The sequence below is a fragment of the Calonectris borealis genome, chromosome 3 (genome assembly GCF_964195595.1).
Source record: "Calonectris borealis chromosome 3, bCalBor7.hap1.2, whole genome shotgun sequence".
Taxonomy (NCBI): Eukaryota; Metazoa; Chordata; class Aves; order Procellariiformes; family Procellariidae; genus Calonectris; species Calonectris borealis.
In genome coordinates this window covers 63569364-63640843 of record NC_134314.1, presented here as the reverse complement: position 1 = coordinate 63640843, position 71480 = coordinate 63569364, and the positions used below count along the sequence as shown (strand labels likewise).

Genomic DNA, 71480 nt, shown 5'->3' with positions numbered 1-71480 from the left:
TGTTGAAACTGGCATTATAGCTAATGGAGATCTACTCAATGCCATCAACAGTGTCCGAATGGCAATTCACCTCGATCCAAACTAGATACTTAGGGCATGGTTGATTGTGTCCCATACTATTTGAGGTGCTCCAGGGTATCTGAAACACACCCATAGGGGAGGTAAAGGTGACACGTCCCACAGGAGACCCGTGATTTCCTAAACTGGCAGCTAGGAGGTCATGCAGGACATCCTGGAGCATCTTAAATGGCATCAGGCACCTATGCATGGACAGAATTCAGTGGCTAGTCAACCAAATCTCTCTTTAGACTCCACAGACTGTACTGACGTGTTCTCCATTGACCAGATTTGGATTCAGACACTTAGTCCACACACGGACAGACAGCTAAATGTAGAAGCCTTAATCCTGTAGAAACCTTGATCCTACCCAAGCTGTTAGTCTGCAGTGTGTAAAGACACATTCAATTCTGGCTGCCTAGGAGTTCATGGTCCTTTACATGGGCTATATGGGTCCCCTACAGGTAGGCTCCCAGGTTGTATTATACCCCATATTGGTTCCCTAACAAACAAATCCCACATAGTTGATAAACACAAAGGTGGCAGAGACAGGTGACAAACAGCTGTCCATCCAAAGGTAAACATCTGCTCAGGCCTACACTAGGGGACAATGTGAGCTGCGATTCCAGATTCTTCCCCTTCCCATGGGCCTTGAAGATAGCCTCAGCCCATGTCTGAACACCAAAGTGCACCCATATGGTGTAAAGAGTCTCCACATGGACCCAAGCCCAAGCCCACTCTTGTTTCCCAAGATCATTTATTCCTCTATCCCAGAAAGCCTCTAGTTGCACGCAATACTGTGGAGCAGAAGGAAAATTCATGAAAAGCAGACAGGACTGCCATGGTATGAGGGTGACCATGGAGGATGTCCTTGTTCACCACTCCAGTGGTATAAAGGAGGAAGACAGAGGAGTTGTCTGGAAAAAAAAATCACTTAGAGCAGGAATATCATGAAGACCTTGTCAAGTGGTTTTATGTTATCCAAGTTAAAATTGCCAAAACAGTTACCCTGGTATAAAACTCTTGTAAACAACAGGAAATAGCACCTACATTTAACAAGTTACAGTGAAAGGTAACAGGTATATTAACTAATAAGGACACAGGTATGGATATAGCTTTGGTAACAATAATAGATTTTTCCAAGTCACCTGTTTAAAAAAGGTGCAGAAGAATGAACTGTTTTGTCTTCAGGCCTTTATCCGTCCTTGATCACGGGTCAGGAAGGAACTCATGAGAAACCATTATTGGACAAGGAAACAGCTTGACGGTATGTTATTTATTTAGTGCCCTTGCCCCCCTGCTGTTTAGCTTGTAAACAATTGCAAACACAGGCTGATCAGCAGAGCAGGCACCGAATGTCAACTCCACAGCCCAGAGGCTGGGTATAAATATGTTTAAAAGAGACGTCCGGCTAGATCCTCAGCAGGTGTCCTTCACAGTAGTTCCATTAAGGGCCTCGCTAATGCCTAATTAAGCCTCCCTATATGCCTAATCCTGATGTGGACTTGATTGATTGAAGATTTTTCTGGGTTTATCCCGTAAAGTCACGACTTGTTGCAGTTCTTTTATACAGCCCTGACAACAGAGCCCCTACTAACTGTTAGTAGTAAACACAGTTGTTATAAAGTTATAGAAGTTATAGCTTAGGGCATGAGAAGCAATCTGGGAGGATTATCTGTTTATTTTTCACTCTATTTTTAATGAGATGTTTATACAAGCCCTTAATATTAATTTTCCCCATGACTTCCACTTTTTAGTCATGCAAATGTGTCAAATATATAGCTAAGACTTTTTTATTTCTTTCTTTCCTTAATAGAAAACTTAACTTTTAAATAATAATAATGTTCAGTGTTCTTAGACTCTGTTTCTTCCCCTAAAAGGCATTTCAACTTTTCACCAGAAAATAAATACATTTTTAGAAATCGTGTTTTAAGATTTGAAAAAATCTTTACATTTTTAGTGAGAAGGAGGAAAAAAGAGGATCTCCTTCCACTCTAGCAAATTAAAGCTAAGTTGCTTTATTATTAAAGGCTTGAAGTGGCTGTGCCTTCCCCCCAGTAAGATTTCTTAGGTATCCAGATTACTTGCTCTAGGACATGCCTAGAACACTTCAGCCTCGGCAAGGCTGAGCAGCTTGGCAACTGTGTCAATGATATGAGGACCACTGCTGAGAGCACCCTGCAGGATCTGACCAAGTAGATGGTCTCAGAGCACATATCAGATTGGCCCCTGCACAGCACAGAAAGCCTGGTACAGCTGCTACCTCACCTCTTATCAATCCTGGGTTAAAAACCCCACTTACCTGCGGTATGGAAAAGTTGTTCCAGCTCTGTTTCTCCCAGGCTTTACAGTATCCAGGGTTATGGTCCTCCCTGTCTATCTTCCTGAAGCTGTTAGACTTTTCACTGACTAAGTAATCAATTGGCCATCGAAGAAGGGACCAGCAAAGCCCTACTGTCAAGGTCGGTCATTGGGACAAACACCTGGGAGAGGGGAGACCTATAATGACTTGACCTGACTAATACTCAGGTCTCTTGTGTATCACCACTGTTAGGTTCCCTAATTATTGCATTAAAAGTGCAAGAGCTTCAATGAGAGGAATTAAAAGAGATCTCCATCAGAATGCTGTTGGGGTGTGGCATTTGGAGAATTTGGCAAGGTGGAAGGAAATTCAGCTTTAGGTGCACTCCTATGCCGACGGAGGGCCAGGATGGAGGGGATTCTCCTCCTCTTTGCTGTCATTACCTCCCAGTGGCAGGCAGCAGCTCACACTCTCAGCCAGGACCGGACACAGACATGTGCTCTCCACACAGCAGAAAGGAACAAGCCTGTGAGATGGGAAGGCTCTTCAGAAAGACCACGTTTCACCATGCTCTCTCCTGGTGGAGCCCCAATCCCAGTTGCCGCGTGGTGAGGCTGCCCTCGCCACGCACCAACACTCCAGTTTCCTGGATCCAGCAGGTCTCTGGCTGTCTGCAAAATTTGTAGGGCCACTGCCTAACTCTTCTCCTGCTTTTCCACAGTCTTCTGCAAGCAGCAGAGCAAACTGGCCGCCACGCTGCCGCTGCTTCAACCACACTCCTGTCAGCTCTATGCCTCAGTCCGTGCAGCTATATGCTACTTTCTCTGCCCCTCTGAAGAAACCATTCTACAGTCTAGTGGGTACAAGGATGCAGGTCAGCCTGCACCTATATAATTTGCAGATATTCCTCAACACTTTTCTTCCTCAGGGCATTGCAGCGTGTTTAATGAAGTCTGCAAACTTGCCAGCTCCCCGAGCCTCCCTAATTAGGCACTTGTGATATGACAAGCTTTTTAACAATATTATTTACTTTCCCTAAGACATAGCAAGGGAAGGTTATGTTTCCCTCTGTGCAGAAACCAGTAGCATGATGGATGAAACTTCAGGAAATATTATACTGGCTGGTTGTTTAAATTTTAATGTAAAACATATTTGTGTCTGGGTTGGACCTGAATTTTTCAGCAACCTGAATTCCTGTAAGGATATTTTAATTTCCTTCCTTTGATGCAATTAGGCTTTAAAATCTTTCAGCTCTTTTGTTTTGCTAGGAAAGAAAAATCATTTTAATTCGCACAGCTCCTTTTGATATTACACTAAGGTGTAAGAGGGGAGCCCTCTCTTCCACTGGTGTTCCTTCCAACAAAAGGATAAAAAATCCCAAGCCAATTCAATCAGCTTGTCAGCCATGTAAATGAGTGTGCACACAATAACTGAAGGGGAAAGAGGAGAGGGCAGGTACTGAGGTGAGGAGACAAGCACCCTCAGGAGTGCCACCCTCTGCAGTGTATTCCTGTGAGGAGAGCAGAAATCCCCCACGTTTCCTCTCCCACCACTCCCTCTTCTGCCCCCAGCCAGAGCATGGTGCTGGCCTGGGGTGCTGGGACATACCTTGGTGGCACTTCCCTCAGCAGCTGAAATTAAGAACAAAGTGATGCTTTCTTCAAGCTGAGAGAAATGATGCTCTTCCCTGCAGCATCCACTTTCCTTAAGACCTGTTCAGCAAAATGAAAACCAACAGGGTTTGGAGATGTCCTGGGATGGAGCCAATATATCTTCAACATCGAGTCCCTGAAATGACAATAAACAGAGCTATGGCATCTGAACCACAACTCCCCCATAAAGTCCCTGGAAATAATGTAGAGCTGCTTCTTGCTTACCAAACCAAGTGGCTCCACCAGTGCCAAGGAAGCTAGCAACACTCTGCCCGTCACCTCCGTTACAGCCTTTCCAGGACTTCAAGCATCTGCGCATCACCTTTACTGTGCTACTAAGCTGCTGTCATGACTAACAGCTTTTTCCAGTAGTATTTTAATCACAGCCAAAATAGTAGTCTCCGGAAAAATATAAAAAACCAAAAAGTTTACCACATTTTTTAAACCTTAAAAAAAATCTTCCAATGATGAAATTCAGAGCTTCATTTTACACCTGTGGATCAACCTTAACATCAGGAGGTGCTGGGAGATGGTTTCTCTTACATTATTCTGGGTGGGGAGAAATATATCCCAAGCAAATTTAGGTAGGTAGATAGATAGATAGATAGACAGACAGATAGACAGACAGATAGGAATTGCAGGGAACCTAACACTCTTCAATACACGCTAATGAACCACCAGCCAAACTAATTTAGTTATGCAACAATACTTAGTTTCTCTCCTCTGCAGCACCTCATGCCAATGAAGGATTATAGCAACAGCAATTTGTTTCAGATTTACTCTGTCAGATCAGCTGCTGATAGCTTCAGACCACCCTAATCTGGGAGAGAAAATGAAGCTATCTGTTGACAGAAGAGCTGTTTGTGATTTTCCTGAGGCACTTCATTGTTTATGTAAAACCATTAAGGAAGCCGAGGGCGATATGAGTTCCAACTCCTTTTTAAAATGATAACTAAAGAGACTTCAGATTTACAATTCCGTCTCAGTTCTCCTCATGAGATATTGCAATCTTCTTGACTCGGATGAAATGCAAGCCTAAACACCAATTGTGCCTGCTCTACAAAATGTTTTCTTTCTTCTCATAGAACACTAAACAGTGGCTTAGCTTTGGGAGCTGTAAATAAATGAACTGCATTTTGAAACAAACCCCAGAGTTTACATCATCTTAACTATAAACCGTAAATTAGGTGCAATGGAAGTTACATTAGATCTTTATATGCTACTTAGAGGTAAGGCTTTCAAAGATGTCTAAGGAATTTAAATATCCAATTCCTATTAATTTTAATAGAAAGCTATGCTCAGCTCCCTCAGGTAGTTTCAAAAACTTCATCTTAACAGACTCTGTTATAAACCCTAAACCTATTAGATCCTTGGAGAGATTCCCACTGAGGTTAGGAGATTTGGATCAGGCTCTCGTCGCCTTTCCAGGCCAGGGTTCTCCTCCTCGGGCACCAGGGACCACAGCATAGCAGCAGGGCCCCAAATGCCTCCCTAATTGCAATCCCCTAATCTGTCATTGCAACTTTTTTTCCCTGGAAGCAGAGAGAAAAAGGCCACTGTAGTGCACAAACAAACTTAGAAAAACCACATACAACTCCTGCACCTACCCAAAGAGTCTGTAAATTCGCAAACTTTCTTGGTTGAGGAAGTCGGCAGCTGCTGTAGCCTCTTCGTGTGCCTGGAAAGAGCAAACCAGGTGATCTCGTCAGATAACTTCAATGCTGGGAGAGACACCTGGAGGAGGGTATTACATTATTTTATACAAAGGTTGGCAAGACTGTCAAACAGCTTACGTCAACGGCAAAACTCCCATCGCCTGCGGTGGCACCGGATTTCCCCTGGCTGGAGCGCCTGAGCACTGGGAGAATTGCAAACCCCCGGGGCACCACTGGTGCCCTCACGGCTCAGGCCCATCTCTGCATCTTCTTACCGTAAACTCTGACCAACACGTGGAGGGCATGTCCTCAGCTCCGAGCAGTGCTGACACACTGTAGATGTGTCACCTCAGGACCTTCACCCCAGGACCAAGCCCTGGGTGAGCAGAGTGTGTCCATTACCTATGGCATCGTTTGAGGGAACTAGTTAATTCTGCATCTTTGCAGGAGCAAGCTCTTTTTCCACAGGACTCATTGGAAGCATAAGTTATATTGAAGCTTCTTTCATACACAGGATTTATGTTTGCTTTTTCATCATAGAAACAATGCTGTTTGAGAGTCCAGATGACATAAAGCTGTATATTGCAAAAATGAGAAAATAACCACGGGTAATTTTAAAGCAAACACAAAATTATATTAGTTGCACTTGACTTTAAAGCCAAATTTTGGATTAGGGCTCCATTTATTGGCAATTCTGGGAAAAGGTTTCAGTATAATCCCCAGTTAATGAAACCTTTGCTAGTGAATTTCCTTTGTCAACACTGCATTTAATGTGAGAAGTGCTTATACCTGCTAGATCATCAAAACCTGCAAAGCTAATAGACTCAACTGGAATGTGAAAAACAGGGAGGATTTTCATAAAGCTTTAATAAAAGGTTTTGGCCTAGAATGGTGTAGGGTGATTCCTTTAAAAACAACTCTACTATTACTACTCTCTAGTTTCCAAAGACTTTTTTGCCATGAAAATTGACAGGCAGTTATGCTAAAAAAATATATATTGTAAAGTATTTCTTGGAAATGTTGCACAAGTAAAAGAAAAAATTCAATTGTAAAATCCCTAGAAACCTAGCCAGGCTGAGTCTGAGCTTTAGGATCCTTTTGGTCTTGTGCATTGCTTACAGAACCAGATAGATGCCAAGACCCAAATAAACCGGTCAGAGAGAAAGGCAATCTTGACCACTGCTAGCAAGCAGCAAGAGAGGCTGGTTTGGTGCAGTGAAATGCTGGGGCTCCCCTGCTGCAGTGCCAGGTTTCCCTCGCTGTCAGGACACACGGTGACTGACAGGAGAGTGACAGAGAGGAGTTCTAATCTGATCTCCATCCAGCGCATCCATCCCACCCCGCCGCAGGGGCAGTCCAGGTTTAGCTGGGTAGGGACATCTGCATCGCAGGCATTTTAGAAAAGCCACCTGTAGTGAAAGGGTGGCGTTTTCCTGCATATTTTTGTGAGACTTCTGTGCCAAAGGTGAAGTTTGATTCTGTTTGTATCTCACTCAGAAATGCAGAGGGGCTATCTCTTGCTGGTATCATTACTACTTACGGTATAGCAAAAGTGTTTCCTCTTTCAGGAATTTAGAGTAAAAATGCTTTTGAACGTCTCTACAAGACTCTTTTTCCCACAACTTGGAAAACTGTGATTTTGTAGTCAGCCCTGACACGACTTTGTTTCCCTTCGTCTGATGATATGCCTCTTAGACTATAGTGTCATTCCCACAACTGGTTATCCACCTGAACTTTAGGTACTCCCTTCCTCCTCCTCCTGTGTGAAGCCATCTGCCACGAGGGTTTGAGATCCAGCAGCGAGAGAAACTTCTAAAGAATCCTTCCCACTGCATGTAGCATGTGCTGAGACAGGGCTTTGGAAATTCAATTAATGCTTCCATGAACACAAGTAATGTGTGAACGTGCCTGTGGCTGTGTACTTCCCTATGAAACCTTAGAACTAGGATTAAAGTGACTTTCGGGTCAAGCTGGATGATTGCACTAAAAAAGAAATGCTTTATTTTTCCTTTAAAATTTTAAACTCTTCATTTCAACCATGTTGACTTTGTGTTCACAAAAACAGGAATGCTCATGGAAACAGTATTAAAAATATTTTTAAATGCTCAGGAAAAGCAAATTTTGAACTCCTACAAAAAATATTTGCAGTGGAAATCTCATTCCCCTCATCCAGTCAGGAAACAGAAATACACCATATACACTGCACAGCCATTACAGCTGTTTGAAGTGTGCCAAGAACTACTCATAAATTAACTGCAGACATAGAATTTTGTAAATAAGTTTGATTAATAACTAATCAAAATCTTTTCAATGGCAAGTCAACTGAAAAAAGTGGAAACATTTGTTGGAAAATAAGGTATTACAGACTGCATCTCTAGTTTGACTGCCCAGTTATCTGAACAACTGTGTTACTTTCTGCCAAACGTATCCCGGCTGACTGGTAAGAAAAACTTTTGCTTTATTTTTCTTCCCTTTCGCTTGCCTTATGGCTCGCTGAGTTTCTCACGACAGTGCTGCCTGAGTGGGATCTATGGGACTGCATAGTGAAAATCTTAGGTAAACAGGGGAACTGCCCTTCACCAAAGACGTATCCCTGGGTACAATCCTACACCAGCACACAGACCTCGTCCTGATTTCTTGCAAAATCCCCTTCTCACATTTATGCTTGAAGTCTCCATTTTGAAAAACACCTATACGCATGCTTAAGTTTCTCTCTGTTTGAAATGTGCCTTAATGTAGTGCAGACCTGTGATTGACGTTAAGCATGCTGTAAGCTTGCTTTTCTGCAGAAATGCTTTCCTGAGTTTGAGCTTAAGCAGCCAGTTACCAGACAGAAAAACAGCTTCATAATCTTTTCTGCTTCTAGTTTATTACAGTTATAATCACCATAGTGCGGCACTTTCTAACACTGTACAACTGATCATATCCTGAAAAAAAATCATATCATTTGTTTGGTATCAAACATTAGGTGAGAGAAAGCAAAAGGCAGGATATTTGCAGTTGGGATTCCACCTGAGCATAACATCACCCTTGTCTTCATTCTTCTAGAAGAATGGGTAGAAGAAACACAAGCAGAACAACAGATTTCAGTGATAGATGGATGATGTGCATATCAAACTTCATATATACTCCTTGAAATATGGACTCGCCCAAACTCCCACTGAAGCCAGTTTGAGGTCAATGAATTAGGAGGTTGAATTCCTCTTCAGAAGCATCACTCTCCTGGTTGGTGAGGAGAAATTCGCATTACACCTGCCAGCAGCCAGTTCTACCTAAGTAAGCAAGGTTAAAGGAAAATTACTATGTATCTGAAATTCCAGAGCTTTCTAAGTGCAAAAGTTTTCTTCCTTTCCCATGTAAAAAAAATGTTTCCAGTGTTACAGTAGGGTTATTTTAAAGATTTTCTACAGGCTGAAAGTTCAGCAATAGTGTAAACCTCCATTTTGAGTTGTATTCTGGTGAATAAAGTTAAATCAGTTACTTAACTAAAAACCAGAAGTTGTCACAGAATCAGATTATGTTTCACAAACAGGTAGGGCTGGTCCATCAGAAAAACTAGTTTTCAAAAGTAAGGAATGCTATAAGCAAAACTGGGAGGAGAAGAATAGATGGTAAAACCTGGAAGTGCTTCTTAAAAATAATTTATTGCATTAAGAGAAAAAGGCCCAAGAACACTATTGCACAACCGAGGACGACAACTTTGGCTACAAATGCATTTTGACTCAATGGCAAAGAGGAGGAAAAAACCAGAAATAGAGCCATAAACAACAACTCCAAGACGAAGATACCTCAAGCAATAAACACTACAAAGTGTGGAAAATTGATAGAGAAAGCCAAAGATGTTCACCTGATCAGGCTGGCGATAAAAACAATCATAATAAGAGCAGAAGCAAACATAATGTAGAATGAGATGGCAGGGGCTAGAATATGTAATAAAAGTGCTGAAAAAGCAAAATAAATCATTCTTTTCTGTATTTTAAAGACCCAGAAAGATGCAACACTTTCCCATGCATTTGTAACTCGGAACATCTCTTACAGAGGAAGATTTTACCCCTAGACAGATTGCACCTCTTTTCTTAAAGGAGACATTTTAAGTGGCCACATGCGAATAGGTACATCTAGAAACAAGGGGTGCGGGTTGCAGACAGCAACGTGGGAGTCGCAATCCTGGAAGGAACCGATGCTCGTGGGAACTGAGTCGTCAGGGCGGCTGACCCTGTGTGGCCCTCATTAGAGCCACAGCACGAGCCCTCAGCCTGATTTTCTAGCAAAGGGGGTGAATATGGGGGTGCAGTACAACAGGGTAAATAAAAAAGGCACGGGGGAGTGTGAAGCCACCAAAGCAGGAGGTACAAAGCAGATAGGGAGTAGGAGGAGGGAGTCCCGAGCTCTCTCCAAAGGCAACCATGCTCCACCAGAATGGTGAGCTGAGGTGGGGGCCCCATCTCCTGCTTCTTGCTGTGGACAGGGACCTCACAGGGGGATGGAGGACGCTGGGGCCGGGGAGTCCCCTGCTAGGTGCTATACCAGTTTGCAGCAAAGACAGGTTGCCTTTCTCATAAAGGTCACAATCCAGGTATTGTCCTGATATTTCTTTCAAGTACTTACCAGCCAGTCATTTTACTGCATTTCCAGAGCCCACAAATCCATTTGTACCTCAAGCGGGATGCCTGGGTACCCCAGCCCTGGGGGGCTCGCAAGTTTCCTCCCCTCTCTCTGAAAGAGGCTCCTCTGGTCCGGTGCCTTTTTGGCTGAGGGGACAGACCTCTTTGATTTACTTTCTGAACATTGGGATTTATTGTGATTTGCAATGATTCAGCCCTCAGCACTTGAAATGTTTATGACATTTTAAAATATTAAGAAATACAATAGTCACAAGTATAACATAAATAAATTTAAATATAATAAACTCCTCTTGCTTCCAGCCAATGCAAACTATGAAATAAGAAACTCGGGGACTGTCTGCCTGAGGAAAAAGAGACTAAATACACTTATACACACACGGAAGCCAAGCAATTTCTCCGTCCTGGGAAATGTCTTGAGGCTTAACCTTGTACACCAAGAAAAGTTTTTTGCTGTTGGTTTAAAGCAACCTTCCTCAGGGCCCTTTTTCAGCAGCCCGTCACAGATGACCCGACTGAAGGAAAGCACACCCTCAGACACCTCAGTAAACCGCTGCCCAAGGTTTGGCCAAGGAGTGGCCTTCCTAAGCCCTACGTTCTTAAGCACTGAGGGCTGACTAGCACTTCCCCTCCTCTTCTGGTATTCCCCACATTGCTGTCTCTCTCCCCATTTTATGCTCAGTCTGCAAACTCTCCACAGCAGCTACAGTGCCTTGGTTTATGTTGGCATCGCACTTAGCGCCGCGGGACCATGACCCATGACCACGCTCTCCAGGCACTGTGGTAAGACTGGAAAGTCAAGTCTGCAGGTGTAGTACTGCTACCACCACGTGCAGGCGAAAAATACAAAGAGCAAAATGAGTATAACTTGGATACTGGCTGTTTCAGAGGCAAACATAAATTACAGGTATTTGCCATGTCTCCAATAGAGAGAAATTACACAGAAAAATACACAACATTACACCAGTGGGTAAGAAAGGGGAACACTAGAGCTAAAATTGGGGGAAAATTAGTTCTCAAGAGGCTGAGATATTAGTGTACAAAAGAATTTTCTAGGGAAGTAATATTGCCTTCAGCTTTTAGGTTGTTAAGTGCTGTATTGGACAAAACCATTTATAAATACACAATAATGAACAATCTTGTACTGTCAAAAAAATGAATAAATGATGCAGAATTTTCCTCCTCTGGAGTTGATAAATGTAAACAGCTATCTCCTTTTTCCTTTTAGATATAATATGAATCTCACTCTCCTTTGAATGTACTAATTCTTCAGAAATATTGTCCAAATAGACCAGAAATATTTTCAGTATAAAAGTTGCCTGCTAATGTTCACATTGACTAAGCTATGTTCAAAAATAACAAGAAATTTCTTTGGTTCTGCTTCTATTTGAGGAAAACATTTTACACTTAGAAAAATAACAAATAAGAAATAATTATTCTTGGTTAGCTAAACACTCCACGAGATTTTTCACCCTTATATCCATGAAACTTGCAAGAATCACTGACATTTACATACATATTTTAAGGCACAGTTTGGCTTAAGGAAAGAAGCAAAACAATCCTGTCATTTACTTTAAATTCTAATTTTTATTTTCTAGAACCATCATTGTTTCCATCACAAAGAAGTTAAAAAGAAACATCTCAATAACTGCAGTCACATCAGCAGGACACAGGAGAATGGTATTAAACCATGTATTTTCTGACTTGAATATTGACATTTGATTTTTCTGGGTTAAATTTGCATAGTACACACTTAATTATAGTCAAATCATTATTAAGCTCTTTTCAAAAAATCTAGTTTTGATGTTTGACGAGAACAATTTCACCGTTAGACTAGACAGGGTTAAGCTTGTCTGTGAGCACAGGACTAGCACAGAGCCTAAATCCTTTGCCATCCTCTGAAATCCTCTGAAAGGGCTAGACTTCTGCACTGGAACCTATATATCACAGAATTACATTGTATTTGAGTATTTTAAAATTTGCTGGCTTTAAAAAAAACAAATAACAACCCTTTATTACTTTGAAAAATGAAAGCTTTTATTAGTAAAATACCTTCTTGCAGTGCTCAAGCCCTTGAGTTCAAGTTCAACAACCTGAACTAACGCTCAAAGCTAAGAATGTTCTCACAAACACCCAAAGAAGTGGTTTGTGTCTCTGGTTGAAAAGAACCTATTTAGTAGAGAGAAACCTAAGCCAAATTCATTTTCTTCTCAGGCTAGGAGAAGAAAAAAATAATTCTTGCATCCCTTTCTCCCAGCGCATAAAAGTCTGTAAATAAGTTGTCACCACTTTATTTTGCTGAAGTGCAAATAATTCTTCATAGGTGAGTTTCCCATTTATATTCACAATTGTATAGTGGCCCCACTCTGTTTCATGCAGCAGTTAGAATACTGAATCAAGTCATTGTCCACTATTTATAATTTCAAAAGAGCATGAAGTATTGCCTAGTTCTTCTAAATCAGGCTACTTGGCAGAAGTGGCTTAAAATAAAATAAAAAAAGAAATACAAACAAACCCTGGAAAATATCTTTGTGAAACCTGCAGAATTTCAAGGAGAGTTCAGAATAAAATTATTTTCTTTTTCCTATTGCAGAATTTTTTTCAATCAAAAGCCAAGGGAGCCTCTAATCTAGAAGCACATTCTCAGCAAAGATGACTTCCCATTACAACAATAAATATATTAAAATATTGATTAAAATGACAGAATATATTAACAATTGCTACATAAAATTTATCTTTGTGAAGAAGGGATCCTCAAAAGAAAACAACTTGCATATAAAGTATTTTTACCTAGCTAAAATAGAAGGGAAAAACAAAGGCATGTTGCATTACAGCTGCAACGCTTATTAAGGGCCAGCCTCTCTGCCACTTTGGTCCCATCAGGTAGTACCCGAATTCCTTAAGTAATCCCACCGAATCCAATGGGAAAGCTTACAGAGTGAGGTACAACTATTGTGATTAACAGTGGCGGAATCTGACCTTAAGGTCATTTTAATAAGCGTTGTGGTGACTTGCTATTTCCTAAAGACTCCTTTTTGTAATACATTCCATAAAAATAAGCTCTAGAAAGATATGGTTTCTCCTGCTCCAATATTCCAGACATTTGGAAATCCTGGTGAGAACAAAATGCTGCCTGCTTGTCATGGTGATGGAAATGCCCAGCAGAACATCTGTACGCCGAGGGCCACATAAATGACAACATTAAGCTATCCCATGAGTCTATCCTGGAGCTGCCCTGGCTTTTCACTGCTGACAAACCAAGACCATAGGCCTGATGTTGTCCTCCTGGTCTGCACATCACAAAATTCCCTACCTGGCCAGCAGGTACCTGCTTTAGAGAAAAAGGAATGATAAAAACTAAAGGTGAGGAAGCTTCATTAGATCGTTTTGTTCACCATCATCCCAGGGCAAGATTATTCCCTACAGGATATTCTTCAGTACTTTGTCTAGTCTGGTTTAAAGCCTCTACAGCAGAAGAAATATAGGCCAAGACTGAGCAAGCTTGGCAACACTGCATGGGGAAACTTATATTATAGAATCATAGAATCATTTACGTTGGAAAAGACCTTGAAGATTATCAAGTCCAACCGTTAACCTAGCACTGCCAAATCCACCACCAAACCATGTCCCTAAGCACCACATCTACATGTCTTTTAAATACCTCCAGAGATGGTGACTCAACCACTTCCCTGGACAGCCTGTCCCAATCCTTGACAACCCTTTCGGTGAAGAAATTTTTCCTAATATCCAATCTAAACCTCCCCTGGAGCAACTTGAGGCCATTTCCTCTCGTCCTAACGCTTGTTACTTGGGTGAAGAGACCGACACCCACCTCGCTACAACCTCCTTTCAGGTAGTTGTAGAGAGCTATAAGGTCTCCCCTCAGCCTCCTCTTCTCCAGGCTAAACAACCCCAGTTCCCTCAGCCACTCCTCATAAGACTTGTTCTCCAAGCTTCACCTTCACCAGCTTCGTTGCCCTTCTCTGGACGTGCTCCAGCACCTCCATGTCCTTCTTGTAGTGAGAGGCCCAAAACTGAACACAGTATTTGAGGTTGCGGCCTCACCAGTGCCAAGTACACGGGGGCAATCACTCCCCTAGTCCTGCTGGTCACGCTATTTCTGATACAGGCCAGGATGCTGTTGGCCTTCTTGGCCACCTGGGCACACTGCTGGCTCATGTTCAGCCGGCTGTCGACCAACACTCCCAGGTCCTTTTCCTCTGGGCAGCTTTCCAGCCACTCTTCCCCAAGCCTTATCCCGGTTGCAAGCCAAAGAGTATTAGTCCATCACTTTTAAGAGCACAAAACCTATTGACATTTTAAGCACTAGATTCACTTCAGCTAACATCAGCCCTCAGCACGGCTGCAGCCTCCAGGGCCACGAATACGACACATGCCTTCAGGACCAGAGCTGGGCTGGGGAGTGGCCACACAGACGGCAGAGCAGGATTTGCTTTTGTGTGTGCACAGACATGAAAGAGTTAGGTAAAGCCTCTAGAAAAGCACAAATGAGGTGTTTAATCTTCAGCATCAGGAAGTAAAGAGGACGTTAAAATACACGCTTAGCTGCAGAACAAGCTGCATGGCTGCATTACCAAGGTACTAGCTAGGCTGGCAGCCAGAGAAGCGATGCAGCTGCAGCTGCTATGAAGCTCCTCTAAAGCAAGCAAATGCTCATAATGCAGAGACTTATTTCCAGCTCAGTGTTACCTTATTGGGTGGAAAAGATGCTGATGATGCTGTGGGCTTTGCCAGGGCAAAAGTTCCCAAGTCCCGAACTCAGGGACTGTTGTAGGGAAAGAACCACACGATCTCAGAGTAAATTCTGCCCTTGCAGCTTCCCATTACCAATGGACGGCTCCTGCAGCCAGCAGGCTCTGCTGGATCGGGTACCCGCAATGGAGGACACCCACAGGGAGTTAAATACAAATCCCAAACATAACCATTCCCCTCCAGTATCTTTATTGATGTGTCTAAGCCTAAATGCTGAAGCTTTAACTTGATCTTTGTTATCAAGCTACTTTTTGCCCAATTTCATGAGTAAGTTTATACTCTGAGATAAAGGTAACACAGAAAAATGTCAAACTATTCCTTAGGTACCAATTTAAAGTTCTGGCATATCAACAAAATGTGTCTTCCAAAGTGTAGAAGTATCTTATGTAAACAGAACTTGTTGGTAGTATTTCAACAGTAGAAAATATAAATGTGGTCTATTCTCTCTCTGCATTATCTTCTAGCTGTTGTCTCTGTGCAATAAGAAAATAGCACATGGTTTATATACTGACCTGTTTAGCACAAAAGAAACGGAAAAAGTACAAATCAACTGGTGCCATCGCTGAAAAACTACTTCAGGTCTTGAGTGGAAACTGTAATATCCTACAGAGATTAATATAAGCATGCCAGGTTTATGGTTATTCATTATTAAGCTTCTGGGAAAATAGAACAATATATCCTGATAGTTTTAAATACATATTAGATGCTCTGAGTCACTGCTGATTATTTAGTCCATATTTCTGTCACCATATTCCAAAATGACCTGAGAGAGAGCATTCTCAATTTGTAAAGTTACAAGAATAATTGGCAAAAATAAGTTTTTTACCCTTAAAAAGGATACTTAAATGCTGACCGTAGCAGACTCTCATAAAGAGACCAGTCAGAAAACGGAAGGCAAGAGCAGGAGACAGCTAACAATAACTTTGACCCTCAAACATCAGCTACCAAATGATGCTCTCAGGATCACACAGATTGTATTTCCCATAATGGGAAATAAAAGCCCATCGTGTTCCGCTCAAGTGAATGATTTGCTTTGGTCACAAGACTGAGAAGCTAAATATTTCTAGCAAACATAGGTACTTACAAAGTCCTGTTTTAAAGTCTGCTCTTATGTTGGCCTTGGGAGGACAAGAGTAACCTGGCCCCCACCATTTAAAATGTAAACAGATCTCTCCATAGGTAGAGAGGGAAGGGTAAATTAATTAGCCAGCTTTTCTTTTGTCTTACAAAGCTGTTTGTTGAGGTGGGGAGGAGAGGAGAGTGGGGCTGGAGAAACAAAACAGCCCTTGTATAAGAGCCTTTAGCAATACACCTGAGTAAGAAAAGATGCTAGCTGAATTCAGAGAAATAGCCCACACACAAAGCCTGAGCAGAATTACAGCGCAATCTATGTTAACTGAGATAATTTTTTATGGATATCAGAGGAGCATGTTATGGCCTGGCTTAGATCAGGCACTATCCTGGTAGGTACGGAAAACATTGCTGAGGAGTTCACTGTTTCAGTAGGCGAGACAGAGCAAGAATGAGGGAAAACGAGGGAAGATTAATTTTGCAATGAAAAAAAGAGGATTAGGTAGACCACGGATGGGTGGTTCAGAGAAGGATAAGGAGACCCACACTGGCACAGGGTGATTTCCCAGCATGCTCTCCTCTCATGCTGTTTGGGTATGATGGGTTCAGCTGGGGTACCTGAGAGTTAGTCCCTCCTACAGACCCTGGTCTAGTTACTGGTGAAACCCTCTGGGCATGTAACCACCTCTGAAAGCCTGAGTCTGTGCTGCCCACAGACGTGGCTGTGAAGAAGAGTGAGGTACAGCCTGGTAACAGCAGCAGTGAAAAGATAAAAATTTCATAATCTTTTGCCTTCGTTTTGAACTCACCCCACCTAGCCTATCTTCCCTGCTTCTTGAGGAAGATTTATTTGTGATCGCTAAAGAGCTGATGATTATTTCATTTACCACACACAGCGGCTCTCGTTGCAAGGATACAACCAGCATTCCTCGGCTCCAGATCTCCAGGGATTTGCGCTGGTTTTATAGCCCCCAACCTCTCCTCTTCCTGAAGGCAGGACTCCTCAGAAGAACTGCATGTTTTATACACGTCGAGGTTGCTAAAACAATCAGTCTACCACAGATGTCTTCCTTAATGTATGCGCCTCATTAACCACCACAGCTTTAGGTTTATAATCCAGCAATTCTACTGAAAAAAACAACCCCAAACTTGTATTAGGTAGAGGGCCATGCTCTGAACACAGCTGATGGAGCACATTCAGTTTTATATAACTGTATCCAAGATCAGAATTTGATTCCAGCATTACCTTGAGCTTAAACAAAACCTCGAGGTGGGACCTGCCGGTAACAACAGGGGCTGAAAGGAGCAGACCTCACTGGCTGGAAGTCTGCCTGCAGCATGCCCGGCATCCTTGGTAGCTCCTATGGGGAACCCTATGTTCAGATCTCTGTCAACAAACACTCAGATCTTCTGAGTGGATGTTTTGTGGGACCTTTTGACAACTGTGAATATGCTAGCCCCCAAAGAGAAGAAGACGAAGATGACAAAGATAGAAGAAGAAGAAGAAGAAGAAGAAGAAGAGGAGGAGAAGGAGGAGGAGGAGGAAGAAAAGCAAGCCTGGGTTTAAAGTTTCTCCAGATTTCAGCCTGGAAATTGCACAGGGGCTAAGGAGTCAGCCCAGGCCCCCCTCCATCCTCGGCCAGATCTGCATCCAGCATTCCTCTCTATGTTTACAGCTGGGGAGAAATTGAATTACCTACATAGTATTATTTTAGCATAAACGAACAGGAAGACTGCACCAAAATTGATGACCCAGCGGGTGTTGCCCCTCCCTGACTGTACTGTATATGCAGAGCTTTCTAGACTCCAATTTATTGGTTTGTCAGAAACTTCAGTTATTTTCATCAAGTTGAGTTTTACATTAAACATTCCTCCACTTAATTGGAACCATGCGGATACATTTGGGCAGCATCCATATTCCTCCTCAAATAAAAGGGGTACTTTGTTACAAATTCAGCATACTTTGCTGTTAAATTATATTTTGCTAGCAATTACAATTAAATATGAAGTTCACACTTAATAGCAGACCTTGTAATCATGTGGGAGTAGTTCTCCTTCCATGAACATCATGTGTGGGTGGGAGAAGGGAGAGCCCTGCAGCCTCATTTTAATAATGAAATAAACAGTTCTGCTGGTGAGTAATTCAGGGATTTTAAAACAGGGCAGTGGCAGGATGGAAATTGTTTAAGAAGCTTATTTAACCCTCTCACCTGCTACTTCTAGCTCGCTCAAGAATTACCAACCACCCAACTACAGGCAGACAGGAGCAGCACCATGAGATTTGGGAAGGGATCAGGGAGTGGGGCAGAGGGTTGTGTCACGCCTGGTTCTATTCTTGCTTTTAGTGCCCTTGTGAAAATTGTTGAGGATAGCAAAGTCATATTTGCAGAAAGCTTTTAAAGTTCTCTTTTTTCCCCCCAATTGAATTCTGACTTATACAATAATTCTCTAAAAATGTTCTGCTTTTCTGGCATTTGTCTTGGAAAACAGGTAATGTTGTTCTGCAAACTGAGATTTCATTTTAAATTTCATTTGTGATTTTATATTTTTACGCTTGTTCCTGTTAGTCGTAAGTGTGCCTGTTATGGAAAGGTATCAAGTGGTTTCATTAGAAGATGAAGAGGAGGCATTTTGCTATGGAAAAGCAGATTTGATACTTCAGTCAGTACAAAGCAGGCTCTTTCAATTTTAAAAACAGAATATGAAATATTGCAACTATTATAGTTTATGGTATTTCTACTATCGTGAAACATGTTTCTACTGACATGTCATGGAATTATAGAATACAAATTACAATGAAAAATACAAAATATAAACCTTACAGGAAAACTTGCTCATTCTAAATTAAAATTTTATTTTTTTCTGAAAACAAAGCTTTAAATTTGGATTTGTACATGAGGAAAACTTATGAAAGAATCTAGAGGACTAGGTCTGAGGAGACACTGGGGTGAAATCTGCTTTACTAAAACAAAGAAAACCCAAGATTAAACTGATGAAAATATTTCTGCCCAGCTTAAGCTAATTTCCTAGTCTTTGCCCTTAAAATCTCTTGCTGTCTTGCAAATGGACCTAAGTTCCACACTGCCCATTTAGAAGCAATTGGAGCTTGTCCTCCACGTACAGTTGATACTGCCCAGCTACTGTCACCCATCACTCAACCCAAGGCATGTCCTGCTTTCCCTCTGCTAAGCAGGTTCGGTATGTTTGAAGGACAGCTCCATGCGTGTCCAACTCAGAAGAAAAACAAATGATGACACTCATGCTGTGTCAGCAATTCAAAGAAACTGCCCTGGCTGGTGATGGCAGCTGCTCGCGTTTGTGGTCACACGTTAGTGGCCAACGGGAGAGGTGTATGTATCATGAGGGCTGTGGGGACAGGATTTATGTCCCCAGGCACATGACTTCCACACTGAGACTTGCAGCGCATACCGCAGAAATCTGCGCCGAGCATCTCCTTGCTGCAGCGTGGAATTTAAAGGAGTGTTTTCCTTCTTTAGCCTGCACACATATCCTGTTTCTTTCCACTATTGTTGTTCCTGCATAAAGCGCACTTGGAGAAGCCAGCTCCGTGCAGGCATAAGCCTTTCAGTTCTCTAGGACGGGGGAATTAAGTAACTCTGAGAGCTACAGAAAGCACCATCCTACAATGCTATCACCCTATTTCTGATATCGCACCAGGGAATTAAACCCACAACAGCCACTGTTCTGACTGTAGAGCCCCTCTTACGGCTTCCCTGGAGCGAACTGCTGAACTCTTCTGGTCATCCCCAGAGCTGATGCCTCTCTTGGTGGGTGACGCCTCTCTTGGGCCTCTCACATCCATCTCTCCTGGGGGTCCTGAGGGATGGCAAACCGCTTCCCCAGGTTCAGCTTCTTCTGCTTTTACCTCTCCTCTCCGCCTGTGCCGCCATTACACCTGTAAATACTGGAAAGCCCATCTATTTCAATTATAGATGGGTGAACCTTGTGGCATGTGAAGCACTGAAGATCCCTTGAAATACTTTGGGGGTTCCCAAGCTAGTTCCAACACGGAAAACACTTTTACTCGATACAATTTAGCTCCATGCTTCTCTCACCGCACTGTTTTCCAGTCACAATTTCATTTTAAGCTGGGAAAAAGATTTTCTTCACACTAGGGCTTTTCTAAAAAGATGAAAAACACGACTGCACAGACAGCACATCGAACTTTGGAACTGTGCTGTTTGACTTGTTTTGAAATTTTACAAAATAATGATCCTTAAAACATCCTAGAAGTGCCCCCGCTCTGTTACGAAGTCCTGATGGTTCCCAAAGGACTGCCCTGGCCAGCACCTCATGGTTTATTTCCCAAAGATTCTCAGTGCCGTGCCCCAGCTCACGCTTTCTCTGGAGGTGGCCAGATTTCCCCAACAGCAGACAACACAAGAAAATTGCAGCTGAAGAGACAAACCCAGAAATATTCTACCGAGCCTGAAGGACCGTATTTTTTTCAGAGCTTGAATCCAAGTCCCCATCATCCTGCAAATATGCCTGAAAAGGTACTGCACTGAAAATGACTCTGCATTGCAGCAATACATGCCTTCTGCTCTTTAAAAAAGTACCCTTCAACAACACATATTCTCATCTGTGCATTTTTAATAGAAGCATAATTTTTGTCATATGTTATAATGAATAGCATACAACTAAACGGTGCGTATAAGACTGTAATTCCATCTGGGAGTTTGTTGACATTGATAAACCACTCGGGTTTTGCTTTTGTGGTTCAAGCTATTAGAGCAGCTCAACAGGATTACAGTCCTGTTAGGTATAGCTGGTTACAGGAATTATACCATATGATAATGACTGTATGTTTTATTAAAGAAAAGGTTTACATTTAAATATGTAATTGAAAATTCTCATCAATGGTCTGACAATATGGCGTTAAAAATTATTTTTATTATTACCTGAGTGGCTTGTTTATTTTATTTAAGATTCCTCATCTCAGGCAATTAAAATACTTTAGTTGCATTTATTTATATCTATACTGAGGGACCGAAGCATTTCCCTTGTAATTTTGTGGCATCGCTACTTTTATAGGATATGAAAACCAGAACATTGCACTGCCCATAAAGCAAAGTGAACCAGACAAGTCTAGTAATTTCATAGTCTAAACTGAGTTAAGCAGATACACACAAAAGCAGATAAACAGTGAAAACTGGGTTTACTTTTTTTTTCTTTAATTTCCAGACAGTAACAGTGATAGCAGTAGCACTGCTAGGGATTGTTTAAAATATGTAATAACATTTTCCTTTAATTCGATTATAATTAATAGATCGGCTAATCCATGTGTGTGTTTCCCTCAAAATGAAGCTTATGTTAAGACATATTTCCCTCTTGTCTGCAAGTAAAGCTATGAAACCCGTGTGAACAGGAGCTTTCATTCTTCTGCACTTTACTCCCAGTTTGTCTGGATCACCATGGGTTTTAAAAATTTCGGTCGTGCATCCTGTTTCTAGTATGGCCTCGCTCTGCTAATTGCCAGTTAGTTCACAGTGGAATAACTGCACTAATGACTTCAGCAAAGTCCAGATGTTCTAGGCTGGACAGAAGGGAAATATTTCTGATCTGAATTTTTCTATTTATAGAAACTACTGGAAATGTCCACCGCTGCCTGACAGAAGACTGGGGGCACTAAGTCTGATGTCCTGCTGTTTGCCTCTGCCCAGTGTGCTCTGTGGAAAGGTTACTATCTGTAACACCCCCTGTATTTGATTTCCAGATTTCACTTTTTGCATCAAGTAAACATTTAGCAGCACCGGCAGTAAAATCACCGGGACGGGTCATGGCAGCCCACAGGCGCAGAGCACACGGGACAGTGTGCAGCTACACTTCTCCCCCTTCCCACCGGTGGCTTTACCGAGCTGCTGCTCCCAGCTGTTCTCTCTGTTCAGCCACAGGCACTCTCGTATACTGGGAGAGAGTGGAGGTACTCACACCACCTCCAGTCAGCAAAATTAGGGGAAGAAACTAGAGGGCAAGACTGCCCAAAGAGTCGGTGGAAACTCTTCTGCTGAAGCCTGCGTGCTCTGGATCATCGTCTGGAGGCTCTGCAGGTGATGAGAAGCTTCCAGACAGAGGCAACATTTGCAAAGCATCTGCTCTGAAGGCCAAGCTACTGTTTAAAGTGTTAGGAGATACTGAGGTACATTTGCCCATTTATCCCAATTCCATGCAGTTTCAGATTCCACTCTAGACTAGAAAAACTGAAACTTAACTTTCAACGTAATGGTTCTTCCACCCTGTGGCTAGGGTCTTCTCTATGTTTGCAGACATAGCTTTTACAACAAAGTCTCCAAGTGGAGATGTGGTGTCTACTGGCAAGAGATTTTTGCTAGCAGTGTTTATACCAGCTACCCAAATCACACAAGTTATACCTCTCAATAGAGCCTTTTGCTGGTATAAGAACATTTACCAGAACTGACAATTTAATTAGTGGTGTGTTTCTTTTCTTCTCTTCCCATGCTCTTAGCTGACAAAGCTGTACATGCAAAATGTTTGAATGCAGACAGACCCATTACTTCTGGGGAAGCTGCACAATGGCCAGCAAACGATTCCAGCATTGATGGGGGAGTGGAGGGGGCTGAAGCAATACAGCCATGACGTGCGGTGAAGCAGCCTTCTCATGGATCCTGGGCAATGTCCAACAGTAACACACAAAAATCTGGGGTGGGATTTAGGGTTGCAGGTTGTTCTTACAGAAGTTCTCCGGAGCCAAGGTGGAAGGAAACAGAAGACAACCACCAATAAAGCTAGTTTCTCAGTGATTTAAGATGCCTAAATCCTTTCACTCAACATGTGTACTAAATTCTCATTAGCCTTAAAATATCACAACGATCAGAAAACCTTCAGTATGGCACCTTCCCACCAAACGCTGTCTTTGTCTTCCAGCTATACCTCCTCACTTGACTAACGAACACAGATTTTGCCTCTGTTAACACCCTACAATTATGGTGGCTCCTGGGAGGGTGAGATGGAAAGGGAGAAAGGCTTGCAGGGCCAGAATCTATTCTCTCTTGCATATCATTAATAACATTGTCAGCTAAGTAATTAAATCATCCTCATTATAAATGCAACACAGAAAGAACACAACTTGATTCCAGGTGGGATCCACAACACTCTCAATTTTTAAAAATATTGTTTAAACTAGCCAAATTTGACCTGGAATAAATTTGGAAGACCACCATGTCATTTTTACGGAACCCCTTTTGTAAATGTAATGGCACTTTAATGGAGGTTACACTATATACACACATAAACAAGAGAAAATTAATGTATACTGGTTATGATAATGTTTTCTGCTGAGTACTGAAAAATTACTGGAAAACCACTTAATAACTATGTAATGTTTTATAATACTGTCAGCTGAGTGATTTCCTGCTCTAAGGGGACACGGCCCTGCAGTTAATTTCACCAGGTTGCACTCAGGGACTGTTCCTATACATACAAGTGCTCTTAGTAGTCACCTTGTTTGCGATGACGTGAAAGGGGGTACAGAACCCACCCTCTGCTCTGGCAAAACCCAGAGACATGAGATAGTTTTGGCACTATAGGCAGGCAAGAGAAAAGGCCATAGAGAAGATTTTTGGTATTTGTTTTTGAAGCATTAGTTTTATCCTAGAATGAGGGAGCCTGAGCATCTCTGCCACAGCTGAATCAGAAGTGCTCCAAGCTTTATTGACAGCATCACTACTGTTATACAGCTACTAATAATTTGTTTACCTCAGGATGACAAATTAAATAATTCAGAAGAAATTAATCAGGAAGAATAAAATTACAACTGGGTAACTCAGACACTAGGGCAGATCTGTGGCATGGGTACATCTACCAGAATTGTTGGGTGATTTGCAGTTGGTATTGCTAAGCACAACTAGAAGGTGCTGTCACCTGAAAGAGGTACAGCCATGGAGCAAACCCCCTTTAGCTCTTTCCTCCTTCTTCCCTTCATGGAGCTCACCATTTGATCAGAGCTGCACCTTCCCCGTACCACGCTGATGTCGGCACTGATCTGGAGTGAAAAGACTTTAGACTTTATCTGTTCTGCATTTTGTAGGGTCACTTTGTTTCCTATATTCAGTGAAAGCAAAATTGTGCATCTTTCCTAGGGTTAGACCCATCTGTGGTTTTGCCCATGTTATATATTGCTACAGTTAGATACAACTCCAAGCCCTAGCAGCCAGTTTGTACAAAAGGTGGGCACACAGTTCTGATTCCTTATTATGAAGAAATAAGGGGAGAAACTGACTGTCCTCTGTGTCTTTCAGAGTCTTTCAGAGGGGAGGAAACACCCTAGCCATTACTTCTTAAAACATACCATCCTGAATAAACACGCTGTGGAAGAGGAGGCAAGGATCTTCTGTTATATTAGGCGTTTTCATTCCAAATAATTTTATTTCTAGGACTAAATAATCTGCAAACCTGATTTAAGAGTTTCCATATCACCTTTCACTGAAGCCAGTGAGGATGAAGGGTCCAACTGTGTACATCTACTTGCTAGTTTTTCCTTTAAAAGTAGGGACAGTTACAACATGCTCGCATTTACTGGGATTTGTGTAACTGACTTTCAGCATACCTGACGAGCCATGTGGGTTTGCAGTCTCATGGATTGCAATTTGATCTTTGAGGTATATCCAGCTTGCATGCTGAGAGCAAAACCGCACCTTTGAACATTTTTTAGGTGGTTGTGGTCAGGGTAAGGCAGCCATTTGGTACTGTGTACACACTACTTTTAAGCACTGACCCCGCCTTTGATCTCCTTCCAATGACTTGCCCCACGTACCGCTCACTACACAGCACAACACACTTATTTCTCTGTGAGAATTCCTGTATTTTTTATTTTTTAGGGGGGGAGATTCTCCCCATTCTTATAAATTCTGGAGAACTGACAAATATTAGTGGCTGCTACTCAGACTGTGGCAGAAAAAACATGGAAAAAGAAGACTAAAGGTCGTTCAACTCGGGCTTTTTCTGTAACATATTAAGGCAGGGCTACTTAAATGGGGGACCCTGACCCAGACCTGGCCTGAGGTAGCTTTGTTCACAGCACCACAAGAGCCCATGCACCAGAGGTATGCATTCATCTGGGTCGGTCATCAGAGGCTCCCTTTGCAGTTCTGGAGGAGTAGGTGCTTCATTTCACTCACCATTTTAAATACCTACCTTTAAGATGAGATTAAGTGACTCCAATTTTGTATTGCATTGGCAATAAGGAGAGTCAGGGGTGATGATAACTGTACCTTGTAGATGCGTAGGTTTGATAAACCAACTTTGAAGTCATAAACAGAGACATCAAGGGAGAGATGAAGGCACTTACCAGAAGGAAGTCAATAGCAATCCTGGCATTTTGCCCCACGGACTGCTTCTGCATTTTACTTTAGAGAGTCATTGAAGAAAAAAAGCCTCAAAACAAAGTCCCAAGAAATTACTTGGACTTCAAGGACCAAACTTCTCACTCCCCATACCCAATTCAAGATTGTATCCACCGAACTACAGATCAGGATCTCTGCTGCCTCCTCTCCTTCTTGCCCCAAGACTTTAGCATTCCTGTCCACCTTCCGCAGGACAGGGGGGACACTACCTACATAGAGAGACAGAAAGGGTTGGATTAGTTCTAAAGAGAAATCAATAGAAATTGCCACTACAGAAACTTCCTAACAGAGGATACAGCTAATAAAATGGTTTGCTAGAATAAAAATATACCAAATTAAAGTATTGTACATTTAAAAATTCTTAAGCACTTCAGATTTTTAAGCACAAATGAATGTGAAATTCTGACATCATTATTATTAAAGTCAAGAAATAAATGGGTAGTGTTAACATGAATATCTGCAAGCACATTACCTCCTTCAGGGAGGGAAACACATGCGTGTGCGCATATGCACTTGTATGTGTGCGAACGCACGCAGTGGGGGAGTCAGGAAAGGAAACAATTTTATTTTCCTAGACTCCCCAGGAAAAGGAAATTCAGATTATGGTGTATTTTTCCTTAAATAAGCAAATTAAAAGCTGCAAAATAACAATGTAGAAATTTCTCCTTTGTATCAGCACAGATTTCTGAAGTATTAGACTAGAATACATTTCATAATGAATTCATAAATGTTTTCAAGAGTAAAATAAAGAATATTATCTTAATCTAATGGAATAATTTTTTCAAAATATAGTTATGATCAAGAGAAAACATTAACTGCTTGATGCAAATGGTAGCTGCTGTCTTGATTTCATGCATACAACAAATTAGCTCATGTTTAAACTGTAAGGATTTGTTTGGGCTTCTCATAGTCTTTCTGTTTAGCTTAATGTTATCCTATCATGCTATCTTCTAAGTATGGGAAGTTTACTTGAAAACGTTTATTTATTTTTTTCAGTTGACCACAATCCCTTGAGATAATTGTTTTAACATTGCCTTTATGGCTGGGCTATTTCAAGTCTATGTAGCATACCAAAATTATCTTGTGAGAAAACATTTAATTTCTTTGTGAGTTTTCGCACAGAATCCAAAACTTTTAAAATGCTATTCTTTTCTTCCTTGAGGTCATTTTCTGATGATAGGAGCTAGTGGGCTTCTAAGCTTTCTACTCAAAGCATCTTCAGGGCATTTCCTTCCACCCTGTTCCACCCTATGAATTTTCTCATGGCTACCCAAGTAATTTTCACCAAGGTTCAGCAAAAAGTTTCACTAATGACTGCTTAACAACGGTCAGTGGCGGACTCTGGGTTTTCCAGGCCATTCACACACTGCAAACTGCCTTCAGACCTGGGAGTCACTGCAGCCAGAAACAGTCAGTCCCTCGGAGATGGAGAACGTGAGGGACCACCAGGACTCCCTACAGGAACCAGGGAGACATTGCACGGATAAGTCTTGGGTAGGTCTGAAGAAAATTAATTCATAATCCAGTTATAAATCAGCTCACCACCTACATAAACCTGTTTTAGGAAAATAAAGTTGGTACACACTGACACTCTCCCAAACCCAAACATTACAGTTGAATCACAGAATAGAATCATGGAATTGTTTAGGTTGGAAAAGACCTTGAAGATCATCAAGTCCAATTGTTAACCTAGCACTGCCAAGTCCACTACTAAACCATGTCCCTAAGCACCACATCTACACGTCTTTTAAATACCTCCAGGGATGGTGACTCAACCACTTCCCTGGGCAGCCTGTCCCAATGCTTGACAACCTTTTCGGTGAAGAAATTTTTCCTAATATCCAATCTAAACCTCCCCTCGCGCAACTTGAGGCCATTTCCTCTCATCCTATCGCTTGTTACTTGGGAGAAGAGACCAACACCTGCCTTGCTACAACCTCCTTTCAGGTAGTTGTAGAGCACAATAAGGTCTCCCCTCAGCCTCCTTTTCTCCAGGCTAAACAACCCCTGTTCCCTCAGCTGCTCCAGACCCTTCACCAGCTTCATCGCCCTTCTTTGGACGCGCTCCAGCACCTCAATGTGTTTCTTGTAGTGAGGGGCCCAAAACTGAACAGTTTTCCAGCCACTCTTCCCCAAGCCTGTAGCATTGCATGGGGTTGTTATGACCCAAGTGCAGGACCCAGCATTTGGCCTTGTTGAACCTCATACAGTTGGCCTCAGCCCATCGATCCAGCCTGTCCAGGTCCCTCTGCAGAGCCTTCCTACCCTCGAGCAGATCAACACTCCCGCCCAACTTGGTGTCGTCTGCAAACTTACTGAGGGAGCACTCGATCCCCTCATCCAGATCGTTGATAAAGATATTGAACAGGACCGGCCCCAGTACTGAGCCCTGGGGAACACTGCTCGTGACCGGCCGCCAACTGGATTTAACTCCGTTCACCACAGCTCTTTTCGCCCAGCCACCCAGCCAGTTTTTTGCCCAGCGAAGAGTACACCCGTCCAAGCCATGAGCAGCAAGTTTCTCCAGGAGGATGCTGTGAGAAACGGTGTCAAAGGCTTTACGGAAGTCTAGGTAGACCACATCCACAGCCTTTCCCTCATCCACTAAGCGGGTCACCTTGTCATAGAAGGAGATCAGGTTGGTCAAGCAGGACCTGCCTTTCGTAAACCCATGCTGACTGAGCCTGATCACCTGGTTGTCCTGTACGTGCCGCGTGATGGCACTCAAGATGATCTGCTCCATAACCTTCCCCAGCACCGAGGTCAGCCTTACAGGCCTGTAGTTCCCCGGATCCTCCTTCCGGCCCTTCTTGTAGTCATGTCACAACCACGAATCTCTCGTTGGCACATCATATGACTATCAAAGTACAGGATGATGGCAAGTCATTGTGTTTTGGGGGACTCTTTATCAAATATTCTGTAGATTAAACTTGTGTTCCATTCTTACCAGCAGACTGTGACTTTGTGTACAAAATTGGGATCCATGATACATACATCTAACACAACACAGTCCATGTCCTAAAGGGTTTCCAAGCTAAGGAGATGAAACACACAGCAGAAATAAAAAGCCACGCTACCCTCACTCTTTGTAGTTGGTGAGTTGAGGGACAGATTTGCTCTAGGTTTCACAGCAATCACTAGCAAAGCTGGGAAACGATCCAAGGCCCGTGTCCTAACCATAAAACCATGCTTGCTCTCCTGGCATAGAGAGAAACAGGAACATGCCAGAGATGCGAAGCAAACGCCAAGTTGTAGAATGGGCCCCTGAAGTATTCTGTTCCCTGGAGAGAGATTAAAGTCTTGCAGTACATATAAACACCTGCCTAATGATGACAGAATTGAATTTATTGCTTCATGCAGCAAAAATGCCTCAGAAATAAGATACTAGACGTACTACTGAGATCATCCAAAATGTAGCACGTGTTGTAGTTATCACAAACTTCAGGTGATCAGCCTAAAACATCTGCAGCACATGTACTATCTGGTGAACACCAAGGCACAGCTCGTAGAAACTCTGCCCAGGACCCTCCAGAGATTGTAAAGTAGCTGAGACATGATAGACTCGAAAGAACACCTCACTTCATGAACCTCCACCACTACTCCAGCATAACAGCTCCAGTGGAAGCACTGCCAAATGCCTAAGCTGCGCACCCTCTCCTTCAGCTTATCACACTCTTAGGTTAGTGAAAACACATTTCTGAGGCTGGGATAATAAGTTTGAACAGAGACCTTAACACAGAACTGCTGCACCTTTTCCTTTGGGAATCAACTATCTTCTATAAGCACTTAAGCCACAAAGTATTGCTAAAAGAAGAAAACTGGGCTTGAAAAATGTTAATCAAATGCAGTATTTTAAACAAATCTTTCCAATCCCTCTTGATACATCCACATGGTCGAAAACCAAAGCTATACCATAACCAGCACCTGTTGGAACAAGTAGTATCATGCCCATACAAAAAAGCTTTCCAGCTCTACTGGGTTTAGAGTTGGTATGAGTAAGGGTAATTTCCATTAAACTGGCTATACTAAATCTGACAGTGATGTTAAAGGTGAGGAACTGTAATTTATATATTGGCTGTAATATGGTTAAAATCCAGGTACAAATGGCAAAACAATCTACACTGCAGTCATCTGATATTGTTGGATTTCTTTTCTCTTACGAAAAAAAAGTTTCATAGCTTTTAGCTTTTTATTGATACATGTAGTCAAGATCGTCAGTCTTGACTGAAGAGAGTTAATCGTGCAGGTTGAGGAGGAACCATATTTGCAGATTGTAAATTAGGTGAAAAAGATCCATGTTTATTTATTTTCATTCCTCCTCTCTGGACAAAACCCCCTATTTTATTATCTGGAGCAACTGGCAAATATTTTAAAACACAGTCCTTACAAATTACAAATTTAGCTTCACTCCTCAGATCTCAGGCCAATAACAGCTAAGAGAAAGAAAAAAACAAATAAATCCTTGCCCCCACTCACCCTTTCACCACCTTCACAATTCTGTTCCTCTCAGAAAAACTTAAGAGAACTGGTGAACTTTGCAGTGTGCCAGAGAAGCCAGTGCACATGGGCTATTTTAGATCAAAGGGAGAAATGCCCTCTGAAGTGCCAAGAGCTCCCTCACTGTTATACCAAAAAAGTGCCAGCTCACCTTTTCTGCTGGATGAAATATCATGGAGAGAGAAGAGCTTGTGTCTAATATGGCCAGGCCTGGGTCATTAAAGACTCTATGGAGTGGAAAAAAACCAACTTTCAACTCCTTTTGGAAATAGCCTATTCTGGTGCACAAAGGCAATACACTTGCAGGGCAATAGCTGGCGGGTGCCAAATTCAGCCCTGGACTGACTTCAGTTTCTGATCTGGCTCAGTAAGTAGTTCCAAGTGAAATGCATCACAGCAATGTAATTCTCAAGGTGACAAAGGCACAGAAGGTATGTCCACTGCAAAACCAGAGCAACCTCAGAGGGAAAAAAACCCAAGAACTTTTAAATAGGATTACCTACAAGTATCTGGAAAGCTAACTGGATTAGGTATGTTCACAGTTCTAATATACTCAACTTAAATGATAGTAAAAAGGCTTATTGCTTCTTTCACTTCTACAATCTACCACCCTGAGACACCCTCAGTCTCTGCTAGCCTTCAGTTTTGAGCCAGCTGCTAACCAAGCAGATCCCTGAAAAAGTCTAGCTCCTTGACTTCCAAAGGATTGAAGTAGCCACCTCCTCTTTGCTTGCTTTCTCTGCAAGTGCTAACTATTCCTTTTGTACCTTTTTATGGCTGTGACCATGAAACCAGAAGTTTTAGGCATCCATTTGGGCTCTTTTAGCACTCTTGGGAGCCTGTCCATCATATCCTTTCCTATCAGAAATGCCCCACGGGGTAAGACCAATGTCCATTGCCCAGTTTTCTGTCTCCCACAGTGGCTGTTGCAGAAGTTGCTTAGGGAGAGCATGTGAAACAAGGCACTATCAGAGGTCCAATCCTCATGCTCCTGCATCCTGCTATTAGATTTCAGATGTCAGAGGGAACATCGCTGCCTACTCCCAATAGTACCTGGTTTACACCTTTTATCCATTAATTTGTCCAATCCATTTTGAACCTCTTGATGTGTTCTGACTCCACACTTTCTTGCAACAGCAAGTTGTAGAAGTTTATCACGTACCTTGAAGCAAGGCACTTTCAAAAAAATGTTTTAAATTATGTCCTATCCGTTTCAATGCATGTTCCCTGATCTACTGTTACAGGATTTGGTAAACAAGTTTAGCACTCATCTTCTGCACTGCCCTCTTGATTTTGCAATCAGCTTCATCCTCACTCAGCCTTCTCTCCAAACTGAAGTGAGACCATGAGCCTGCTATTGATTCCCCTTAATAGTTTGAGATGTCCTTTTCCATCCTTTTTTTCTTTTTTGAAAGGAAAAAACTACACTCTTCTTGAGATGTGGAGACCAATTGTATGCAGTACTCAAGATGTGGAGGCATGAAGATTTTCTACAGTGGCAAAATGTCATCTTTGGTCATGTTCTCAGTACCCTTCCTGATATGGGCAATTTTGGCTGCAGCTGAACACTAAGCCAACGATGACAAAGAACTGCTAACTCAGCATGGCCTGGATTATTCTAAAGCACCAACAGAGTTGTTTTGGAGACACCCAAATTAACTCCAGACAAGAGACCAGATCCCACAACAACACAGGATAATGCCACGCAGAGATACTTGCTTAAGCCCTGGAAGATTTATAACTACATTAACACAGTGCACAGACTCCTCCTAGATTTGGCAATACCTTGCCCAGCTAGGGTGCCTACAATCACAGCACGTTGGATAAAAAGGACAGGCCAACAGTCCCTCCTATACATCTGAAATGTCTTTCGAATGATACCTCTCTTTTGGGGAACCTTCTCCTCTCCCCCCAAGGTGTCCGGAGCTCTGTATCCGATGTGAACAACATCTGAATTCCATGTACTATAGAGTTAATAATTACGAATAAAAATCAGTGACTAACAAATTCTCCCCAATTTAAAACTTGTTTTCAGTCACTGAGAAAATTTACCAGTACCCCATCTGAAGGGCAAGGCATAGCTGTTTTGTGACAGAGGAGGATGAAAAGTATGAACTACTTCCTCTTCATCCAGTGCTGCACGTCTTCTCCCTCCCCATGTACACCACTGATGCACCTCAAAAAATATTTATGAGTTCTCATTCAAATACTTCAGCTGATAAATTTAATATCACATTCCCTGGGGTAAGCAAAAAATAAAATATTGCATTGGCCTTCGCACATGTGGAGATTATATTACTTTACAATGAAACCCAGCAAGCTGCACATTACAGTTTTTACCACAATCTCCTTGGTAGGAATGTTTCAAATACATTGCATATGTGTGAATACAATATAAGCATACTGAAATGCTTTGAACACTGTAATACATCAGACACTTGAGGCAGCGGGGAAAAAAAAAAAGCCTTCACCTCTCTTGGCTCTTATCTTAAGTCTATATTGTCCTTTAAGTGCTTAATTTGACACTGGTGTTCTCTAGTCTCATGGATGGTGCTACTTACAACGTACAAAGAGAACTTCCAAACAACTGGCTACTTAAACATATCCCCCAAACCTCTGTAAGTTTGTACCTTGTTCATGAAACATCTCTGTGAAAGAAAGCAGACAACACTGCTTGCTCTGTGCGGTACAACTCTGAGAAAAACAGATTAAAGGAGTCGCAGCTGTACAACAAAGTCCTTTGGTTTATGCAAACACGTTTCTACACGCTGTAAAAGTCTAAACATCTGACTTACTTGGATTTTACAAGGCTGCAATACTGGAAAATACGCATAGAAATCAACAACATTCAAAGGCATTAAAGACTTTCATTTCACATTTGTTTCCTATGTCGCCAGCTTGCTGGGATCACCGCAGCACCTGCTCCTATATCCCAGTCCCGGGCAGCCAGGCGCTTCGCGGGCCTGGCCCCTTTCTTTGGCCACGGCCCCGTACCTGTAGCGCGGCTGCCATCTCCTGCCTCGCTGGGGAAGCGCTGCCGGGAGCGGCCGGCGGAGGGCAGGGGGGCCCCGGGGCTGCCCCCGGGCGGGTGAGCCGTGCCCCAGCCCGCCCCGGCCGCCCCGGGGCTTGCGGAGAGCCGCCGGCACAGGCCGGGCTCCGGCGGCTCCCTCGGCCGCCCACCCGCCGCTTGTTTTTGCGGTCCGTCGGGGATGCAGGGCGCGCAGCCCGCGGCAGGCACACCCGCCAAACCCCAAAACGCGGCCCCGGGGAAGCGCTTGACAAACAGAAGGGGATTGGTCTTCACCGCCCTCCCGAAGAGGATTATTTCCCCATTCTGTGCTTTGGCAAATCGTAATACGCAAGCTACAGGCACCCATCCATGTAGACTAGCCAATCTGAGGCTCTCATAGACTTCATTTTTCGGGAAAAACGCATGCTTGGTGGCTTTCTATGCCTAAACCAAAATTTCCATAGCTGTGAAAGTGCGGCATTCCTACAGAAGAAGGCACAGGCAAGTTGGTGCACCCAGAAAACTAAAAATCACCATCAGTCACCCATTGTGAACATTTCTGAGAGACTTGGCGACCTCCGCACAGGAGCTCAGTGGCAGAGGTAGAATCTACATCACCATTTTTAACAGCAAAACCATAGTCTTTCTTTTTTTTATTCACAGCCTTCTTCACAGTAAAGATCTAGCTCATTTTTAGGGTCTGCTGGTCTGCTTCGTCTTCGAATTATGTAAGACAACTGTAGAAACAACAGCAAATGACTGTGTGTTTAGAAAATATATACGTGCCAAGAGACTCGAACAGGGTTGCACATGCAGCCTTTTTTTCCTAATATTACCTAGAGTTTTGTAATCTGCCTTTGAGATGGCACATGCACGTATATGTGTGCGTGCATCTTCACTCCTCCACTGACTTCGTCTGTCCCTTGACAGTCGTCCTCCCTAGGGTCCAGTGTTAGAGGACAATGAGAAACATACTGTGCCACTCCTTTCTTGGATGATTATTGGCAAGAAACCAGTGGGGAGACAGGGGCCTTTTGAGGCTCAATACCAGATTCTCCCGTGTCTCATTGACTCGTCCTCTTGCTATTCCTGCTCTGCCCCCACCTACTATTAATTATGTTGACCAGTCTGCCTAACTACCCGTCGCTTTTTCTTTCCTACATGTCCAATCCTCCTCATTTCACCCATCACTGGAAGCGCTCCTCCTCTCCCCCCACTCTCCTACTACATCTCAAGTTCATGAATGGAAACACTTGAACTTCCCAATGAAAAGATTTTAAGAAGTTAGCCAGGGTTACAAAAAAAAAGTAAACAACCCCCTGTCAAACAACATATACACAACAAAAGTCTCAGAAACAGCTATGTTGCTTCAAGTAAAGTTAAAAAAAAATCAAAATAGTTGAGATGGACCCTCTACTAGGAATAATTCCAGGCCATGGAAAATAAGCAATAAAACAATGGAATTGGGATCTTATGGGAAGGACTAGCTAACCTTGCCTATATTCACAACCATACTAGCTCAGTCAATAATGACATGATGGATTTTATCATAAAAGATAATGGAGACAGCCATACAAAGGGCACTGCAATTCCATCCCTGTTTCTTGGCTGTAGGCCAGTTTGGCTAACAGTTTTTCTTCTCTTCTGAATATATGCAAAACCACTCATAGCTCATGTCTGAACAGAGGCACATATATTCCAATTAACTTTCATTTGAAAGGACATGTAAACAGGCTTGAGGGTCAGACAGAATGACGGTGCTGTTCACAACGATCACAAAAGGATCGAGACATGCTGGTCTTAAGAGGAAACATTAAAAGCTGTCATGCTGAGTTTAAAACAGATAGTTAGATAGCCATAAAGGAAGAGTAAGAACCAGCTGAGATTTTGATTTGGATATAAAACATATCCATGGAAGGAATGGAAGCGTGAAAGTCAGTCTCTGGAGAAATGGGAATTGAATTTATATGTTTTTAAAAGTACAGTAGCACATAAAGGCATTTTTTTTGTGCATGTGCTGACAAACATTGTATTTTACTTCCCTGAAAAAAGCAAAGCTGAAGGGTGTTACTTGAATATTGTCCATTCAAATGAATAGATGAAAAAGAGAATATATACCATAGCTTGTATTGACATACGAACACTTCTATATATATGGATATCTGAGGGTGTTTCATTTTTTTTGTGGAGGGGTTCTACAAAACATGACCTCCATTCCCTTAAACACATACTCTTAAAACTAGAAACATTTCAGGTTTTCTCCCCCTGCTATTTGCCTTCCTAAACCTGTCCTAAGCATCTGTATTATGTTATCCAACACACTGGCTGCTAACAATACAATCAATATAAAAGGTTATTTAGGGGGCATGGCTCTTTTCTGTCCTCAAAATGCAAAGCTTATTTTAACAGGGATTTGAACTCTTTCACTTTGGAAAATGTCTTAGAACCATTTGGGGGAGGGGGAAAAAAAAAAGGAAAAAATGAAGCATACTGGAATTAGAATTTTTTGGAGTATGAAAACAGGAAATTTGCTTTAATAAACATTTTTCTGCACATCAGCATAAAATATATTTTTTCAGTTTCATAACTTGATTGTAAAATTTTACAGCGCAGGAACTTGGCATGCCAGGCACTGACCTAAACGCCTATTATTTCATTGCTTTTAGAAAAGAGTATCTGACCGCTTATGCATTGGTATTTTTGTAGAGTATTGACATACAAACTCTACTGCTGTGCTTCAAACAGTAAGACTTATTCTTATCTTACAGACACTAACCTCAGCCAGGCTACAGCAAAGATAAACAGATTTCTGACATTTACTGAACTAGAGGACTACTAAGAGGTAACAAACTTCCAATCAGATAAGCAAAACAACGGCTAGGTTAATTTGTACATAAACATTTTCCTTCCTGTGGATATATATTTTTGTATAACTTAGCTTTGTGCCTAATAATCTTTCAGCAATATGAAGTATCAGGTGATCATTAAAAGTGTTTTTTTTAAACAAACCAACCACGTACAAAAAAAATTATATCATTTTGTAAATTTTTGAAAAGTGTAGTTGTTACTTTACTCATAGAAAGTATCCCCATTTTATGTAATACCATATTGCTCGCACAGGTCTCAGTGAAAATATTTTAAATATTTTTGCTTAAGTACTGTAAAAAGTCCCCCCAATTGCTTTTGAATTGGAAGAGGAGGACAAAAGCTCCTGTAAGTCAGTGATTTTCAAATTAGTTTTCACTCATTCATATATTACGTGACCCAGACACTTGGAATTGAATGGAGGAAGCACAGTTACCAATGGCTGAAAGTTCAGATATTTGTATAGTGTTTTACTTCCATAAAAATGATATAATCATTTACAACAGGTCAGCTACATGAAGCAGTTAATGTGGATTTAGGGTTTTTTGTAGGTGGACCTTCATTCAAAATTAATGCCAATGCATGAGAAAATTTTTAATGTGTGTAGGATCATTATATACAACAGCATCCTAACCACTTCATCTGCTCAATTTGCTAAAAAGACTCTCAAAATAAACATTTGCTTGCTGACCAATGACTGAAAAAAAAATCCTGTGTATTTACTTAATTGTCTAAAATTAACTTAGCTGTCTAAAACTATTGAAAAAATAATTTGCCATTTCTTCTGGTTTCCTTCAGGCTACATAAATCAAGCCTGTGCTCATCCAACATCCAGTATCTGGTTCAGTGGCCTAACACAAAGTTAAAAATCCTACTCAGGCTTCATATCCCAAACACATCATCTCCAAAGGAGAAGACAAGGCCGACAAATGGATCTATGTTCAGAGTTCCTTTACACCACCAGATGAGAGACCTTCAAGAGGCCTCCGGGAAAGGGGGCATCTTAGGGACCCTGTTTGCACCAGCTTCAGTAACATGGACACAAGAGGGGCACTGGCTTGCCACTGGGATATCCAGGTCCTGTAGTAGAAACAAGGAACAAAACCAAACAGGTGGAGGCAATTCTAAATCAGGAACATTAGTCAGAAAATACTGGGGTTCATGCTTATTTGTAACAGAAAGTGTTAAGGATACTGTGTGCTTTAATACCAAATATATTTTTTCTTCATGTGGGATGAGTGCTCACCCTCTATAAAATACTTCATGCATTAAGAAAGACTGGAAGATATACTTTTCTCTTGGCAAAGCAGGCAGAATACACAATGCTCTCCAAAGGAATGGTTGGAGCCCGCAGAAGTGCTTGTGCAGATGGCGATTTGCTGCTGACAAGCCCGGATCCCCCAATGTTTGTGCTACTGCAAAACGCACCAGCATATTACAGTGGGAGATCCTGATGAGAATGAGCTGTCCTGTAAAAATTACCTTCAAGTGGGCACTCAGGCTTCCATTACAAGCACACATACTTCCTTCTTAACCAGAATTAGCATGGAGTAAGCATGGAGTAGCACTGCCATTATCCCAGACTCCAAAGGATTGAAACAGTAGAACAGGCACTGCCATGGGAAAGCGTGGAGGGCAGGTGTAACCAGCCCCCCTATGGGAGCCACAGTCAGGGCCACAACTCCATCAAAGTAGTTGTGCAAAAACATGGTGGCATCATCCAGATGCTCAAGCGTTAGTATACTATCTAAGGCAAAATGCACATGACACAGAAGAGCAGTACTGGCCAGGACGACACACAGGTGGTTCCAAAACTAAATGAGCTTAACTGTTCTCAAGATACTTACTTTGAATCTCACATAGGATGTTCTTCCAATACTGTCTAGAAGTCTTAGAAGTCTGTACTTCGCACCTTCACAATGACTTACCAGCATTTCTTCAAAGCACTTTGTTAGCTTTCTACTTTACATGGAAACGTAGGAATTTAGGCTTGGAAAGGACTACCAATCCATGCAAAACCACTAAAAATTGGTATTTTAGTCCAGAAAAAGAAATTCATTCTGCTGCTTCTGCCAACCAAAAGCCACAAAACATGCATCGTTGAGCAAACCATTCTGCATTATCCCTGTTTCACAACAAGGAAAACCTGCAAGGGACATTCAGTGTGATCAGCAGAGGGAAAGTCAGGGTTAGTCCTGGAACTCTAACTCCCAAGTCCTTAATTCCCAGACTCATGTTTAACACTGTCTAACCACATCCTTTCAGGGGACAGGTAACAGGTACCTTTAGGGTGATGACTGTAATTTAAGACAGATGGCTGTAATTTAAGAAGTAATCTAAAGCCTACTCATCTGAAACATCATCTGAAATCCTGCAGGATGCATCAATACATCTTCTACAGCAAAACAAAAATACCATCTATCAAGAAAGTGTGAAGAAACCATGTCATTCGTCTACAAGCAGAGGTCTCAAGAGAAGCATATGCCAAGTCTTCCAGTATGAAGAAGGACTAGCAATCACTTGTCTTCCTCAGCCCATTTGAATAAAAAAAAAATTAACTTTTACAAAAGATGAAGGTGAACCAGAAAGTTTGGATAGAATTTACTTCTCAGGAAATTTTTGAAGATAAATCAAACACTAGGGATAGTCTTAAGTTTAACAAAAACTGTAATAAGTATAAAGTAAACTGAGTCTTAATCAGTTCTCCAACGCTGACCCTGCATAAGTTCCAAGGTCGCGTCCAGGAAACAACATTACAGGAAAAAACATAATTTGATACCTAAGCATTTTGATCAGAAAATTAAGACCTCAACCCAATTCCTTCTTGCAAAAATATTTAGGGAGTGTTGGTTCTGTTCCAATGAAAAAGCCTTGGCATGAAAAGAGCTGTCATTCCCTAGTATTAATAGTCATTGCCATGTAAAATGATCAAGTGACTTATTTAAAAAAAATCATAGCCCTGGAGTTATATTGAGGTATCATTCCATTGTTGCAAAAGAAAGGCTGCCTAGCAAACTCGCTCATGGACTACAGCTCTCCTTACCTGAATCCCTTTTCCCAAGAGTTAACTGATCATACTTGATAGTGATTAAGAGGAAATGCATAACCTGGCTACTGCTAAAGTCGCAATTCCAATATCCTATGGTATAAATGAAACACAGAAACCCTTTTGATAATGAAGATAATGCAATTTTTCTCACATTGAAAATAAAGTTAAAAAGTGTTAAATGAAGTGAATATTCTGTAAAGTTGAAGAGTTGGAGTATGCTGGCCTCTTCTCAAATTCGTTGCAAGTTTAAAATATGTAAAACTCAAGGATCTATTTACAATTAAGACGAGTAACAAATTTGCAATGTGTTAACAATTCTTAAGTCTTATAAAACTATAGATTGTGTGCACCTTCCCCACAAATGGCTTCAAAAAAAACCCCATCAAAACTAAAAAACAACTTGTTACAAGGAATTTCACTACTCCTGTCAGAAGTAAAAAGCGGTACACCAACTCCAAATCCGTGAAAACAGACATCTTACCTACCTTTAGTGCGAATCTGAAACCGGTGCTGTTGTACTGTTCTAAGCCTAACCAAATGAATGTAATCTTACTGCAACCTTCTTATAGTTTGTGAATGCTCACAGAACAATTTTTCATTTCACCCAGCATATCCTATTTCTCCACAGTGTTATAGTTGGGACAGGAAACCCAGTGATGATGCTGCAATGCAGCATATTACTTTGAATCAGCTTTCTTCATAAATATTGAGGGGAGTGCAAAGGGGAACAACTTCAGATATTAAATACAGAACACAAGGTGAACAGCCTTCCACATCCTCTATGGAGGTCAAGTAGTAACAGCCAGACAACTTCTTCAGAATTTTATTAAAGCAATACATTATCAACTTTGTTTTCTCATCCTTTTCAGTGATAGTTCCTTTTCCTTCACTTCAAGATCATCTTAGATTTACCTGGACACAAACCTTTCTTCCTTCTTCCACCAATATCCTTCCTATTTTCTCCCTCCAATAGCAAATTAGAAAATAATCCCCTCTCAAACTTTAGTATGTGTTGCTATTGGTGCTTCACCTCATAGGGTACCATTAGTAGATTTATGAGACAGTAAGTGGTACCCGCAGAAGTTTTCCATGTTGAGTTGACCTCAAGCTAAATTAAATTCCACTTAGAAGGGCAAATCCAGTTTAAAAAAAAAAATCTAAGATCTATTATTTGGCCATGCTAAAGCAACCAAAATTTTATCAAACAGCCCTAAAATCTTAAGCAGGTTAACTTCACATAATCATATACATCCAGAAAGCAAGTATCTATACATGATTTACTTGCCTAAACTCCCTTTGTAGTCAGTGAAGTGTATCTAGGGATACACTGCTCATCTCCATTCTCCTGGGTCATTTTGTGTTTAAAAAAACCAAAAAGCCAAACATCTGGAAAAGCTCAGTTTGCTTGTACAGGCTTAGCAAAGACTTCCTCAAATTTGAGACTGTAAGTCTATGGATTTCATCTTTTTTAAAAATCTGCACCCACTACCCTGGAGGAGCTTACTGGATTGCACATTTGTTACCCTGCGTCCAGAGATTTAAGGAATTAAGATGACTTTACTACTCATAGCAGGTAAAAAGTGTTCTGGTACAGAACCATATTCAATTAAGAAACAATTTTCAACCTCAGCAACACACAGGCCATCGAATCCAGGTACTGAGCTCCAGTTTTGGATCCCAACTCTCTTCGTGAATTTAACTCTGATAAAACAGCCAGCCAAGGAGAAGCAAACCATTAAGACTGCCAACACTGCCACCATTTCAGACAATTCCTCCTCTACAATGTAGCTGCAAACATTATAAAAATACAAAGAACAAATAGCCTAAGTGTATTTTATCCAAAACTCTTGGAAAACGCAGCTTAAGACAGGACAAAAGACGAAGCATGCTTTGGTGTGCTTCTGTATAGAAGAGTCAGATACTCAGCATTATTAGCCAACCTCAACTGACAAAGTTTTTCAAGTTACATGTCTTTCAACTCCATTTAAAAAGGATTATTCTTAAAAATTATTTCTATTCTCAGTGTTTAGAAACCTCCAGCAATTTAATGAAGTAAGATCCACAACTAAGGCTCCTATCTATAGGAGTGAATTTCTGCAATTTCAACTATATTCAAAAACATCCAAATGGAAAATGGTAACGTACATACATTCGTGTTAAGAGCTTCCCTCTATTTGTAATACTAGCTTGACATTAACTAAAATGTTAAAAGCTACTGTTTAACTCCTTTACTGAGAAATTCACAGACAAGACTGAACATATGCAAGTTCAGCACAAAGATACATTTCTTGTTTTTAACCAGACTTGGAACAGGTGACTCCATCATTAAATACACCTGAAAAGGGTACTACAGGAACCTCTCAAAAATCCCCATCACCCAGATCTAGCTACTAGAAAGCTGTGACAGGGCAAAAACCAAAAGACACTTCAAGAGCCTTAATGAGAGCTGCAAGAAAGCACACCTGAGCCCAGTATCTGGAGATGCCTGCCTCTACACTACTTGAATGACTGTGGATGTCAAAAAAGGGGTTACAAACTATAATGAAAATTCAAACTCGAGAGCCTGAGAAGTAAACAGATACATGCATTCCTGTCTCCTCAGCCTCCAGGTACCCAGCCCCACATGCTCACATTCATGTCCTCCTGATCAATATAATGGAGCAATTCCTTATGACTCCCACTTAGAACTGCTCCGCAGAAAATGTAAGACATACAAAACAACTTGCAGGAGAGAGAAAAGTAATCTTGAATTCCAGTCCCAATCTCGCTTTATTGTCAAAAAAGCAAAAAAAATTGACAAAAACACAAGTTCTGTACATCATCCAACTACTAAGGAATCCAAGACACTGGGCAAGTCAGAGTTCAGCACTGTCTTGTTTGAGCAGCGAGATCTCAACTACTTGGCTACCTTGACTACCAAGAACTCCTACAGAATCAGATCTAGAAGTACATGACAATGCTTCTTATAAAAGCGGCTAATTCTACCCATAATCTGCTTCAGAACTGAGTGAGGAGGGAAAAAACCCAACAAAACACACCTTGTATCAACTAAGTTCCCTGAATAAATTAAAATAGCATTTAAAAAAATTCCTGCAACATCTCAGAAGATTTGGGTAACGGTTAAGGCCGTTCTCCTCATTTGCTTCAGCAGAGGGAGCCAAATTTTCATCATAGATGCAAGCAGTACTTCAGACTTTCCCTAACCAGTTACTCAGACTCCCTGCAGAAGCACGGGCCTAAGCACTGCCAAGCAAAGGTAGTAATCAACTGTCAGCATTTTTGCAACTGAGAAGCTGTGTGAAGTTCCATAAGTTGGTAACCTCTGGGGTAGGAACAGGAAACAGAACCAGCCTAGAATAGGAATGGCGGGGATTACCATTATCTTTTTAGCAAGCTGACAGGGTTAACATACTAATAAACTACACCAAGACCTGCAAAGTCCTTTCTTCTGCTGATGTTATCCTTTGCAACTCAAAGAACTATTCCACAAATACCCACCCATTAATCAGACACACACTAGTCAAGTTCAAAATTTATTTTCCATTCATTTCTTGCACTTGAAGTACTCCTCGATGACATCTTTGGCCTGAGATTCCTTGCCATAGTCCTGTAACACAAGATAACTCATTAATAACATACAGACCCATTCAAGATTTTACAACCTGTTTTTAACAGGACACCTGAGATTCTGACACTTTTTCTCAAGGCATTCCCAAATATTCCCAAAATTCCATACAAGTAACCTCAAGGAATCTAATTCTATTCTAATAAAGGACTATGCAATTTTGTTGAAGTGTAACACCCAGTGGTATGGATTCAAACAAATTCTTCATTTCCGCTTAAAGAAAGCCAAGTAAAGTATGTGACACAGTAACAAAAGTATGAAAACACATGCAGAAGCCATTAGTCTTTATTGTGAAGATGTAGCCATCTCTTGGGACCTCAAAGACAACAAAGTCTTCAAGGCTCGTACTGTGGCTTTATTTTACCAGCTTTATTTTAAAATATGCTCTGCAGAACGTTTTCAAGTTAAGCAGACACATTTCACTGGCATTTTTTTCTTCAGCAAAACTTCATCTCTTCTACTTAAAAGGCCTTTCCTTTAATGCTTACTGGCAAGTGGGCATAGATACTTTAAGGACACAACCATTAACTCAAAATTAATATGACATTTTAAATAAACATGAAAGGGAATATAGAACAGGGAAGCAGTTTACTTCCACTATAAACAATGGAAAGCAACTGTTTTAAAAAAATCTTAGAGCTCTATTTAATAGTCCCGTATCTAAAGCATCCTTGTCTTTACTGCTTATTTTCAGAAGTCAAGAAAAAAGCCAGAATTAGCATAATCTTACTTTGACAACCACACAACTGCAGCCCACTACTTTGCGAGGTTTTCCTTCTCTGTCAATCTTGCAGAGACCTACCCATTCACCCAGTTTCTTGTTGTCATCAACCTGTGTAAAACATCGCATCACATTAGAACTAGTCCTTTCTAACATAACCGGGTGCAGCAAAAAAGCCGCTGTACTCTCAGAAGTATTGGGTAACGGATGGCTCTTTCCTCACAAGTATCAGTAGAGGGAGCCAAAGTATCATCATTGTACAGCTCGTAAGTATTTTAATTTGAAGAAAAAGTCATGTTAAGTATCCTCTCCCATGCTCCACGACCACTTGCAGCATTAATTCTATTTCTTGTTATACAGGACACAAATTCATTTCAACTTTGTAAAATACCTGATACACATCCTTTGCCATTTACATCCACAGTTTCTGTACTGCTTATATGACAATCACATAGAACTAAACCAAACTCTACTGCTAAGAGAAATTTTGCTTAGATAAGCCATATACAGAATTACAGCATAGCGTTTCAAAGGTTCAGCTCTATATATGCTGAAACAAGCAGCTTATATTGCAAGTAGAATAACTGTTCCAAACTTGTGTCTGAAGTTCCGACACTCACCTTTATTAAGTTGATCTGATGTTCTGCACAAAGTGCTTCAACTAACTTTACGTACGTGGGTTCATCACAATTTGAAGCCAGAACACAAAGATGGGCTTGGCGTCTAAAAAAACCGAAAACTGAAAAATGTAACTCCAGATGCTGCTTAAACTTTCTTTCATAATCACCACGAAGACCAAAATTCAGCATGTGCCTTTCTAGACAACCACTTCCCAAGTTTAATTTTTGGTTTTGAGACACCATATGCTTTTGAAATACTAAATATACTTTTGATACTATCTATTACCTTTTGTGTTCTTCATATACATAACAGACTACTCATACATTATTAGCTTTATTATCAGATTCTATTCCAGTTTTGGAAGCTTCTAAAAATCCCACTGAATAAATTCTCAGCCATTGGAAAAAGGTGTAATGACTGGATAAACGCCAGGTCCCATAAAGAACTGGCATCACTGTTAGAAAGCAACCAGGTTACAAGCTGCTTCTAGTTTACTTCAGATTACAATAATTTAACTTAAGAATTGTAATTATTAAAAGCTTGAATTTCCCTGTCAAGTTGTTATAAGCTCTTCAGAACAACCTTTTCTAGTTACGTTCAAAGAAGTGTTATGATAGGGCCCCAGTTCTAATTAGGCTCTTTGTATACAGTGGTACAATGTTAAGAATACCAAAGGGATACCTGACAACAGAGAGAGCTGTATAGGTCTTCTATGCTTAACCTAACATAATGTGACCACTGCAAACAAAATCAGTTTTCTCTATGGCCTTCTTCATCATGAGTTTCACCAGAATGTTTCAGAAACGTTTCCAAGCAAGAACCATCACACACAAATGTATACAAACCTTGTACACACATCATCCTCTTAACACACAGCATATGAAGTTGTAGCTGAACTCAAAAGAACTCTTACAAACTAGTTGTCAGTCACCTAAGTTGTATTTCTCTTCCATTATTTGGTACCCTGTCTTAGAGCTTTTCGCATACAGGTTTGTCAGACTGCTGTTCTCACTCATAAGAGTGAAGGGGTATCCGACAAATTGTTAAGTCATCACCCAAACCCTGTAGCATTACACTTAAGCACTGTCTATTCTTAAAAGTATGTGCATATATATAGACACACACAGGTGTGTATGTATGTGTATATATACACATATAATACAATACTTCACCCTACCAAGAAGCCATAACTAATTACCATGGCTGGCACATATATGACAAGTTTAATATTGTTTTGATACTGTACCAAAGCAATTATTTACAGCTGCAAGACAAAAAAATGAAGCTAGCAAAAAAGTAAAGGCAAACTATGATTTTCAGTTTTTCTTCATCAAAACTAAGCCAACTCCCCCAGGTTAAGTCTGACATACATATTGACCCTCCCAATTAAAATTCTTGGCAAGTTTTGAGAAGAGTTTATAATTTCTTAAAACACAAGGTTCTTGAACACCAGATTTCCATAGCTACATACCACAAGCGCCATTGCATTTTCTTCACAAAACCAATCCACATGAAAACTCGATGGCACTGGGGTCACAGAAAGACAGAACCTAATACAGTAGATGCTGTTATTCTTGAGTCACTGAGGTTAGCATCTGTATTTTAAGACCACAATTAAAGACCCCAAAACAGAGATAGCAAATGACAAAACTCCTTGGCAGAAAAACATGTTCTTGCAAAAGCTTTCAACTAAACACCTGGACAAAGTGAGCACTGTATGTTTCCAACATACCTCATTACAACATACCTCACCCACTTTAGCTATTCACCATAGACAAAACGGGAACACCACTTACTTGTCCAAGGCTTTGGCTGCTTCACGAATACCACGAGCTAGGCCATCATGGATAAGTGCGGTCTTCAGCACTTCTTGCAGGGCGGTGTTAACATCCATTACACCTCCAGCAGTAATGCTAAAGAGAAGACAAATATTATTGCTCTGATCATGTCAACGTCTTACAACTACAAGCAAAAGCTTCCCGTTCACCTGCAAGTATCCAATCATTAAAAAAATACAGAAGAAAGGCAAGCTAAAGAACTAAGCCAAAGGAGAAACCGAAAAGAAGAAACTGAAAGAAACTAAGAAAGATTAAATGCTCCTGGCGAGCCAGCCAGCTGCGCTCCCTTCATGCTCCCTTACAAAGAAGGGGAAGCCGTGCACCCAGCCACCCCATTAGCCAGACCCCACGCCGAGAACCCAGCCTCCGCCTGCAGGAAGCATGCGGCAGCTCCACGGCGGGGCCTGCGCAGGCCGCCCACCCGCGGCCGGAGTTGCAAGGCCCCGACACGGAGCGGCGCGAAACAGCGCAGTCCGGCGAGACGCGGCCCCTCCGCCCGCCGCCCCCAACGGCCGCGGCCCCGCTCACCCTTCCTCGGCCATGGCGCTCTCGGTGGGTGCTGTTCCCGCCCGGGTTCCTGCTGCAAATACAGACACAGACCGCCCCGGTGAGTGGCGCCGGCCGCCCTGGAGTCCCCGCCCGGCCCGCTCCCGCCGCGATGCCCCGCCGGCCGCGGGGATCCAGCCAGGCAGGCCCCGGCGCCATCACAGCTACTCACCCCCGCTCCACCGCGAGCCGCACGCAAAAGAGAAGGCGGGCCTTCCGCCTCACGCTCTTATAGCAGGCTAGGACCCCAGCCCGCGAGGGCGCGGAGGCTGTCCGCGGCGCTGCCTGATCCGCCACCTCGCCCGCCGAGCGCCCGCTCCCGCGTTGCCAGGGAGACGGCGGCCGCGGGGCCTCCTTCCCTCGGTGCCCCAGAGCAGGCCCGGCCCGGCCCGGGCCGGGAGCGCGGCCTCCTGGGGGGAAAGCCAGCTGGAGCAGCCGGCTAGGGGCCACGTGGGGCTGAGTCCCATCGTCTTCCCTAGGGCAGTAAATGCACCTGTTGCTGCTGAAGTGGTCTGGCTTCAAAGGGCACCGTTCCTCAATACCTGGCAGCCTGGAGGAAGATGGGGAACAAACCTTACTTAAATCTCTGCTGCCTTTCCGTGGGGGTTACAGGGCTTAGCTGTAACTCTGAAATCTAAAACGTGCAACTGCACGTTCCCGTTCCTGTCAGACGCTCAGAGAGGTGACGTGTGACGTGTGCGTGGGCAGCACAAGTGATTCAGCTGGGCTGTGCATGTGCAGCGCGGCCACCACATGTCAAACATGTTACTTGCTCAGGTGCTGTCAGTCTGACACGGGACTTCGTCTGTCCTATCTGTTTCAGACTTGACAATTTGACCGTTGGGTGATCTACATATTGACATCTTCATAAAAAATACGTAGTGACAAAATGTAACAAAAATTAGTAACAAATATTGATAGCCATTGTTTGTGGCTAATGCAATCGAACACATTTGTCACCAATGTTGTCAGTCACCTTTTCTACAGTATATCCTTCTTTGATCTTCTTGGTATCGTCAAGTGGCAGGCTGGAGGCTAAATCCAGGCAGTGAGGAGGCACTGTCCACACAGTGACCCACCGGGGCTGATGAGGGCAGGGGAGGACTGAGAGGGAAAGCGAAAACCACTCTGCCAGCTCAGAACTGCCCCACGGGCCTCGAGCTCAGGCAGCACAACCTTCCCGAGCTTGCACGGGGGCTGGGGGGGCTGTGGCTGCAGCACTCGGGCTCCAGCTGTCTCTCTCGCTGCTAATGTCAACTCTGAGGCACAGGTACATACCCTGTACAATACAGAGATCTAGAGAGGGCAGAAGCTAACTAGAGCCCTCTGAAAAACAGTCATGGAGACAGAAGTGTAGCATGGGGGCACTCCTCTGCCTGCACTCTGAGCTACCAAGGACAAACCCAGTAGGAGCAACACTGCCCGTGACTCACACTGACAGCCTCCAAGGTGCATATGGCCACCTCCAACTACTGCCGTACATTGCCTGAAACTCTGAACCGCAACTCCAGTTGCAATACCCCAGTGGGCTGCAACCTCTGCAACCCCAAGACAAGTATTCTCATTCAGCAGCTCCTGTGGGACATTTGGCCATGACTTCTCCCCTCCTTCCTCCACAAGAAGTGGGAACATATAATCTCCTTCATACTGCTCAGACCCCAGAAAGCAGGCAAACACACACAAATCATAATGCCCACCTTCTTTCCCTCTCCCCAGGGAGAATGTTCTTCCCTATATCCATCATTTAATCTTCTTGTGCCCCTTAAAAAGCCCCAAAGATGCCTAATCTATAGAGGATTTTTTGTTCTGAGTGGAACAATAAACCATTATGTCCCTCAAGGTCATCAAAGCATAATAAGAAGTCCGTAGCCAGCCATAAGACACATCAGTATTGCCAGATAAGTGCAATATATATTCTGTCCAGGAGATGGAAGTATGCACATCTGAAAGATTTGTATTACAGCAAAAGTGATAATCACAGTCAAATTATAATCTAATATTCTAGAAGTAGAATATGCAAAAATAGTTTTCCCAGCACAGTTGCAAGAAAACAAAGTTGCGCTAAGATAAAAGTTATGTATGTGTAGAGGGGAGGTTTGCATTGGCGCTGAACTCTGTGTTGAAATGTTGGTATAGCACAGTAGGTGTATGTATTTGTGTGTAATAATTAATGGAAGTGTCTGACCCTGTTTGAAAGTCCACTCCACTGCACAGTGTGTTAATGTGAGCTCAGCGTTCATGTGGGCGCTCTGCATGCTGTTGGCACTACTCCACAGGCTCCACCTTTCTATCCAGATTCCCTCAAGGAGTAGCTAGTTTCTTAACCTCTGTATTTTCTCTTGGAGTTATGATGTCCATTTAGCACCCTGCAGTTTTAATGCTGGCATACAGCCACGTTTAAGCCAAGGATTGCAGTCCTGTGCTAAGAGAGTACTTCTAGTGCACTCAAGGGTGAGTGAGCGAGGTAACAAGCAGAGTGCTAGAAAACGAGGAGCTGCCAGATGCAGTGCAAGAGCCTGCCTGGGCTTTGGACAGCTGAGGTGGTGTCAATGCAAACGCTGGCCTGATGTTTCACTGAGCAGCCAGCCCCAGCAGAGGAACTTGGTCCTCTCAACATTTGCTTACATTATAAACAGCATAACATACTGTCTATAAACTTGGACTCGGGGAGAGGAAGAGTAACAACAAGCTGCTGTCACATGACATTTGCAAATTTGGATTCTCACCAGCCAGCTGTTCTGGGCGATCCATTTGGGCTTACCATCTTGCTGCATATATTTAAAAATCCCTTGGTTATAGCTACTACCCTCTGTGCTCTCCATTCAATTCCCTGACTCCCCCTGGCTGTCCCCCCTTTCCAGCCTCCCTCTTTTTCCCCTCTATGATCAAAATGGCAACTGAACTTGGGGGCTTTTTCAGAAGAGTGGTACTGCAGTGAGGGTATAATGGTTCACCCTGTCTCAGCCATCCTTTTCCTGCTCCTTTTTGCTTTCTCTATTTCTCTCCTTGTCTCTTGCTGTGGTAACCTTTACCTTCACCCTGTGCTCATCCTGGCAACCACGACCCATCTTTTCTTCAAAATGTCAGACTCCAGTGATAGCTTAACTTAAGTGCCATGTTGTAAACTGTGGAGACTCAGGAATGAGTAATGAGTAGTTCAGACAGCGGCACAGTACGGTGAGACAGCCAGGTAGGCAGGCAAAAGTGTCAGGTATTACAAACTCCCAAGAGAGGTCCATGACACTGCTAAACTCTGAACAACGAGTTCTGAATTTCAGTCCTGAACAATCCGTGCAAAACTTATTTCCCTCTGACATCCGTTCCTAGAAATACAAAGCACAGGCATGTGCTATGATTAAATTTCCAATGTCACAAGATAGAATGATCTCATTTTCCTTTCAAAACAGACATGATTTCTCAGTCTTGTGGAACATCGAGTTGGAAGCCGCCTTGTAAATGACACCAGTGCACATTTCACCCTACTCTTCCTAAACAGTTATCTTATTCATTTCCTGGTCACACAGTCAAAAAAAATGGTTCTGCGTCATAAAGATGGGAGGCCAGGCTATTTTTACCGATTTTCTTGCCTTACATCCACAGAAGTCCTGCTCACCAGCCCAGAGGGGAGAGATGTGTATTTCCAAGTGCCTCCAAGTAACGGTTCAGAACAGCCAACCATGTGCTCCTACTCAGGAGCGCAAGAGATGTCTGCATCAAGTTTCAAGTGCCTGGAGAAATTATGGTGAGACCATTCTGGGGTCTCAGAAAGAGGACAAGCTATGGCATTTCAATACTGATTTGAAAAGAAGAAAGACCTTGATGTCATGATAACTGAACAAAACAGTTTGCTGGTTTTCATTGCCTTCCACAGATTCTGCACTAGACTCAAAGGATGTGGTTATCATGTGGTTACATTAGAGCCGTTTTAAACTCTTTCCAAATACCTGTGTGCAGCCACTATGACTTCTGGCAAAAGACATAGTAATATGATGCAAATAAGCACTGGCTAAGTGATTTCTGGATTGTAATGCAAAAGTATTTCTAAGATCTCTACAAATCTACAGAACAATAATAAGGATATGTATTCCTACATGTGCTGAGCATTTCAGAATGTCCTGGATGTCCACAAAAGAAGCTGCTCTTAAAGCAATTGTTCTTAATGTGTCTTGTGGACATAAGCGATGGATGTAGACTCTATTTGTAGTATTTATAGAGGGCTAGTGCTCCAAGGCTTGAATTCTACATATGATTTGGGATCTGAAAGGAAAGACAATTTTTTTTAAAGTTGCTGCAGACGTGACATAAGCAAGAAAGGCTTGTATGCTTTTAAAAAAATGATTTTTGTTAGACTTGAAAAACTACTGTGACAGGCTGGTAACAAGTCCTGGTTCAAAGGTTAACAAATATTTATAGCTTATGAAGAATATATGAAGAATTAACAAACGTGTTCCATCAACCAGTTTCTTCTGGCAATAATGAGCAGTGCATAAGTAAACTGTGTGCACGCAAAGGGAGTTCATAGCCCCGTTTCATTACTGGAGACATAGCTCCTGCTGATCACAGTGCATCACTGCTACTTCCCACACTTCAGCCTTCTACTGCACGAGTTGACTTTGTGGAAATCTGACTCCATAGGCTTTACTGGACTACTCATTACTCACAGGCAATTATTAATGAGAGGAAGACTGGGTTTTGACAGTAGTTGAAATCTGTCGAGTGAGAGTCTAGACTGAAAAGAGCAAGTAGTTGGAGTGAAAACTATTTCACCTCCTGAACATAATTGGCTGTCTATATCTAGCCACAAAATGAAAGCTTTATTCTCTCTCCATTATTTTAATCTCTCTTTACAAGTTTCTCTTATTCGCTCTATTTGTGTGTCATGCTTTTCATATATCACCTTCTTATTATTATCCTTTTGCTGAACTCACGGTAACTTGCAAGTGCTCTTCCTCCTTTTTGCAGGGGGTAAGGCTGTTCAAGGGGCAGTATCTACAAAAAGGATTTATGTTTCTGTGTTTTTCTGGAGGCAGATAGGAAAACATCAAGGTAGTTCTTAGGGATTTTTTGACTTCACAGCCATAATATATGCCACACGCAATATATTGTCAAAATAGGCTTCACCAAAGGAGTGTGTGGCTGTTGTTCTTGGTGGCTGCTAAATTTCAAGTTTCCTGATCTTGTGACAAGAAAGTAATGCTGCTTTTTCCTGTCACATTGAGTGTGGGATTCTAAAGTTAGCTACATGGCAACATTTGCTCTGAAATGCCTTATTATGCAGCTTAATATTATAACTGGTGACTAGATGGAATACTGATGGTCTAGTTAAAATAGTGCTTTTAAGAGGCAATTACTGGTTTTTCTCTTCAAGCAATGGGTGGTCTGTCTTTTATTAAATTCTGGAGGGGTCCCCAGCTCATGCCTCATCTCCTTCCTCACTTTGCTCCCCTCCCGATAGGAACTTGTGCCAAATGGATTGATTGTACCACCTTTTCCTCATCTCCAGCCTGAATTTACTCCTGGCCAGTTTATAGCTATTGATTCTTGTGACGACTTTGTCATTCAGCTCTTCTGTTACTGTTTTATGGTTCCTGTAGCTTGCTAGAGGCTGTGTAGATGATCATCAATCTTGCTTGGTCTACCAGTCCTAAGAAGCCATCCTGAATCTCCCTTTGGTGTGGAAGAGATGTTACAGCTCTTTATAAAACAGATGAATGCTTGTGCTTACAAGGCAAATCAGCAGTCCAACAGTAACTGTCAGCCACCCCTGAGGAACCTTAGAGAGTGAAGCTGGGTCAAAGGGGTTAAGTTTTCAGGAAACGCAGCCAGGTTAGTCAGCTGTAGCAAGGCAAAGTCCCTAGAGCCGATTCCTCATTTACCATCCAAACTTCCTTTAGCTGCACCAAGCGGGATGTACCTCTTGGGTCCCTGACCCCAGCTCCCGCAGTCCCTAGCAGTCACAATAACATAATACTCATAAAGTCTTTGAGCTCCTGTTTTAATACACTCGGGATTTACACTTCCATTGTGAGGCTTTTCTATAATGTCGGAATTTCTATAATGCTTGTCGGAACGTCTTTCTGATGTCCAGGTGAGGTATAGTTGCATTCAGCAAATACCCACTTGTTCTCCTGACAGCTTTGGCCGCCACCTCTCGGTTTCCTTCACCTGTAACCTGTCGAAGCCGCTGTACCAAGAGCATGGGCTGCATTTCGTGTTTCACCAGCTCCAGTAAGCGAGCAGTTCCCCTGAGCCGGATGCGCAGCGTACCCTGGAAGCCAGCAGGTTATTACCAGACTGTCCAAAGCCCGGCGCCTGCTGTCGCCCTTGGTGCTCTCCACGCCCGGGCTGGCAATCCCCGCCGGGCGCAGCGCGCCCGCCCGCCCCCCGGGCAGCCCCGCGGAGGCGCTCCCGCAGCCTCCCGGCGGGGCCCCAGGCAGCCGGCCGCGGGCGGCGGGGCGTGGGGCGCGGGGCGCGGCAGGCCGCCCCCGCAGGACGAGCATGCTCAGTGGCGGCGGCCGGGGCGGCGGGGCTGGCGTTGGCCCCGGTACGCTGCCAGCCCGCGGCCGCTGCCAGACGGGGCGGCGGGGAGGTGCCGCACCGGCTGTTGCGGGCCCGGCGCTCCTTCCCCATGGGCAGCCGGGCGGCGGACGGCGCGGGGAGCGAGCAGCCCCCAGGTGGGAGACGGGAGGCGCCCCGCGTTTCTCCGCTGGCGGCACGACCGGCGCCGGGGGGCAGCTGCCGCGCCGCCGGCTCTGCCTGCTGCGGCCGGGCCGGCGCTGAAGGGCCGCTCCGCAGCTCCCCAACCTGCGCTGGGAAAGGGAGCGGGCGTGCAGGGGATGGGGGCAGGTTTCTCCCCGGGGTTGAATCCCGCAGTGCCGCGGGACGCCGGGGCTGTCCCCGGGAGGAGTGTGCTCACACGCCCGGGGCGCGCCCCGCGGGGGTACGCGTGGTGCCGGGCCGGGGGCGCGGCGGGGCAGCCCCTGCAAAAGCCCGTGCGGTTTCGGGGTGGGCTGAGGGGCGGCTGCAGGCTGGCACCGCACGGGGAAGTCTGCGCTCCTCCATGAGGAAAAAAAGCTGTACGGCTTGATTTAATTCCCCAGAGCCGGGAGGGTAGAAGTTTTGCGTGGATTTTAGTTTCCAAACCAGATTTGCAAATTGTGTTTCCCTCTGTCAGTTTATAATACTTTTTTTTTTCTTTTTCTTTTGTATTTTAAGAAGATGGCGTGCCAGAAGCACTTCGTGAGGAATCAAGGGGGCTTACCAGAGAACAGCTATTTACAATGGCCGCAACAGCTTGTATAAACTTCAGTTCAATGATATGCTATTCAATCTTGGGACCCTTTTTCCCTTCTGAGGTAAACAAACAATTTAGCCAGCTACTCTTTAGATTATTTTTTGCATGTTGAAACTTTTAAAAGGATCTTGAACACCGTGGGACCTTTATGGTTGGCTGTAAGCTCTGAGTTAGACTTTTCAGTTGTAGGAATTCATAGTGATACCTTGATGCTGGCTAAAATTGATTGGAGTGTATATAACGGTGACCTGGATCCTGTCCATGGACTAATTTCATCTTCCCTGTGGCTGCAGAGGAGACAGCGAACTAATGATATGAGATAGAAGTTGAAACGGATGCTTGGAGAAGTGAAATAGTTTTTTGCCCAGTGTTGCATAGCAGTTTGGTAGTAGAGCTGAGATTAAAACTCTGCCCATGTCCTGACTTGCATTTCAGTGCCTTAGCCATTCAATGACTTTTTATTTATAGTTACCTCTCTGTTAATTCACGCTGGGCCATCATTCACTGTGTTAAATTTGCTGACCTAGCAACTGAAGGAGAAAAAAAAATAATCTCTGCTTATGTTGAGTGAATACAATGTTTAAATATAGGATGAAAACAAATGGTCATGGTGCATTTGCAGCAGAAGTCCATGTGTCTCATGACCAAGTTGTTCCCAAGTATTAACAAAGAAATATTAAGATTATTTTTGCTCTAAATGTTCCTATGTACTGCTTGTACCCAAGTGAGTGTATTTTGCTGGTTGGATAAGTCAAAAATTTGCGTGGTGCTTGTTTTGGGGAGGCATGATACAGTGAAGATAATCTCTGTTCACTGCCCTCTGACCATACAACGGATCAAAGCTTTGTAGCTACCTCCGTTGCACACCAGCTGAAGCCACCTGTATAAGTCTGGTCACCTGTTCAGTAGTTCAGCAAAGAGCACAGTGTTTCCATTCATTGAGGAACGAACGTTGCTTTTCCCTTGATTACATATAGCTTAAATAGAAGTACAACATGTCTTTAAATTGCTGTGTTGTTACTTTATGAGGCGCTACTGCCTTTGAGAAAGGAAATTGCTTTGTAACTGCACTAATAGAGAATTAAAAAAAATTAAATGTACAAGGCATGAATGTTATTCACTTCAAGAATTTGCCTCCATCTTTACACAGTTGTGATCTTTTTTGCAGGCAGAAAAAAAAGGTGCCAGTAACACCGTCGTTGGCCTGATTTTTGGATGTTTTGCTTTGGTCAATTTCTTGACTGCTTTAATTTTGGGAAATTATGTAAGTATAATTGAAGCTGTAACTTACTTCTGTGACAACACAGGTTGGTACATGAACACAGTTCTCTAAGGCTGAGAAAAGAGATGTCTCTTCAGTAGCACTCCTGCAGGCTTGTGTCTGCAGTAACTGGAGCCTGGCCAGTCAGTCTGAATCTGACCTAAGTCTTGTCAGTAGAACTTTAAAAATTACTCTTCTACAGTTCTTGAGGGTAGCATAGAGTGGTGGACACATGTAACTGTTGTGTTTCGCTGGTTAACTGTTCTGTTTGCTTCAGAGTAATCTGCTGATCAATTCTCCTTTCTATTACTTCCTTTCCCCCTACACCCCATTTTATTTATTACACTTACATATTCTGTTTGCCTTTGGTGATGTTCTTAAGGTGTTTTGTTTTGGTTTTGGTTTTTTTCTGTAGTTAGCTGAACCCCTTCTTCTTTTGTGGTATAATGTCTTTTTCTTATAATTTCCTCCTATTATGACTCTCTGCTGCTTAACTCAGTTTCCCCTTCCACTTCATTATATTCTTGCAACTTCAGTTTTCCCACAGATTCAGAATTTCTCTCATGCTGGAGAAATTACAAATAAATTATACAACAGTTCGTTGTATGCTGGAGCACTGCTGTCTATGCATTTTTGGCTAGAGCTGCTCAGGATCATACCCTAAGTTGGGGCTGCTGCAGTGTCACAGTCTTCTCTTCCTTTGGCTGGGCAGTCTTTTTGCTGAGCCCACGGTGAATGATTTTCTCTGGTGGTGAGGTGGCTCATCAAGGTGTCACACAAGTGCCATAGGTAAGTCCAATCTTGCTGCCTGTGATGGCATTCAAGTGTGGCACAACCCTCACCAAGTACTTTGCATGGGAGAGAGAGAGCGAGCATGCCACCCTCACTGCAGACAGGTGAAGTGAGCACCAGTAGAGGTGGACAGTCCAGCAATCAGAAATCCTGAGGGTTTCAGTGAAACTCGGCAAAATATGGGCTTTAGTAATAGCGGCTGAAATGCAAGGACTTTGTCCAGGCCTGAACAAGAAAAGAGTCTGAAATACCTACTGTCCTTAGGGGAAGTTACAGCACAGAATTAGAAGCTCAGATGTACTTTGTTACGGGATTGAGTTAGCTTTACGGCATGCCTCTCGTCATCCTTCACCCTGGTGATGGAGTCTGAAATGAAGGAAGATGGGGTCCTTTCCCTGGTAATGAATGGAGAAGCCTGAAGCTACTGTGCTTCCTATGCCAAAGCTTTGTGCTATTAAAGGTTGTGATAAATTTGCTTTAAAATCAGCTTCCATTGACTCTCCTGAGGCAAATACGTGACAGGTATTGCTGACTTGGCATCACTGATGGTGCTGGAGGGGGAATGTATTACTTTCTGTTTGTTTATAATGAGGAATGCTGCTGTAACCTGCTACTCTGCAGAAGCTGCAGCACACCACTGTGAAATAGTTAACTGCACCATTGTCTTACCATTCTGAAAAGTGGGTTAAGTCACTTAACTGTTTAGAATATTTTTAGGTTCAGTATTGCACGAAGACACACCAGCAGGAGCAGTGTCTCCAGATCTTTTAGTTACATATGCAATAAAGTGCCCATAATGTTTTGATTTCTTAACAGTAACTTACTTTGAAAGATTTTTTGATCTAGGCTTGAAATAATAACGTGTAAAAATTGTATTTAATTTACAGCTTACTCATATTGGAGCAAAATTCATGTTTGTGGCAGGGATGTTTGTTTCAGGATGTGCGACCATTTTGTTTGGGTGAGTAATTTTTGTTGGTTGGTTTTGTTGCATTTGTCTTCTAATAATTTTCATCCATATGAAAAGATGGACACAAAACAAAACTGGAAATTCTTGGGCATCTGCCAGGTGTTGGTTAGATCACCTAACTTTTTGCATCCTTACTTTTTATCTATCCCTTGTAAAGCAGAATGAACACCGCTCCCTTTCTGTAGGTTTCAAAGCCTGTTTACTATGAAAGCAAAGGAGGAAGGTTCTATGTGTTTAAAAACCTACTATAGTTCAGGAACAGCAAGAAGTCTGTCAAAGTGCAGAATAAGGGAACTATTTATGCATAATGTTTTAATTATTCTTTTCTTAAAAATATTGAGTGCAAATGAGAAGGTTTGCCTGGCAGGCGGAGAGGCTAAGCCACTCATTTTAGCAAAATAAAGGTTTTATTAACAATGAGGGAAGCTCTTATTAGGTAGCTGTAACTCATTGTGTCAGACTCCTTGCATAGTTGCTTGGGAAAGCTATGAAATGCAACAGAAAATGGCATTGGAGTTTTTCACAGGTTAGGTTTTTCATGCTCTTTTCACTACCAAAGAAAGGGGAAAAGGAGAAAGCTGCCAGAAATAGTTTGATAGAGTTTGAATGACTTCACTGATGTGATTCAAAAAGATGTGGCAATAGAAAGCATTGAGTGTCTTGTAACTGTGTCCTTTAATGAGTAAGAAATGATGCTCCAGGACCTTTAGTAGATAGCTTGTTGCATCCTGAGAGATCTCCATTTACTGGTTTGTTTTTTTTTTTTCCAGAATGCTGGACAAGGTGCCAAGTGGGCCAATGTTCATCGGTTTGTGCTTTTTAGTAAGAGCAATGGATGCAGTAGGTTTTGCAGCAGCAATGACAGCATCGTTTTCGATCCTTACAAAGGCATTTCCCAATAATATAGCTACTGTCCTGGTAAGTGCAAAAACCAGTGTTACAGTGTTACAACTTCAGTAGCCGCAATATCATAAATTGCCAGTAGGCAGCCTAAAACCAGGAGGAGAAAATCAGTTGTTTCATGTGCAGGCATATTTGAAATCATCACATAATGTTTGTTTCTAATCTAGGATCACAATCCTAGAACAAGTTTAGACCTTAGCATAACTCCAGTTAGCTATAAATTAGGCAGTATGTATTAGTTGCTTATGTTTTGAAGACAGTTGACCATTGATGGCAGTAGTTATCTCTTCAGTTGAAATCAGACTATTAAAATACTAATACAGCTTTTAGTGTCTACTTCTACATGGATAGTAAGAATCCATGTGGATTGATTCAAGAATTTGATTAATTCATTCAAATAGTGTTGATTTAAATGACTGAAAGACAATTTCGGTTTCATTTTTCTAATCTATGATAAAAGTGATGTATGAGAAGAGGAGAGCTAGAACTTCTTGAAAACTGGAGGGCAGTATGTCTGGTCATCAATGATTCATTTCAACCAGAGATATTACCCTTATTTTGTTGATTTTTATGGTGTTAGGAAAAAAATAGTTTTGTATTTAATAAAATGTTGCTTTCTCTTTCTCTTTTTCAATAAATTCTGGTTTCAATTCAAATATAGACTGACAGAAATAACTGGGTTGAATTCTAATGAGTGAACAAATGTTAAGAACATCCTTCAGAACATTTAATAAAATTGGAAAAGTTGATGCTTTTATTAATATTGTTGTTAAGCTGTATAGTTACTTCTATAAATAAATGTCTATAAAAATATGGCCTCCTAACTAGCAAAAAACTACTAAATTGCATTAGCAGTGAGGAGTTGGCAATTTCTTTGGAAAGCAGGTTATATATTGCAATCATGTTTTGGATTTATTCAGTCAATAAGGTTAAGGTTTCCTGTTTGCAAATTTTAAAATGTCATGTAAATAGGTAAGTAAAGTAACCTTGACTTAAAGGGGCTTAGTTATCTATCTTATAATCAGACTTAAAAATAAATGAAATTCTGTGGTGGCAGAACATGATGCATAGCTGAAAACGGTACGTGATGATGAAGGTCACCTCAAGACCACAAACAGAAACGCTACACAGCTATGGCTTGGTAACTACCTTTGTTTAAAATCTAGAAGGGGTGGTGTCAGAAGACAGATCACTTTTAAATGTTGGTCTGTTTGCCATATTATATACTCTAATGTCTTGTTCTGCATGAGAATAAAACCTCTTCAAATTCATTCATGTAGACTTACTGTCCTTAAATGGACATGATGGAGAGTTCTTGTTACTGTGAGCTCTGCTCATGGTGGTGGCAGAGGCAGGAGGCAGAAGAAAGAGCTGATTAGTAGAAGCAAGGTGCATCCTAGGGTAAAATCATAAAGCCTGCAGGAATGGATGATGGGTTTTTAGCCTTGCTTTCCATTGCCCTTCCTGATAGTGCTAGATACTGAAAAGCACTTTTACTCTCCTTACCCTTTTGGTGCCAGTTTTCAGCCCACCTTTTACCCATTGGGTACCCTAGAGAATGTATGGGGAAGTTGTTAAATGTAGGCGTGTCAGCCTTGTTGAAGTGGGAAGTTCAGCAGCTGCCACAATGATCCCTCTGTTGGAGGAGGTATGAACTTCAGAACATAAGCAATATCACTTTTCTTAGAATATCAGGTTTACCTTATCCTCCCCTGATCTGTAATAATGCAAAGCCTCAGCTCCACCCCCACCAATAATTCATTAACTTAGAGGGGCTAAATGATGTACAGCCTGATTTGAACTGAAGTCTCACCAATCATAAATATTTTTTATGGTTGGTGAGCAACACAAGCAAAAGCGTTATTTGGATGCAGTTATGTTAACTCATGGGCATTCCATGTGTCGAAGTTTACCAAATTGTCTCAAATCTATCTAGAAATTTTGAAGACTTGCTAGTCCTATTTTGTTACTAGTTATTTCCTTTGCTAGGAAAGGAAAAGGCTGCGACCCTAGGCTGACCTAGGGTAAAGAACTTGGCTTTTGCTGACTGTGGCTGCTCTCGGGCCATTTGACCACTCGAACTTGTATCAGTAAAATTAAAGATGAGGATGAATCTCTATACGATGTTTCTGGGTCCCAGAAGTTAGCAAAACTTTTTAATTGTAAGCAATTATTACCACCAACTGTTACTGGTGGTCTAAGCATTGATTAATCAAGTGTTGAGGCAGATGTTGACAGTGGTGACTATGGCATTGTAACACAAGATTTAAGTGTAACTGTATTATTGTCCTTTTAAAAATTAATATCTTATAAAAGATGCCAGATTATTAAATTATAGCCAAAATAATCTCAGCCAAAATGTCCCCATTGCAATTTCACAGTTATTTCCTACCCCTAGCCAGTGAATCCAAACAATCAGTTATGGAGAGAAAGCTTTAACTTGGCATATGTACCTCATCCCATGAGATAATGACCCATCTGAGTAGGCTTGTTTGGGTCCTCCCCCTCAGGCTGGAGCGTAAGGGCAGGTGGGAGAGATGATCACTTCAGCCTGAGTTGTCCTACAGATGCTTTCCATCACTAGAGCATTTGTCTTGCCTCAGGACTGGGATCTGTTAGGTGACAGCAGAGTGGCTAACGCTGCAGTACAGGTTGTTCCCCGTAAGTAAAAGAGGTGATGGCTGTCACGCAGACAGCTGTGAAATTCCTGTCACTATCCCACTTTGTGAAAGTCACTGCTAGCTGTTATCCCCCTTAGTGATGCAGGGCCTTTTTCTTTTCACTAGCCTGGCTATGTTGTTCTGCTCCTCAGACAAATGGCTTGCTTTTTATTGTTACATTGGAGTCAGCATACTGACTTTTTTTTGCTTGCTTTCTTTTTCATCCTTTAGGGCAGCCTTGAAATTTTTACAGGACTCGGACTGGTGCTGGGCCCACCTTTAGGTGGCTTTTTGTATCAATCGTTTGGTTATGAGGTTCCTTTCATTACACTGGGATGCGTAGTGTTGGTCTTGGTGCCTGTGAATATGTGCATATTACCAAAATACGGTAAGCATCTTTCTTCCTGCCTCCTTCACTCACCTTAATTTCTCATGTATTTAAATGTCCTTTAAAAAAAAAAATCAGCTTCTGGAGTCTGATCCAACTCAGAGGGCAAAGCTCCACCTGAATTAACTTGTGATCTTGATCAGGCCCATGTTTTAATGATACCCTAAATTAATGCATGCAGATGGCCTGGAATGAATCCAACACCTCATGCCCATCTCTGCAAACACTAAGAACTCTGTGTGGAAGTGAACTGAGATATATTTTTTGGTTTCTTTTGTCTTTGTAGCTTCAGGGCTTGTAAAGGATCAGTTGTGTCTGCTTAGTATCAGCTTGTCATTGCAGCTAGTTGAAGAAAAGCTGGAGATAGGTTTTGCCTGAAATAAGAGAACTTGACATGTTTGAGGGGTTGGCAGGGGGGGAAAAACAGAATTACAGGGAGAACAAAAGGAGTTTATTTGTACTGAATGATGCAGGATCTGATTAACATGAAAGAATGTTAAAGTTAATAAATAAGGGGTTTAATTGAAGTGCTGGAGGTCATATAAATTTGATTAAAATTTAGATGGTCCTGCTTGGACAAAAAGCTAACTTAAAGGTAAGTCTTCACACAAGATTGTAATTGCAAGGTTACAGTTCTGTTAGTCTTTTCTAGAAAAAAAAATAATAACTTTAAAATACTTCTTTTTTTAAAACCTTTTTTCCTCTTAACTATGAAAACCTTAGAGAACAACTTCATATATATAGGCTTTTAGAAGAAACTTACAGTGGTTAACAATGTGCTGCTACTGCTGGCTTCCCCCCACACTTCCCCAAGCTCTGAAATTGTCTGGAGTCATGATATTACTAGCCAGTTAGAAACTATGTTAAATAAATGTTAGCTCTGAGTTGGTGGATGCTAATGAACTTTTAGTTCTATGTATACTTTGAGAACACATTCAACTGCTAAAGCACCAACAGCATCAGGAAAGGACCCTGACATAGGAATGACATCTAACCATGACATCTGAAAGAAGCTTCCTGTCTGTAGTACAAATTGAACACGTAGGAGACCTGAATAGCTAGTTGCTTAAAAATTCAAACAGATCTCAACTGATAAATAGTAATCTTCTTATTTTACTTTCAAAGCATGTTTCTCTGATTGGATATGTATGATTCATGCACGTGTACATGTTGTTTTAAGTTGAGACGTATTCATGAGATTTTCATTGTATAAGGGCTAGTGGAGAAGTAAGCATATTTTCACATAATTGAATAGTACATGTTTTTGTTCTTTTCAAGTTGGGGATTTGCAATGTTGGAATCTAAATTGTGTACTTTTCTTCTTTTATTCACTTATCAAATTTGGTTTTTTAATCTAAAAATAGTATAGTGCATAATAGTCTACTATTGACTTTCAGTTAGTAGTTAACAGGAGTAATAGGACTAGTAAAAAGGAAATACTGATTTCTTTTCTAAAGCAAGAAGAGGAATCATGAGCTTATGCTGCTGAAAATAATGCAATTTCCCCCCCTTTTCTCTTGAAACAGATTCGATCCCTAGCAAGGACTCCTTTTGGAAGCTCATTCTTCTGCCGAAAGTCTTGCTACTCTGTCTTACTATATTTTCTCTAAGTGCATGCTTGGGCTTTTTGGATCCCACAATGTCGCTATTTATCCTAAAAAAGGTAAGTCCTGTAAATATGCAGGGAAGTCTTGACTTGCTAAATAGTAAATAACTGGTTATAAATGTGGTTTAAATATCCTAAACGAAATTAAGCCTTATCCAATTACACTGCTTTAATTAACTGTTAATGTTATGATTTCCAAATAACTTGACTTCCACAGTACTGACAAATCACAGTTTCCATTGACACCATCAGTTGCTGCTGTGTCTTGGTAACTTTGAGAATGAGGAAATGTAAGGCCTTTAAAAATGTGCTTTTTCCACTTAATTGGCTTTCAGCTGCAGAGTACCTTCTCTGAACAGGGCATAGCAGCTGGTTTTGTAAATGAGAGACTTTTTCCTCCTTTCTGAAAGCAAATTCTGTAAAACTGCAACAGTCACTGACAGTGTTATATCTCTTGATGTGGACATTTGGTTTTGGGGACATGATGTCACAGCTCTGCCTTCTCTTACAGCAATGCCAAAATTAAACTGATTGCAACTATGTAGCCTGCCAGCTGACTTCTTCACTCGCTCATTAAAAAGGCAAATGCCATTTATTTTTAATTTTTTTTAATATTTATTTATTTGTTTCCGACTTAATTTTATTATTTATTTTCCCCATGGTGTTTAAGGTAATGAATTTGAAGTGAACAGTTCAAGATTCTCTTCCTCTGTGAAATTAAGCAATGCTTTTTGAGTGGTTTATTTATTAATTGTTTTTCCAGGGAATAGCATTTCACAGGTGCTCCTACTTTTTGTCTGTCTAGTCCAGTACTTAGAGCACTCATCCAGGATAGAGGAGACTTGGTGCTAACCTCTTCCATCAGTGGAGATGTGAATGTACATCTTCCACCACGCAGGAGGGATCTGTAATTATCCCACTGTAGAATGTTGTGCACTTGTGTGGCTCTTCTGCTTTCCCTCTGCTCTGTACTAACAGATACTTGCTGTGAAAGGGCTGTAGCCTTCTTGGCAGGTGTTCTAACCACTAAATTAGAGTTATTATCAGGTGCTTGCATATGGCAAGGAAACAGTGAACATTTATGTAGTCCACGCCACATGAAACATCTTGGAATACCTTCTAACTGGTAGTTAAAGCACTCATTTGAGAGACTAGTATACTTTTGGTTCATTACACATTTTGTTTCAATACAGAAATGTGACTCTGCATTAGGAAAATGTAGACCTCAGGGTGTTTGCAGAAAGCCTCTTACTCATTCTATAAAAATCCTCCTTTGGCTGAAAAGCCAGAGTTGTGTTTTATAGCACTACTTACTTTTAAGATGCACTGATTAGCAGTGGATGACTACAGCATTTATACTTTTCTAAGTGGAAATAAAACTGAAGATTGGAGAGGTAAAGACTAAATCCATGTGAATTTCAGTGTCTGAAGTGTCTGTTTCAAATATGCCAGATATTAATGTTAATCCAGTGTGGTGGTGTAGGGACATAGCAGTGTTTCCTCCTGAGATTATTTAGGCTTTATCTAAGTACAGTTGTGTCAGGTTTCACTCCATGCTTAGAAATGGAAGTGGAAGGAAACGGGAGCTCTGCTGATTACTTCAAATATTTGAAAAACCTCTGTATCGTATCACTAAAATACTTAAAATCATGCATGTCAGTATTTTGACCTAAAATATAATTCTTGGATTGTCCTTTAATGAATGTAGCGTATATGGTTTGATGTTTCGTTTTTTGTTTTATTTGTCTTCCTTTCCATAGTTCAAACTCCCAGCTGGTTATGTGGGCTTGGTATTCCTCGGTTTGGCACTCTCGTACTCCCTGTCTTCGCCCCTCCTCGGACTCCTAAGTGACAAACTGCCAGTGAGTACTACCCTGCTGTTTGTGCAGGGTTAGTAAAGCACTCCGTGCATTTAGTTAAAACTGGAGGACTTCCCGTATTGAAGTGATGGATGTAGGCTTGGTCCTGTAAAGGGGTCTGTCTTTCAGGACCTTGCATGTGCCCTGAATACTGCCAACTTGAAGGTCTCTTTTTGCAAGGTCCAGGTAATACAAGAATGTCCAAAATAGTAAAGGATGTTGGACAAGTATCCTGTAGTTGAAACGTGTTGAGCTTTTCCAGTAGACTAAGCATCATCTATTTCCAGCCAATATGGAATGGAGAGTGGGAAAATATGTCCCAGTTATCCGTGCTTTTGACCACATGTAATTTTATCAGCTTTTGAGAAGAGGAGTGAAGATGCTCTGATTAGCTGTATTGACTTTATCTCTTAAAAAGTGTAATATCCAAATTAGATCAGCACACCGACTGGCTGTAGTTCTCTACCTGTTAATTGCCCCATAGGAAAAGACTTTGACAGTGATATACCTAAAACTGCCTGGTTGACAGCCACTGCTAATTGATCAAGGAAACGTGGACTTTGAATGCTGTGCGTAAAGGACAGTGCCAGTTTTCTGACACTGTTTTCTCCTGACACAAACTAATAATGGCCTTTTTACATGAGAATTACATGCAATGCTACCTGATATTTCTTACACTAAGGAAGAGTAAGACCTAAAATACTTTTCTAACAGAGAAGCACCGTTACTCAGTATCGTGAAGAAATCTCTGTATTAAGCAGCTGCTGCCAGTGATTGCATTGGTGGCAAGGGAACATGAATTCAGTGTTTCTTCATGGTGTTCAGAACTGGCAGAGAAATTGTGAATTCCCAGTTTTTGTGTGTAATGATGGTCTCTACAGGAGCCGTACTTTTCAGGAGATGAAGATTTAGAAGAGGGGTATTAGGAAAGAAAAAAAAATACATTACAAATTCACATCTTTAAGTTACATATCTCTTCCTTTTCTTTGACAGTATCTCAGGAAGTGGCTGCTGGTATCTGGAGGCTTAATGACAGCACTGTGCTTTTTCATGTTAGGACCTGCTCCTGTACTGCACATTGAAAGGTACAGAACTGCCTCTTCTTAAGCCTGTCCCCTTATGTGATGTTTTTGTGGTAGCTGTCAAGACCATAGTCATGTATGTCCCCAAGTCTGTAATTAGCACCTCTGACCATGAAACAGGGTGTTTTTTAACTTCTAACATGAGACTATGAATGTAAAGCAGTGGAAGCATCTGAAAATGGAGATTTTACAGCTTCATAAAATAGATCCTTTTCCTTTGCTTTTTACTGATACTTGTGTTTGCTCATGTTAGTGTGTGTGGTGGGAAGAATGCTGCTTTTTATTTTCCTTTCCTCCCAATTCTGTGGCATTTCCAGTGCAGCAAAGCGAAGGTCTCTTTCTGTCTTATTTTTCAATTTTCTCTATTTCATCAGTGTTTCTTAACTATGGGTTTTATTTGCATGGCTGTGCAGCAGTATTGATTTTTCTTCTCTCTGTGTATAGCTTACTGAGCAAAATGCCAGATTATAGCTTTGTTTTCAGCTAGGTAAGTAAAGATAATGTCTGTTGCACTTGAACACTGCATTGTCATATCTCTCAAGTTAATTCACAGCAAAACACTCTGCTACATTTACAAAACAGCTGTACAGTGCTTTTGTCCTAGGTTATATACTCTGTTAAAGATGATGATAGGCTTGCTAATGTGCAGAATTAGTCAACTCCTTCCTCCTAGACTTCTAATTTTTAAAGAAGATCATACATTTGAAACTGGTGAGATCATACATTTGAGCTGGTGAGAAAAAGAAATCAGTAAAATCTTCAACATTCTTTTCTTTAGCTAAGTCTTTTGGTTATAATGTATTAGGCTATGAAATTTTAGCCGCAAAATCCTTCACTTGTGCAGCAAACGAAGCCTGGAGCTTGGACACTTGTATTGCTGAGTTAAGCTCATCTATCTACCTCTTCTCTATGTGATCCTCTTAAAATGAACTGGATTTGATAAGGAAGTACTTAATGTGAGCACAGGATTTTCGAATTCTTTTACAAAGTCTTTTTTTAAGCATAGAATTGTATTTTTCAAGTCTTCGTGTTCACTTAAAGTAGAGGGGTTTTTGGCTTCAAGAAACCTAGTTTTCTGCTCGGTCATGGAGAGCTGATATAACAGCCTTCAGTCAAACGGGGTCCTTACTTGAAAAGAGTCTTTAGCAGCTAACTTCTTTTAAATGCCTCTTTTTCAGTCAGCTGTGGATGTTTGTGCTAGTGCTGGTTTTGATTGGCTTTTCACTTGGCATGAGTGCTATCCCAGTGTTTCCAGAGATACTGCACTGTGCATAGTAAGTAACTCGGTCCAATGCATCTTTCATGTTACTGGCAGTAGGAAACTGCAACTAATTTTCAGGGGTGAATATGAAGTGGGGTTTTAGTGTGACTTTTCCCCCCCTTTTGGAGACAGAGGCAGCGAGTAACACTTAAATGCTTCTACTACTCTTTTGTCTTAGTTTTTTCTGACTGAGCACTCCAGTCGTTATATTCCAAATACAATTTTGTAAATGTGTACCTCCGTACTGCGAACACACTCAAGTCCATCAGACTTTGGGTCTCATAGCATGGGGCAACCTGTGTGTGATTTCATATACATAGGATTTATTTCAGCTTCTGAGGATGATTAATAGCAATCAGTTTTCACTGGATTTTCAGACTGCATTGGCTTTAACAGCTGCACCTACAGGAGTCATACTTGCTCAAAGCACAAGGTCTGTGATGTGGCTTGGCAGTAATGACCTAGAAGGGTCTTGATTTACTCTTATTAGTATGTTCCTCTTGGAACAAGGTCTTTCCTTCTTAAAAGCCACCTGTCACTGTTTTACTCTTGCCGTATGAAACATGAGGAATGAGCGATGGTGTGGTGTTGGGAATCTTACGCAGAAGACATCAGAGATGAGGAGTAGCACTGCAGTCCTCCAGAGAGGCAGCAAAGAAGAAAGTACTGGGTTAACAGACATGATTCCACTGTACGCTTTTGCTTGTTAATTATTTATGTTGTGTGTAAAGTAAAAGGAGGGAAAAAACTCTCTATAGGGGAAGGCTATAGACTGAGACACGATAATGTATTGTACTACTCTAACTGGTCTGTTTTTCTGCAGTGAGAATGGATTTGAAGAAGGTCTGAGTCTGCTGGGACTGGTGTCTGGGCTCTTCAGTGCCATGTGGTCCCTTGGGTAGGTATACAGTCACCTTTTTGTAAGCTATGAGCATTCGGTTGTTCTATGCTGTTGCCACACAAAAGCCTGCTGCATTACAACCAGAAGTCTTGCATTGCAGTCATTGTGTTGACCTTGATTCAAAAGGTTCTTGCTAAACAGGTGCCTGGTGGTCATGTTAAAACAAAGCTTTTTACCCAACAAAGGGAATAGACTCTGAACTTGTCTTCCTTGAAATGTATTGCCCTGCATATCAAAAAGCTGCAGTGATTAAGTGGGTGTTAGCTTGTGCTTCTGTGTGGCCACTTTTGTTGTCACTGAAATATTTAATGCTTAATACAGAGCATTAAATACTAATTTTTTACAAAGCTAAGTCCATAAATACTAATTAGTATTTACAAAGCTAGTCCATAAATACTAATTTTTTACAAAGTATTTAATACTAATTAAATACTAATTTTTTACAAAGCTAAGTCCACCCACATGGAGCAAGCTAGAAGGTATCTGCTCCTGACTAATTCATTTTCCACATTTCCTCCTTTTGCCTGGGATAGCTTAGGGTAGAATCTTCTCTTCTCTTTCAGCCACAGCCATTATTTAAGGTCTCGTTTGCATAGCTTAGCAGAGTGTGTCTGTGTTCATTACCCAATGGTCATCACAGAAATGAATGAAAGGTACTCCTGGCTGAATGACCCTTCAGAGTTGTCACTAAGTGGGAAGTGACAGAGTCCTCCTGTTGACAGCCACTTCCAGGATATTTTTTTTATCTGTCATTGTAGTCCTCTGTGGCTGCAGGTGGGTTTCAGTACAAATCTGCACTGTTTTTTCCAAGCTAACTGAAGTTCTAGCTGTCCTGTTGATTTGGCATAGGGTTCAGTACAGAGATAGGTAGTATAAAGTTACCAAACCCCAGTTTTATGCTGTTATCAAACCTGATTTTATTATGTGAGTTGCTTCCAGGAAGCCTCTCTGATTTTACACAGTTTTGTCCCTTTCTGTAGTGAGAGACGATATCATGTAAGACCTTTCATAAAGTGACAGCAGCTGCATAACCTTTCATGGCATTCTTAGACAGGCATGAAGGTGCAGGGCAGTTACATACAGCTCAACCTTGCAGCGACCGCGTCTGTCACAATGTGCCTCCCCACCTGCCTATATCCATCAGTCTTTTGTCTTGAAGTTTGGAAGGTTTACATTTTGAGGGATGAGAGTTTAAATTTCTTTTATGATAGAATTGATTGGTGTTGATGCCCTGTTAAAACGTGGTCCTTAATGGGGCCTCTAAGCCATTCCAGATAGAGAAAGAGTGCATTCAGCTTTCTGATGTGGATCCTATTTCCAGCTGAGGAGGTAACTAGACAGGTTTGTTGGGGCCATGGCGAACAAAGAATTAATACTTATTGTTGATTATAGGAAAGTTAGGTCTGTGGAAGAGAAAGGAGAGAGAATCAATGCAGGGAGGCCGCAAAACGCAGTAAAAAAGTTCTCTGAGAATATGATATGTTATCTTTTTTGTTTGAGATGCCAATACCTCATTTTGATTTGTTGCAGGGCATTTGCAGGTCCCACTCTGGGAGGATTTCTAAATGAAAAGCTGGGTTTTGAATGGGCCTCAGCCATCCAAGGTGGATGGGCACTGTTAAGTGTAAGTAATTACACTATTTTTGCTTTTTAAATCTATTGCAATTATGAGCAATAGATATAAGGTTATTATTATTACAATTGTAACTGACTGTTTCCTCAAAGGGTCTTGCAACTGGAATATTCTATATCACTGAGGCAACAAGGAGAAGGTATGCTGAGATATTTATTCTTTATTTTGCTTGCAGCCATATAAAGCAAATCTTTGAAAGCTGTGCCTCCATTTTTTCCTCACTACCAACCTGATAGTGAATGACAGGATGAGCAGTAAAAATATTGCTTAAATACTTTGTCTGTATGCTTTCCTAAATCCCTACTGACCTAAACAGAGACCTAAACCAGGCAATGCCTGTTCTATACAAGCAACAGGACTGCAGCATTAATGAGCAAACCCTACTGGTGGTTCCTCCAAGAGGGTGTCTTTGAGCTGGCGTTGGCTGAATGGTCACATCCAGAGAGTAGTGGTCAACTGGCTCAATGTCCAGATGGAGATCGGTGACGAGTGATGTCCCGCAGGGGTCCGTATTGGGACCAGTACTGTTTAATGTCTTCACCAATGACATAGATAGTAGGATCGAGTGCACCCTCAGCAAATTTGCACATGAAACCAAGCTGAGAGAATCAGTTGACATGCCTGAGGGACGGATTGCCATTCAGAGAGACCTGGGCAAGCTCGAAGAGTGGGCCCGTGTGAACCTCAAGTGCAAGGTCCTGCACCTGGGTTGGGGCAACCCCCAGTATCAATACAGGCTGGGGGATGAAGGGATTGAGAGCAGCCCTGTCGAGAAGGACTTGGGGGTACTGGTGGATGAAAAGCTGGACATGAGCTGGCAATGTGCGCTCACAGCCCAGAAAGTCAACCGTATCCTGGGCCGCTTCAAAAGTAGCGTGGCCAGGAGGTCCAGAGAGGTGATTCTGCCCCTCTACTCTGCTCTAGTGAGACCCCACCTGGAGTACTGCCTCCAGCTCTGGAGCCCTCAGCACAAGAAAGATATGGACCTGTTGGAGCGGGTCCAGAGGAGGGCCACAGAAACGATCAGAGGGGTGGAATGCCTCTCCTATGAGGAAAGGCTGAGAGAGTTGGGGTTATTCAGTCTGAAGAAGAGAAGGCTTTGGGGAGACCTTATTGCAGCCTTTCAGTACTTAAAGGGGGCCTATAAGAAAGATGGGGACAGACTTTTTAGTAGGGCCTGTTGCGACAGCACAAGGAGTAATGGTTTTAAATTAAGAGGGCAGATTTAGACTAGATATAAGGAAGAAATTTTTTACGATGAGGGTGGTGAAACGCTGGACCAGGTTGGCCCAGAGAGGTGGTAGATGCCCCATCCCTAGAAACGTTCAAGTTCAGGCTGGACGGGGCTCTGAGCAACCTGATCTAGTTGAAGATGTCCCTTCTTCAGCAGGGGGGTTGGACTAGCTGATCTTCAAAGGTCCCTTCCAACCCTAACCATTCTGTGATTCTGTGAAACAATAGATGTGAAAGCAATAGTATGTGGTTCTGTGCAATAGTGGGGAACCAAATCCAGTGATTCACTAGCTCCTTCCACATAATGTGTGGCACTTTTGCTATAATGTTGGTATTGCATGGAAGTATCTAGAGAATATTAAACCTGTTTCTTCCCTCCTGTTCTTTTCCTTGTGCAAACAGTTCCAGTTCCAGCCTGCAAAATCCCCCTGGTAATAATGAAGAAAGAACTCATCTGATGGGCAATGAAACATAGCCAGACATACTTTTCAATTCTCTGTTTACTGTTGTGGTTTAACCTAGAGTTGAGATGAGTGGATTTAACAGTGTTTCATTATTCTGGAGCTGGGATACATGATCCCTTAGTGAACAACCAGTTGTGGTTTAGTTGTAGCTGCATTACTGTTTTGAAACACTAAACACTGACTGCCTTTCTTTTGGAAGTCCTCATGTGGATTGGCTGAAGTGATGAATAACCCTCAAATGTCAGCCTGTTTAATTGTATTCCATATACAGTGCACCACTGTATGCGAAGAGGTATGTTTTCAAATGTCTAGTTTCTATACTTGAGCCTGCTGTTCTTGGGTAAAGCTACTATTTTGCTACTGTGATTTTCTGTATTTTTTTAAAGGAAGTTCATTAGCTTGTAATACTTTAACTGACAACATAAAACGTTGAAACAGAATTTGAAATGACAAAGCATTAAGCACAATATTGTTTTCAATAAAGCAACTTTTTTTCCTAAGTTTTATGGATTTTCTTAGATAACAAGAGTCTAAAAGACTTTGTGTCTACCAACACTTTTATTATCTTGAAAGTGCCTGAAAATGGGAGGCAAAGGTAATGAAGAGAAGACGTAGCATCTCTACACAGAACTAACTGATCTTCAGTCGTGGAGGAGACTTAGCATCGTGTGTGTATGTGTGTATACATATATGCACAGACATATGTATGTTTGTATTGTATACGGAGACTCAGCTTGGTGTGTGTGAGATCTATTTTACTAATAAATGCCCGCTGGAATGTTTGTACTAATTGCCTCTGCACAGTAAATCTCTCAAAGTCTAGGGCTACTATTTTCCAACAATGGGGGGGAAAAAATCTCCTCACCTCCTCCAGATGCTCAGCAAA

The 71480-nt window shown here is 41.9% G+C and overlaps 2 protein-coding genes and 4 non-coding genes across 6 annotated transcripts; 1 reads left to right on the top strand and 5 right to left on the bottom strand.

Annotated features, from left to right (window-relative positions):
- Positions 1–42030: 42030 nt before the first annotated feature.
- Positions 42031–42115, bottom strand: LOC142081519 (small nucleolar RNA SNORD100). Its single transcript, XR_012673381.1, has one exon. It is a non-coding gene; the product is annotated as a small nucleolar RNA SNORD100 (small nucleolar RNA).
- Positions 42116–42456: 341 nt separating this feature from the next.
- Positions 42457–46598, bottom strand: RPS12 (ribosomal protein S12). Its single transcript, XM_075145851.1, has 6 exons — positions 46460–46598; positions 46270–46321; positions 45700–45816; positions 43903–44005; positions 43292–43393; positions 42457–42543 (listed from the first exon to the last, which is right to left on the bottom strand). Exons 2-6 carry the CDS (start codon positions 46281–46283, stop codon positions 42481–42483), a joined length of 399 nt encoding a protein of 132 aa, XP_075001952.1. The 5' UTR covers positions 46284–46321; positions 46460–46598; the 3' UTR covers positions 42457–42480.
- LOC142081516 (small nucleolar RNA SNORA33) lies at positions 42856–42990 on the bottom strand. The gene has a single exon (XR_012673378.1). It is a non-coding gene; the product is annotated as a small nucleolar RNA SNORA33 (small nucleolar RNA).
- LOC142081518 (small nucleolar RNA SNORD100) lies at positions 43461–43546 on the bottom strand. The gene has a single exon (XR_012673380.1). It is a non-coding gene; the product is annotated as a small nucleolar RNA SNORD100 (small nucleolar RNA).
- LOC142081503 (small nucleolar RNA SNORD101) lies at positions 44893–44964 on the bottom strand. Its single transcript, XR_012673366.1, has one exon. It is a non-coding gene; the product is annotated as a small nucleolar RNA SNORD101 (small nucleolar RNA).
- Positions 46599–52810: 6212 nt separating the features above from the next.
- On the top strand, positions 52811–71094 carry SLC18B1 (solute carrier family 18 member B1). Its single transcript, XM_075148099.1, has 14 exons — positions 52811–52961; positions 53503–53642; positions 54750–54845; positions 56522–56595; positions 57375–57522; positions 60399–60555; positions 62082–62218; positions 63922–64023; positions 65014–65105; positions 66281–66376; positions 67187–67261; positions 68795–68888; positions 68990–69036; positions 70533–71094. The coding sequence occupies exons 1-14, from the start codon at positions 52916–52918 to the stop codon at positions 70603–70605; spliced, it is 1377 nt and encodes a 458-aa protein (XP_075004200.1). The 5' UTR covers positions 52811–52915; the 3' UTR covers positions 70606–71094.
- The last annotated feature ends 386 nt before the right edge of the window (positions 71095–71480 follow it).

What these genes read in the sequence shown, in the direction of transcription:
- RPS12 (XM_075145851.1), bottom strand. An exon ending in GCAGCCAAAGCCTTGGACAA is followed by an intron (nt 44,006 to 45,699) that starts GTAAGTGGTGTT and finishes CGGTTTTTTTAG; the next exon opens with ACGCCAAGCCCATCTTTGTG. An exon ending in GCAGTTGTGTGGTTGTCAAA is followed by an intron (nt 42,544 to 43,291) that starts GTAAGATTATGC and finishes CTTGTGTTACAG; the next exon opens with GACTATGGCAAGGAATCTCA.
- SLC18B1 (XM_075148099.1), top strand. Translation starts at nt 52,916, where the DNA reads ATGGGCAGCCGGGCGGCGGACGGCGCGGGGAGCGAGCAGCCCCCAG. An exon ending in CCTGTACTGCACATTGAAAG is followed by an intron (nt 65,106 to 66,280) that starts GTACAGAACTGC and finishes CCTCTTTTTCAG; the next exon opens with TCAGCTGTGGATGTTTGTGC. An exon ending in GTGGATGGGCACTGTTAAGT is followed by an intron (nt 68,889 to 68,989) that starts GTAAGTAATTAC and finishes GTTTCCTCAAAG; the next exon opens with GGTCTTGCAACTGGAATATT.